Source organism: Adiantum capillus-veneris, chromosome 20 (assembly GCF_014529385.1).
Source record: "Adiantum capillus-veneris isolate H3 chromosome 20, ASM1452938v2, whole genome shotgun sequence".
Classification (NCBI taxonomy): domain Eukaryota; kingdom Viridiplantae; phylum Streptophyta; class Polypodiopsida; order Polypodiales; family Pteridaceae; genus Adiantum; species Adiantum capillus-veneris.
The window spans coordinates 73,934,096-74,006,184 of record NC_140950.1 but is presented as its reverse complement, the minus strand read 5'-3'; the positions used below and the strand labels follow the sequence as shown (position 1 = coordinate 74,006,184).

Here is a 72,089-nt window from a genome sequence, read left to right as displayed (position 1 = left end):
CTTTGGGGGTGTGGGGTCCACGTGCGATGTGAAAGGAGATTCCACTTCCCCACCCCCTTCGTGTGCTTCATTTGCATCAGGTTCCGAGCGAGTAGCTCTACCTAATGTTTCCATGAAACGGCTAAACATACTAGTACTAGGCTGTGGAGCTTCGGGAGGTGCATGGCCTTCTCTCTCAGTGTTTTGGGTAGGGTATGCTTCCATGATTTCTGAGTCGGAGGAGGAATCACTAGCGGCTATTTTAGGGTCTTGGGTGGTGCTACCTTGTGTCCCCGCTGAGGGTCTAGAGCTTATCGTGGATGGGTAATGGGTGTCCGTATAAACAGAGGCACCCTCAATATGCTCGTGTTCTAGCACCCGCCCAGAGCGTAAGTGCATGTGCTTCTGATACCCTTAGGTGTCAAAAAGCTGCTCTAGGAGGCCTTGTGACTAGTTTTTAGCGTGTTTTTTGTTTGTTTTTTTGCTAGATTTTTTAGAGCGTGTCGTGGAATGGGCAGTGTGATAGCTCGAAACGAACGTATCGGTCAGAGGGTCGTGCCGTGCTTTACAGCCCTCCGTTTAGTCACTCTATGCCCTCGGAATCCCTAAAACTGTCAATTTCCAGTAGGGAACTAGGCCCAAACTAGAAAGTCTAAGGGTGCAAGTGGGAAGAGAAAGGAGGAGAGTGGAGGACTTGTCCCACATGCTCTCATTCTCTCTTGAGGGAGTAGGGTATAAGAGTGAGTCTAGTATATATCATAAGATTGAGGACTGAGGCCTGGTGGGCCTGGGCTTGGGCTTGGGCTTGGGCTTGGGAAACCGATCCCGATCTATCTTTTATACAAACCAACCCGTCCGTTTTAAGAGTCACGTTTTTTATTTTCGAAAAATTTAGCCGCCCGTTCGCTCGCGTTTTTTATTTCTGTTTTTTTATTATTATTATTATTTTTTTTTTTACAAAATTTATTTATTTTATTTTTTTTTGGGAGAAAAAAAAAATTAATTTTTTTATTTTTTTTTTGGGTGCAGAAAATACAGAAATTGAAAATACAGATATGCAGAAATTGCAGAAAACGCAGATATGCAGAAATTTCAGAAAACGCAGAAATTGAAAAAAAAAACGCAAGAAATGCAAAAATTGCAGAAATTGAAAACGCCAAACTTGAAAATGCAGAAATTGCAGAAATTGAAAAAACGCAGAAATGCAGAAAATTGCAAAAATTAAAAACGCCGAGCTTGAAAATGCAAAAATTACAGAAATTGAAAAAACGCAGACAATAAGAGAAATTGAAACTTTACAGCAAATGCAGAAAACGCAAAAAACAGAAATCTCCACACACTCCTTCCCTACCTTTCCTATGATAGAAATTGCACCACAAGGAAGCGTAATGTGCTAACCGAGCTTAGTGTAGGGCATATCCCCGGCAGCGGCGCCAAAAATGTGCGCTCCTTGCCGCACTGTCAAAGCAAGGGACTTGCCAATACACCGTGTGCGAGCCACAAACGGCTCCAAGCACACAACAAGCCTAAACTAGCAAGCTCAAGAAAACAAAGGGTGTGTCACTCACCGCTCTACGCTCGCCTTCGTGGTGGATTCCTCGCCGCGATGAAGAAGAAGCTGCAGTCGTGCCGCGCTCAACCGCTTCGCCGCCGTCGTGCCTTCGTAATGCTCGATCGCACACACACTCTCCCTCTCTCTCTCTCTCTCTCTCTCTCTCTCTCTCTCTCTTTCTCACACACACACACAAGGAGGTGAAGAAGAAGAAGATGGAGATGGAGCAAGAGCACTCTTCAATTGCACAAATGAGAGAATGAGTAAAAATTAGGTTTAGTTGGCTTTTATAGGAGCTCACCCCATTCACACTTGGGCGCCCATGCTTAACCAACTAATCCCTTGAATGTCCAAGTTAAAGTGCGCCTCTCATCGATGATCACTCTACCTTTCCCTATTGGACCGACAAGCCCGGTACCTGACTCTAAATAATACAACGTTTATAGATCATAGGGTGTCCGTGTGCCGTGAGGGTTAACAATAACCTCTGTTTCAAGTGTGACAAGCAAGGGCATGCGTACCGTGCTTGTTCCCAAAAGAACACCCGCCATGAACCTCCTAGAGCTACCTTGGTTGAAATCCAAGAGGAGAAGACTCACCACAAAGGATCTCCTCTATGCCATGCTTGGGGAAAGGTAAGTGAACATTATGCTTTTATTCTCTTTGACTCATACCCTGATAGCTTTCGTCATCTTCAAAGGTGTGTGAGGTCTTGGGTTTGAGACCGTGAGGGAATTGATGTTGTGTTTTATAAGTGTTTTTCTTAGTGCTTGAAGTTTCCATCTTCATTGCACTAGCTAGTATTGAAGGAACACAAAGAATTGTATTGTAAAATGTCTCTCTTTATGGGAGAAACCATAATACAAAGCCTTTTGGATGGGGGACTGGCTCCATGTAAATCGGGTCCTCAACTGTTGTCAATAGCTTAATTTCTCTCTCTTTTGAAGTATTGTTCATGCTATCTGCCTAGGTGTTATACTTTTTGTTGCTCTCTCCCCCCAAGCACTCTTGTTATTCTCATTAGGAATCTATTCTAACAAAATGCTCACTATGTTCATGCTATTTTCCGCTACACACAAGTTACTAGGCCATTAAATGTTACATCGGATGCTCTCCAGTGAGTTAACTAGTGAAGAGAGAAAAGAATGTGTCTCTATGCTAGGTAATTGTTTGAGGACACATCACATGGGTGCCCAACTGGTCGGACACGTAGCCGAACACCACATTTATAGTCTATTATTTTGCCGAGATAGTGTAGTAATACTCTGTGTAAATCCTGATTACAGAGTAGTGGATCAATCCCTTGAGTTGTAATGATGTAATGATATTTGTAAAGGTCCGTGTGAGCCGGCCACTGGCCATTTAGAATGCCCTAGGTATAAAGGTCAATAACTTTAATGTGAAAAAGAGGAAGGCTTATCTTTAGAAGAAGAAGGGAGCTCAAAAAATGTACGCTCAAGCTACGAGTTCCTCCAACCTTGTAATCATCCCACTTAATGAATGGGTAATCAGTTTTTAAATCCAAAACTTTCATTGTGTTCCTCTATCTTTGCTCTTTAGATTAAGTGTAAGCATTGTCAGTTTTGTTGTGGTTCACGACTACGCATCTGTGAGCTATAATTACAGATTTGAGTGCTTAAATCATTGTTTTTAGTCATTTTGACCATAGAAGAGTGTTCTTAGACCATAGGGCAACCTTTCTGGATTGATCTATTGTAGTTTTTAGGACCTTTTTCATGATGAATCGTGATTTTGGTACCTTGTCGGATTGCAACCAAAATTTCTAGGATAGAGTCCCTAGGTTTTCTAGACCTTCTCCTAAAGTCTCATTGAATTTTGAGTCCGTTCGAGTGCCGAAATGGCGTGATGACCTAGAGCTATGAGAAAGGACATAGACACATTTCCCTGATCATTGAGTGTTGGTTTGCTTGTAGAGTTGTTGTGTTTGCTTGTTAAGGTTCACTTCGTGAGATTGAAAATCTCATAGAGTCTTCGTGCCCCATCCGAGTCACTTTCCCTGAGTATTGACATTATGTTCGCCACGATGGACGTTTGCAGCATAGCTTTCTAGCACTAACATAATGTCAATACTCAGGGAAAGTGACTCGGATGGGGCATGGAGACTCTATGAGATCGTCAATATCACTAAGTGAACCTTAACAAGCAAACCAACACTCAATGATCGGGAAATTTGCCTATGTCCTTTCTCACAGCTCTAGGTCATCATGCCATTTTGACACTCGCATGGCCTTGAAATGCAACAAACTTTAGGAGGAGGTCTAGGACACCTAGGGGCACTATCCTAGCAAGTCTAGTCACAATCTGACAAGGTACCAATATCACGATCCATCATGAAAAAGATCCTAAAAACTGCAACAAATCAGTCCAAAAAGGTCGCCCTATGGTTTAAGAACACTCTCCTATGGTCAAAACGACTAAAAACAATGATTTAAGCACTCAAATCTGCAATTATAGCTCACAAACACGTAATTGTGAACCACAGCAAAACTGACAATGCTTACACTTAATTTAAAGAGCAAAGAGAGAGGAACACAATGCAAGTTTCGGATTTGAAAACTGATTACCCATTCATTAACTAAGATGATTACAAGGTTGGAGCAGCTCGTAGCTTGAGCGTACATTTTTTGAGCTCCCTTCTTCTTCTAAAGATAAGCCTCCCCCTTTTTCACATTAAAGTTATTGACCTTTATACCTAGGGCATTCTAAATGTCTAGTGGCCGGTTCACATGGACCTTCACAATTGTCATGAGAGTATTACAACTCATGGAATTGACCTGCTACTATGGAATTAGGATTTACACAGACTCTCACTACACTAGCTCGGCAAAATAATAAGACTACAAATGTGGTGTCCGGCTACGTTTCTGGCCAACTAGGCGCTTGTTTGGTCTGGCCTTAAAAATTCCCCCCTTCCTAATTCGTGTCGTCCCTTGACACGACCTTGTGCAGTCTTGTCATAGGGTTTTCTTTAGCTTTGTCTTCAAGGTTGGTCTTCAGCTTGGGAAGTGCTTTGTCGTTGATGACGCTGCCCCCTTCCTTGAGTGATTCATATATTTCGTGTTGTTGATATGTGATTTGAGCTTGATTATTTAGGCAACTTATCTTCTTGTTGTGACTTCTCATCTTTGTTGCCAGTCTTCGCCGCCGTGAAGAGGGATGTTGATGTGTTTAAGCTTGTAGAACTAATTCCTTTGTGGCATGGAATTTATGTTGGGTTTGTTTTCCATATCCATTGCAATTTGAGTTGTATGCAATAGGTCACCAATGTTGAATCACTATGTGAGCTACGTATGGTAGTTGTGGATAGCTCGCTTGCTGAACTTGTCATTGCTTGATGTTGTAGGCCATTCTTTGACTTTCCATTGTTGGATGGAGCTTTGTTGTCTCCCTTGAAGATAAAAGATGCTCTTGACAAGAATATGGAGACCTTCTATTTATGCTCCAAGTGGTTGTCAATTGATTTGGGTATACATTTCCTTATTGCTGATGTAGAAGGAATATATACATGAAGATGATGTGAGGGTTTCTAGATTAGGGTCTTTAAAACCTGGATGACCAAAGGGAAAAACCCAATGGAAAAAAAGTGCCTTTGGTATACGCTCTTATTGTAGTTGAGAATTTGGACTTGAAGTACTTGTCATCATGCAAGGTGAGTGCGTTGGAGAAACAAATGAAGAGTGTCTAATGTAAGTGCCAATTATGTGACACTCTATATGCTGATGAGAAATTTTCACACAAAAGCATGCAATGTAAGAGATGGAGTTGATGGGAGCTTCAAGAAACAAATGTAGCACATGTGACATCAAAGGATGTCCCAATAGCTTCCACATTTCCGAGAAGGGTTTTTGATGTAGAAGCTTCTCCACTCATTCCTCACTGTGCTAAGTGCATGAGTGTCTTTTGGACCTCCTCCTTCACTTATCACTATACTACAATGACTTCGACTCTTATGCTCACCTATACCAGAATGAGCGATACAACGTAATTATACTCAACTCTTCCAACTTGAGCAGTACCTAGAATAACTAAGACGCTTAGACCACAGAGAATATTACATGAAGGTTTGGGACTAACGCCTTGCTCATTTAGAGGCTTAGCTGCCCATCTCTGACTTTTATGCCATGTATTTTTTAATGGCGACTTGGACTTACCTGTTCAAGGCCAGAAACCCAATTCCATAAGTTTTGAAAATTTAGGCCTTTTACCTTGTTTTGGTCTCTGGATGCCACCATTTTTTCCAGTAGGTTGGCATATGTTGGCTCTCCTTGACTTGCTTGTCGTATGTTCACACTGCTTTGTGAAACAAGTCCTTTAGCTCTTGTAGGGGTTGATGTAGCTTTTCCGTTATTTTTCATGAGAAGCAGTTGTTGATGTGTGTGGGTTCTTTGTGTTTGAGTTTCCACAAGAAATTTCAAAACCCATCTTGTTTTTGGTCCTTGTGTGACCGTCTTTGGCATTTTATCTTCTTCTATAATTTGATGGACACTAGGCTTCGGTATCCAAACCTGATGATTTCCATTGTAAAAGCCTTGCTTTTGTAATTGATGACAAGGTATCCATCTGTAGATTGCAGTAGCCTTGGTTGTAATTGGCTTCTGTTGGATTTTGGTTGTCATTGCTTGCTTTGGGGTAGAAGCTTGTGCTGTTTGATTTCTCTTCGTTGTTCCAGATTGAGCTACAATTTTTGGTAACCATATTGGAGTGCTACCTTCATAAAATCCTTGTGCTTCAAGTAGCTTAATTAGAATCATCCACTGCTACATCTGTTTGTGTTGGGTAGCTTCGTTGAAGTTTGACTTTGGTACCCATACTTGTTGTGTTGCTTTCTTGGAAGGTCTTTTCTTCTGTCCTTTCTTGTTGTTATTTCTCCTGCTTGAGTTGTTTTTATTCCATTGATAGCTTGGCTCGCTCCTTGTAGAACTTCTTTCTTGAGGTGAGTACATCCAGGCTGTTAGTTTAGGCTTTTTGGCCCAAACATTAATGTTTCCTTCGAAGTAGCCTTGAGCAGTGATTGACTCGTTTCATGCTACCCACCCTGTCACCTTTTGTTGTTGAGGCTGAACTTGTGCTTCATGTATCCAAACTGGGTCTTTGACTTTGATGTGCTCTTTGGATACCAACACCTGGGTGACATTCTTTGGCTTCTTTTGGATGATCTTTTGTGATGGAAACTTTGGTTGATAGACTTTCTGCTTTGGTTTCCATTGCATTGTTGGTGATTTGGCTCTTGACGTAGAGGCTTCGCGGGAAATTTGGTGGTGATAGCCGTTTTTCGGCTCTCCATAATTGCCATAGTAAGCTACCTCACCCTACCAAAATCACCCAAACACTATGGCTATCCCTACCATTTCACTGTAAATAGGCGTGTGTGAGTTAGGGGACTTTTCCCATATTTTCTTAAAAACCCTAAATTAGCTAGTCACTGGGCTAGTTGAGTAAAAAAATAAAAAATAATAAAAATAATAATAAATATTATGGCCCATTTGTGTGTAAATATTTCATTATATAAGTGGCCTAAATATAGGGATTTTTATAATTATTTTGATATTTATTTAAATATTTATACTTAGGTGTGTGTTTCATTAAATTTACCTTCTTTCATCCTCTTGCACCATAAGTATATTTTTTGCCAATATGTACATACTCTAACCTCATATTTTTCCTTTATACAAATCACTCCCACATTTTCACCCTCACCCTCGTGAAAACAAAAAATTGATTTCTACTCATTGGTCACGTTTATAATATTATTTACTTGCATACCTTTTCCTCTTTCACCCAAAATAATTCAAAGAGGGACCATATCATATGATTCCAATATATTTCCATATCCATAACTCCTCCATATTTTTATTATTATTTTTACTCATTATTCTAACACCATGTGCTCATTGAGCTAAAGTGCATGAATAGTCCATACACTAGTCCCACCATGTATATATTTCTTTATTCACCAATAATCCTCCTCCATGCATGGGTCAAGGGCAACTTGGATGCTTTGTATTATAATATGACAAAGGAGGGGCTCACTCTTGGATGCATTGTACAAATTCAACAAAGGAGGGGGCCACTAAAAGACTTTTGCAGGCATAACAAATAGGCTTTTTGGTGAGAATTTTGGCACCTATCTCCACTCCGAATTAGGAGCGGTGGTCAAAAGAGAAAATATAGCCCACGCTCTGAATAATCACCTCAAATGTTTTCATGATTTTTGGAGCTACCAGCGGTGAGCTATGATTTTTTGAGTGGACCCCAGTCTGCCCACTTTTCTCACAAGTAGCCCTTAGTCTTCTCTCACCCTTCCACACACCTACTCACTCTTACACATCCCTCCCTCTCCTTCCCTCACTCAAACCTGCAATTTACATGGCTTCTCCCACCCTCTTCACCATTACCCTTCTCTCTCATCCCTATAGTTCTTTTATAAACCTCTACCTCTCCATGTCTCTCTCTATTGCTTCTATGTTACAATTTCATTTACCTCTCCTAAAAATATCTAAAATTCAGTATCTTAACCATGATAAATTCTACAAATTGAGGATTTTTCATCAACAAATCCTCTTTTCATCGTGGTGGTCAACTGTGGCGGCGGCGTAAAGAAGCGAAAAAGAAGAAGAAGACCAGCTGTCATTTTTTTCACAATCTACACAAGGGTGAGTTCAAGCTTCTTCAAAGCTTCACCATCTCAATGATTCTCTTTTAATTCACCCCTCTTCCTTCATCAAATCAACTCACTCTACCCATTGTAAATGTAACATTAACTTTCTAGTGATTACTAACGACTAACATACTAACACAAAATAACATTGACCTACCCATAAAAGACACCTCACCTCAAGACATGTGTATAGTAACTCTCTCTCTCTCTCTCTCTCTCTCTCTCTCTCTCTCTCTCTCTCTCTCTCTCCTTACTTGCTTTCACCTTATCTACCATCAATAATGCTCTCTTTTGAGCCCACACCCATGACTCAACCAGACAAAGAAGGCCCGCAATGTTTTGATATTCAAAAAAATCATAATCTTGATTTGTTAGCTTGTAAATTAGGATTTCCAATAATCTTTATGAGGGGTCTCCAACCTATAAATAGACCCCTCTCCTTCTTGTAAAACAACCTCCAACATCTCACATAGCACCCCAACACTCTATGCAGGAGGAGAGACTTAGGTGTAGCAACCACTTGTGAGCTTCACTCTTGGTGTGAGAGAAGCCTTCAAGCTACACATTGCAAGTGAGAGAGCGTGAGTTCCACAAATCTCAAAACCACTATTGTATATGCTCCTTCATCATCAATAAATTGAGGTTTGGTGCATCAAAGGCGTGATTCGACGTTCAAATCTTCGTCCTTCCATTTGTGCAATACGGTTTGGTGAATTCAAGGTGACTTGTGTATTTGAGTTTTTATCGGTTGATCTTGATTTTAGAAAGTGTTTTAGTGTGTTTTTCATTGCCAGTTTTGTGTCCATTGTAAGAGGGTATTGTGGTGAGAGGTCTCCCACACCCTAAGACAGTGTGTGTGTGTTTTGGCAATGTTTAGCAATCACTAAGCATTGAGTGAGTTTATACAAGTTCTACGATAGCATCATAACGAACCATCTCCATTTGCAAGTCACAAATAAGGTATTACGCAAGATCCTTTTCTCTCTCTCTTCCCTTTGCTCTAGCTCTCTCTGGTCCAGTTTGTGTGTGTCTTGGTGTGAGGTTGTTTGTGTGTGTTGTGTGGTGCATCTTATTGGTTGTGCCAAAATCTCTCTTGCGTCCTAGTTCGCATACCATAACTAGGTGGTGCCCCTATCTTGTTTGGGTTTGGCTGTGGGTTTGTTGTTGTATTGTGCTTGTGGTTGCCCCAACGCCAATTGAGCAGCACGGGAGCCATGAGGGGTGTTTAGAGCTCGCCTCTCTTGTTGCCCGCCCCGGACCGCCTCAATTTTGGTGCCCCCACTGAGGAGCGATTGTGTACTTATTGTTGTTGTATTGCATGAATGCTTAAATTTCAGCATAATCAAGTAGATTATATGAATCATGGAAACATGTATGACCGATTTTAATTTCAAGGAAACAAAAATTGATCTAGAATATGGTTCGGATTATGCATAACATAAGAAAGGAAAAAAACATTTTCACATAAGAATCTAGAATTCATGTTGAAAGACCTTTCAAAACTTTGTGTAGTTAGTTGATGATTGTTTGGAACTAATCTTTGTGTGGTTCTAGCATTGAGAGACTATGACACGCTATACCTTTGATGATATCCCAATCTTCTTCGGAAATCCAGAAGAAGATGTTGATGATTTTCTTGCTGATTTTAGAATGGTTTTTCATATCCTTGGTAAAAGGGATGACATTGAAAAAGGGGATTTTCTATTGCTATGCCTTAGAGGCAACGCTAAGCAATGGTTTTGGAGTATGTCTTCTCAGATTGAAGATGGATATACCCAAATTTCCAAAGCTTTGAAGGCCAGATTCTCTAAAGTTCCAACAATGGAGAAAGCATGGGCTTCACTACGAAGACTTCAACAACATGGTGAAGACTACTATGCTTATGAGGATATTTTTTCTCGTCAATGGGAAGGATGTGGATTTAGTTCTACATTTCCAGATTATGTAAAAATGGATCAATTTATTTCGGGTTTGTCTCCTTTCCTAAAGACTAAGGTTACTTGTAGTGGACCCTCTACCTTTGAAGAAGCGGTCACTATTGCCCGAAGGAAGTTTCACAAGTACTTCTACATCAAAAATGGTTTCCATCATGCTGGAAGAACCAACCATCATGAAAGTGTTTCTATCAAGGAGTCATCTCCTTTGCCATACTTGTCTCCTTCTACTCCGACAAATGTTGAAGAGGTTACTTACATGCTAGCTGATTATTCAAGTGCTAAAGTGTGTGGCCAAGATTCAAATGTGGAATCTCTTTCTTCTACCTTTATCACAAGCATGCGAAAATCGACACAAGATATCTCAAATGGCATTGATGATTCAATAATGGATATATCCAACCCTTTGGTGGAGGATCAATTTCTAGTCCGAGCAGACGAAGCTTTTGTGCAACATGACTCTATGGAGAATGAAGACCTTGAAGGTAACCTTGATCTTATGGAATGTTCTGAGAGTGTATCTTGTCTAAAAGAAGAGAGTGAAGAAGAAGATGAAATCATAGGTGGAGAGATCATAGACCACATTTATCATAAAGAGATGATTGTGTACATGGAAAGCCAACTCCAAAACAAAGTAGAAGAGTGTGAGTTGAATCCATGTGAAGATAATCTTGAAGAAGTGTTTGAGGATGTTGAAAAGCATTGGTATGACCCATGTATGTTAAGCATGGAGGAACCTATCATGCAAGAAGCCAAAGTTTTCACAAAATCAAACAGTAATCCATCAACCTTTGAGGTGGTACAAAGTGAGGAGTTACAACCTTGCAAAAGGGGGGGCTTAGAAGGGGATGAAGAACAAGGGAGAGTAGTAAAAAATAAAATCATAAAAGGAAACTGTCAGAAGGGTATCATTCTCTCCAATGGTGTTTCAGTGGGTGGCTCTTCATTCATGGGACAATCTCTTAGCAAGAAAATCCAAACTTTGGAAGCCCCAATCATCTTCACATTGGGTTTCACCTCTTTAAAGTCAACTTCTCCTTTCTTCACATATACCTTTCATCGAGGGCACCATACCTTCTTAAGTGGAGGAGGACATGAATGCTTGGTGATGAACGGAGGTTTCCAAACCTTCTTCATTTGGTTCTTTGGTGTATGGAGGTCGCACATTGTGATGCTGCTGGTCTTCATCATAGATGAAAAACTTGTTGATTGCTACATGTGGATATTTCATCAATCAGTACCAAAATCTATTATCTTCCAATGTGTTGGAAGCAATAGAAACCTTCGTCTATTATCTACTTATGTGGTAAACTATTTGCAATACCTTCCAATAGCAGCTGGAAGCATGGATCAAGATTTCCTAAATCATGAAGGCCATATAATTTTTGACTTGGTGAGCCTACCCAGGTTGAATGAATTTTATGAGCTACAGCTCAGGAATTCGCTCATACAAACTCTTGAAGATCGTAGCAGATACATCAACTTTACAGAGGAGGAAGAGCAACCAATCTTTTATATCACATTCATAGTGATAGATGCAATGATGGACAACAGTAAAATCTACAAGTTTCTTCAACCGAAATCAGTAAGTGATTCCATACCATACATCTCGCTTTGGGAAAGATATTTCAAGATCTTTGATCCTGGGGGGTGCTTATGGAAACTTTCTCAATGGAGGAGGTTTACTCCGTCACTTCATTTCATCATGCTATTGGCTCGGAGAACCTTCCATATCACACAAGGTTTTTTAATCACACAACAAAGGTTCTTCAAAGATAAGAGCAGACAAAGACAGACGTTACATAATATACATGTTGTCTGATTAGATAAATGGTACATGAATGTACCATTATCTAAGGGGGGGGCTAATGATAGCCGTTTTTCGGCTCTCCATAATTGCCATAGTAAGCTACCTCATCCTACCAAAATCACCCAAACACTATGGCTATTCCTACCATTTCACTGTAAATAGGCGTGTGTGAGTTAGGGGACTTTTCCCATATTTTCTTAAAAACCCTAAATTAGCTAGTCATTGGGCTAGTTGAGTAAAATAATAAAAAATAATAAAAATAATAAAAAATATTATGGCCCATTTGTGTGTAAATATTTCATTATATAAGTGGCCTAAATATAGGGATTTTTATAATTATTTTGATATTTATTTAAATATTTATACTTAGGTGTGTGTTTCATTAAATTTACCTTCTTTCATCCTCTTGCACCATAAGTATATTTTTTGCCAATATGTACATACTCTAACCTCATATTTTTCCTTTATACAAATCACTCCCACATTTTCACCCTCACCCTCGTGAAAACAAAAAATTGATTTCTACTCATTGGTCACGTTTATTATATTATTTACTTGCATACCTTTTCCTCTTTCACCCAAAATAATTCAAAGAGAGACCATATCATATGATTCCAATATCTTTCCATATCCATAACTCCTCCATATTTTTATTATTATTTTTACTCATTATTCTAACACCATGTGCTCATTGAGCTAAAGTGCATGAATAGTCCATACACTAGTCCCACCATGTATATATTTCTTTATTCACCAATAATCCTCCTCCATGCATGGGTCAAGGGCAACTTGGATATTTTGTATTATAATATGACAAAGGAGGGGCTCACTCTTGGATGCATTGTACAAATTCAACAAAGGAGGGGGCCACTAAAAGACTTTTGCAAGCATAACAAACAGGCCTTTTGGTGAGAATTTTGGCACCTATCTCCACTCCGAATTAGGAGCGGTGGTCAAAAGAGAAAATATAGCCCACGCTCTGAATAATCACCTCAAATGTTTTCATGATTTTTGGAGCTACCAGCGGTGAGCTATGATTTTTTAAGTGGACCCCAGTCTGCCCACTTTTCTCACAAGTAGCCCTTAGTCTTCTCTCACCCTTCCACACACCTACTCACTCTTACACATCCCTCCCTCTCCTTCCCTCACTCAAACCTGCAATTTACATGGCTTCTCCCACCCTCTTCACCATTACCCTTCTCTCTCATCCCTATAGTTCCTTTATGAACCTCTACATACATACACCCTCTCCATGTCTCTCTCTATTGCTTCTATGTTACAATTTCATTTACCTCTCCTAAAAATATCTAAAATTTAGTATCTTAATCATGATAAATTCTGCAAATTGAGTATTTTTCATCAACAAATCCTCTTTTCATCGTGGTGGTCAACCGTGGCGGCGGCGTAAAGAAGCGAAAAAGAAGAAGAAGACCAGCGGTCATTTTTTTCACAATCTACACAAGGGTGAGTTCAAGCTTCTTCAAAGCTTCACCATCTCAATGATTCTCTTTTAATTCACCCCTCTTTCTTCATCAAATCAACTCACTCTACCCATTGTAAATGTAACATTAACTTTCTAGTGATTACTAACGACTAACATACTAACACAAAATTACATTGACCTACCCATAAAAGACACCTCACCTCAAGACATGTGTATAGTAACACTCTCTCTCTCTCTCTCTCTCTCTCTCTCTCTCTCTCTCTCTTCTCTCTCTCTCTCTCTCTCTCTCTCTCTCTCTCTCCTTACTTACTTTCACCTTATCTACCATCAATAATGCTCTCTTTTGAGCCCACACCCATGACTCAACCAGACAAAGAAGGCCCGCAATGTTTTGATATTCAAAAAAATCATAATCTTGATTTGTTAGCTTGTAAATTAGGATTTCCAATAATCTTTATGAGGGGTCTCCAACCTATAAATAGACCCCTCTCCTTCTTGTAAAACAACCTCCAACATCTCACATAGCACCCCAACACTCTATGCAGGAGGAGAGACTTAGGTGTAGCAACCACTTGTGAGCTTCACTCTTGGTGTGAGAGAAGCCTTCAAGCTACACATTGCAAGTGAGAGAGCGTGAGTTCCACAAATCTCAAAACCACTATTGTATATGCTCCTTCATCATCAATAAATTGAGGTTTGGTACATCAAAGGCGTGATTCGACGTTCAAATCTTCGTCCTTCCATTTGTGCAATACGGTTTGGTGAATTCAAGGTGACTTGTGTATTTGAGTTTTTATCGGTTGATCTTGATTTTAGAAAGTGTTTTAGTGTGTTTTTCATTGCCAGTTTTGTGTCCATTGTAAGAGGGTATTGTGGTGAGAGGTCTCCCACACCCAAAGACAGTGTGTGTGTGTTTTGGCAATGTTTAGCAATCACTAAGCATTGAGTGAGTTTATACAAGTTCTACGATAGCATCATAACGAACCATCTCCATTTGCAAGTCACAAATAAGGTATTACGCAAGATCCTTTTCTCTCTCTCTTCCCTTTGCTCTAGCTCTCTCTGGTCCAGTTTGTGTGTGTCTTGGTGTGAGGTTGTTTATGTGTGTTGTGTGGTGCATCTTATTGGTTGTGCCAAAATCTCTCTTGCGTCCTAGTTTGCATACCATAACTAGGTGGTGCCCCTATCTTGTTTGGATTTGGCTGTGGGTTTGTTGTTGTGTTGTGCTTGTGGTTGCCCCAGTCCCAATTGAGCAGCACGGGAGCCTTGAGGGGTGTTTAGAGGTCGCCTCTCTTGTTGCCCACCCCGGACCGCCTCAGTGGAAGCTCGTTGAAGGTAAAGTCGTTTGGCGAGGTTGATATAATACAATGTTTACCTTTGCTTTACCTTTTTCCGCGATGGTTGGTTGCTCCTATTTTGCATTGAATTGATAGCCGTTTTTTCGGCTCTTTGTAATTGCCACAGTGAGTTACCTCACCCTACCAAAATCACCCAAACACTATGGCTATCCCTACCATTTCACTGTACATAGGCGTGCGTGAGTCACTCAATTTTTTTCCCTCAATTAGCTAGTCATTGGGCTAGTTGAGCCAAAAAAAAATATATATAAGTATATTATGGCCCATGCGTATGTAAATATTTCTTTGTATATAGAGCCTAAATAAAAGATTTTTTCATAAATATTGTGGTATTTATTTAAATATTTCTACCTATGGTGTGTTATTTATGCTATGTACATTGACTTACCATTACCACAATTTTTCTTACCATTTTTCATACTCTTTATTCCATATAGAAATAATTTCATGTAAGCTTCTCTTATTTTTGGTGTAACTCCATCCCAACAAAAATCCAAAAAAACTAGTTCTATTTATGTGTATATTTTTTTCACTATTGTGATTTTTTCCTTCCTACATATATTCTCTATTACTCTCATAAATTAGACCACCAAAAATATTCATGTTTTTATGGTAGACTTATAATGAGAGAGATTTATTTTGACCCCTTTATATTTTTCCACCTATATTATTTATATTTGACATGTACATATTTTTTAGACCCCTCAATATTTGATTTTCTTAGTTGTACTATTCACTTATATCATGATCTCAACAATATCTTCAATTATAGACCTACCAAATAAGGTCAAGGGTAGGTAGCATGCATACATGCACTATGGAGGGCTCACTCTTGGAGGTATTCAAAAGAATCATCCAAAGAAGGACCCCACAAGGACCTTGTGCAGTGGAAAAAAACGGTCGGTTTTGTTGAATTTTTAAAGTTCACTTGCTCTCCGAATTTGAAAAGGTGATACAAACAAAAGTTGTAGCTCGTGGGTTGAAATTTTGCCTCAAATTTTTTCATATTTTTTTGAGCTACGCGCTGTGAGCTATGATTTTATTAGTGGACCCCAGTTTTCCCATGCTATGCAGCCACACTCTCTCTTTCACTTTATCATTTTCCTCTTTCACACACACTTCTCCACTCATCATCCCCACCTCTCTCACCACTCCTCTTTGCACCCTACTCACCTTCTCCTCAACCTTGAAGAATAAGAGAAACCATGGTGAACTCATACCTCCCACACACAACTCCATTCCAAAATTGACCACCTAGTCTAATTTTTCCTCCTCCAAATTACCCATATCTATCAAAAAAACCACAAAATTCAGCCTCTTCTCTTAAAACACAGCATCATGGTGGTTGATTACTCAGCTTCAATTACCTTCTCTCTCAAGGAAGGTCAAGAGTGGATAAAAAATGTACCGTCAAAGCTAGTGGACCGTCAACAAGCTTCAAAATCGGCCCTACTCAAGACACTTGGAGCATCAACCTTGTAAGAAAGCCACCTTTTCTTACCTCTTAAGAGTTTTTCTTCCTTATTTGTATCCTACATGGATACTCCCATTGTAAATATCCAATTCCATTTGTAAATTAATACTAACTCTACTAACACTAACCCAGTATGAAAAGTCCTATCACCTCCATTTCTCTCCTCTCTCTTTCCCCACCAACTTCTTGATAATTCCAAGCAAAAGAAATTAGATAAATTGCTGAAAATCTAACCCAAACATGGTTAGAGGAGTAACCCTAGCCTTCAAAATTGCTATAAAAGGAGGGTGTAGCTAGCACAAAAGGGGAAGCCATAAGCAAGAGCACTATGCTATAGCTTGAGAAGCCAAGCTCAACCTCTCTAGAAGGAGCTCTTGAGTGGAAGCTCATAGTCTTATGCATGTGCATGTGTTGTAATAGGGGATTAGCAAGGGAACTCTATGTCATTGTAAGAGAGAGAGTGATCATTCAATTGAGAGTAGGAAATCTATCATTTCTCCTACTAGTGTAAGCCCAACATTTGCTGAATCAAGGAGGGTGGATTTGGACTAAGCTTGGATACTTTGTCTCCCTTCCAACGTGAAATAATGGACAACAATGATGCGTAAGTGTCTTAGTGTTTTTTGTTAAGTTCTTGATAGCTTGTCTCTGGTGTTGTCATCAATCTAGCCATAAATCCCACATACTGTAAGAGGGCGACAGGGTGGAGAGGACTCCCCTGGCCTTAAGACAATGATTTGGGGTGGCTTTTCTTGTGATGTGTTGTGGTGAAATTTACGCAAGCTATGTTGAACAAATACTAATCTCACTTTGATTTGTCATGACAGATTTGTAAGAAGGTATTAATGCAACAAGCACCCCCTCCCCCTTTCTCTCTCTTTGTTACATATATATATATATATATATATATATATATGTTTGCTTGATCATTAACGATACACTTCAAAGCATCCCGAACACCATCTCTCTCTCTCTCTCTCTATCTCTCTCTCTCTCTCTCTCTCGTGTTTTAGTGTGTGAGAGTGTTCCATTGGTGTTAGGGTTAGTGTAAATTCCTTGCTTGTTTGTGGGTTGATCTAACGATTCTCCTCTTTTGCGTCCTAGTTCGCTCTTAAACTAGGTGGTGCCCCTTGTGTAGTTGGGATTTGGCTGTGGGTTTGTTATTTTGGTTTGTGTTGTGTTGTGCCCCAGCCCCATTGAGCAGTACGGGAGACTTGAAGGGTGTCTAGAGGTTGCTCTTCTTGTTGCCCGCCCCGGACCGCCTCACTATCTCCTCTAGCTCAGTGATTGGCGGCTTTTGGATCTATCGCAGCTGAACATGTGATTTTGAGTCCTGTTTCTCCACGTATGTTGAATTTAATCGTCATAGGAGACAGTCGATTTTCTTCTCTGTCCCTGTTCTTCTTTTGATCTTGCATTTTCTGAACATTTGATGCTGAGCTTGGAAATTTTCTTCCTTCTTATGCTTTCATTTGCTCTTTTTTAGGATTCAAATTCCTTGAAACAAATTTTATCGATTATTCAGGTATGTCAATGATGACATATTCTCGTGGTTGCTCTGCTTCCTTCGTTTGCACTTTGGCATCATGGTCCATGATGTAGCTATCTGTCTCACCTTTTTTGCTTTCACACTCACAAACCTTATTATCTTCCTTCAACACCTTTATTGTAAATAAGGGAGTTATATCATATCCATCTTCATCACAAAATTTAGTCGGTGTCACCTCATTCACGCAGACACAAGAGTGGCCAGTATTTGATACCATCCAAAGGGTTCAAATAACTCCTCTGGAAATGGTTCTAGTACATATGCCTCATTTTCTACTGAACTCTTTAGGATGCAATCTTGCTTTCTAAGACTTCCACTTTCAGGAGCTCCATACATCCAAATATGCGCTTTGCTTTCCAAATCAGTTGTGGAGTTTAAGTCCTCCCCTGGGGTTCACACTACATCTCTATAACTATGATCCTTGACATTGATTTTTGTTATAACCTCTTTGTGTCTCAAGTAGATATAGTCATAGCCTCAGTCTTGTACCATTTTGAGCTCACCATGAATGGTCTACCCAATATGATATCAAAGTTGCTACTCTTGTCAGAATTCATTATGGCAAAGGGTGTGCTCATACTCGATGCCACACGAGGATACAATGATTTGTTCTAATATTCCAATTGGTTTCTCCATGTATCCATCCGCTAATTGCAGTTTCATTTGAGTTTTCCTAAGCAGGCTTTCCCCATTTTTTCCATATTTCTTTGGTTGCAATGGCAATTCTTGCCCCACTATTTAATATAGCAACCATCTTTACGCCTTTGTACTCAAGTGGTGAGGTGGTGTTTCTTTCTTCTCCTTCACAATAGTCACCCACCTTATTTACTGGTACCTCGGGGGGTTCACTATGTGTAAAACTACCATATCACGTGTGTTCAAGACATGTTTGTAAAACCCCTTATCTGTGAATTTTGTTAAGAATATAATGTATCCTTTTCTTTTGAAATCTTTAAGTTTTTTTCAAATTTGAAAAAATAATACCCTTATGTCTATATATTTCTGTAAGTTTCAAGAACTTTAAATACCCTTCTGTTGAACTCACCTGATAGGTTACATTTTTATTAAGTGACCTACCCAGGACTGGTACTGGCTTTGTCTGTGGTTTCTTAGACAAGGTGTCATCCATGTTTTCATATGCAAGTTGGTCATGTGAAGGGATTTTCAGCCCCATGTGTTCTAGGTGTTTGCCCATTTGGCCCCATAGATGCGGTCTAATTTTTAGTAGATCTGAGAGATAAAGTGTGCATTGTATAGGAGAAGACATCAATTCATGCAAGCTCTTGGTATCCATCATTTTTGGTGTGGCTTTCCACTAAGAAGCTACCATATTAACCTCCGTTTTTGTTTCAAGTTCTCCAATCAAAGATGGCAACCTCTTTAGAGAGCATGGTTTACTCTCTTCAGATGCGACAAACCCAACATCACCATATAGAGATCGTATATCTCCTGGGAAAAATTCATGATCCATGTTTATCACAGGGATAGGTGCTGACTGTAATGTAGCACTACCATCTTTTTGGTTTCCGATTGATTCCCACAAGGATTGTGGCCACTGTTCTTCTACCTCCGGAATAGGCATCATTGCTTGTGAGCCCACCCATTTGTGGTATTGGCTACTTCCCTTGTATCTAAAGGTGCCTCAACTCCTAGCTCTTCCTAGTCTCTGTTTACAATACCCTGGCTCTCCAATTCTTGGACTTTATCACGGATTAGCACCTCCATTTTTGGAGCATCTAGAACATGTGGTTCCATAAGAGCTTGGGCCTTCTGGATGAGCTCCTTCCACATTTGCAACCTCTCTTTTTCATACCCTATATGAGGGCACGTTAGCCATCTATCCTCTTGGGTTTGGTTGGGTTTTAGCCTAGCTTCATAAGCTTTCAAGATTGCATCCAAAGGTTCAAACACTTTGTCGACCAAGACTGAACCCCCCGAGTTAGTATTTGACTCTTTAGGTCCCTTTGCATTTTTGTTCCTTTCTTGCTCTTGTCTAAGATGCTCTCTTGTTTGATTCAGTCTAGTTTCCAAAGTCACTTTCTCCTTCAGCCTCTTCAATTTCATTTTGTCTCATCTACCTTTCCATGATCTTCTTTCAAAGGTTCTTACCGATTTGTTCTCAAATTTTTTTTGAACAAGCAATGTGTTTTTTTCAGCTGGTTTGTTTTTGGCAGCTTGTTGAGCTTGAGCTCGAGTCATCACCTTTAAAGGAATGGTAGGTTCTACCTTGGATCCTCTTGAAGAAGGCATTATGCCTATAACATTCATTGTTGCTTTCCCCTTGTAGTTTGGATTTTTAGCACAGTGTTGGTGTAGATGGTCTATCCCACAATGCTCACAGAATACAAATAATTCTATTTGTGGAACCTTGTTTGAACAACTTTGTGCCCAATGATCACCTCCACACTCATAGCATGGACCTCCTTGTTTCACAGCTGGTGATCCAGCTAATGGTTGTTCTTGCCTTGTGAGGATGTTCTTTGAACCATACTCTTGATGATTCGCTATGAACATGAGCGTATTTGCATCCATGGAGTACAGGTTTCTCATAGGTTGTGGCACATATTCTTGTTGAGTGTAGCTGACTATCACTCTCCCATTGTTTAGAATATGCCGTTGTTGCCCTGGCAGTTGTTGCAGTTTTGGTTGAGTGCTACACCATAGAGTGGGATGATCCCCTCCACAAGTATTGCATATCCTCAATTGAGGTTGTCCTACATTCAGGTTTTGTATTGATAGCCGTTTTTTTGGCTCTCTGTAATTTCCATAGTGAGTTATCTCACCCTATCAAACCACTCAAACACTGTGGTTACCCTCACCCTTTCACTGTATATAGGTGCGTGTGAGTTAGGGGACTTTTCCCATATCTCCTTACTGAAATAAAAAACCCTCAATTAGCTAGTCATTGGGCTAGTTCAGCCAAAAAAATAAAAAAAATAAAAAATATAAGTATATTATGGCCCATGCGTATGTAAATATTTCTTTGTATATAGGGCCTAAATAAAAGATTTTTTCATAATTATTTTGGTATTTATTTAAATATTTCTACCTAGGTGTGTGTTATTTATGCTCTGTACATTGCCTCACCATTACCACAATTTTTCTTACCATTTTTCATACTCTTTATTCCATATAGAAATATTTTCATGTAAGCTTCTCTTTTATTTGGTGTAACTCCACCCCAACAAAAATCCAAAAAAACTAGTTTTATTTATGTGTATATTTTTTCACTATTGTGATTTTTCCCTTCCTACATCTATTTTGTTTTTTTTTTCTAAAAAATTAGAACACCAAAAATATTTATCTTTTTATGGTAGCCTCATAATGAGAGAGATTTCTTTTGACCCCTTTATATTTTTTCCACTTATATTATTTATATTTGACATGTACATATTTTTTAGACCCCTCAATATTTGATTTTCTTAGTTGTACTATTCACTTATATCATGATCTCAACAATATCTTCAATTATAGACCTACCAAATAAGGTAAAGGGTAGGTGGCATGCATACATGCACTATGGAGGGCTCACTCTTGGAGGTATTCCTAGCCTTCAAAATTGCTATAAAAGGAGGGTGTAGCTAGCACAAAAAAGGGGGAGAAGAAAGAGCACTATGCTATAGCTTGAGAAGCCAAGCTCAACCTCTTGAGAAGGAGCTCTTGAGTGGAATCTCATTGGCATTAGGCATATGTATGTGTTGTATTAGGGGTGATTAGCAAGGTAACTCTATGCCATTGTAAGAGAGAGTGATCATTAAATTGAGAGTAGGAAATCTATCATTTCTCCTACTAGAGTAAGCCCAACATTTGCTGAATCAAGGAGGGTGAATTTGGACTAAGCATGGATACCTTGTCTCCCTTCCAACGTGAAGTCATGGACAATAATGATGTGTAAGTGTCTTGGTGTGTTATTTAAGTTCTTGATAGCTTGTCTCCGGGTATTGTTATCAATTTAGCCATAAATCCCACATGCTGTAAGAGGGCGACAGGGTGGAGAGGACTCCCCTGGCCTTAAGACAGTGATTGGGGTGGCTTTTTTCTTGTGATGTGTTGTGGTGTAATTTACTCAGGCTATGTTGAACAAATACTAATCTCACTTTGATTGGTCATGACAGATTTGTAAGAAGGCATTAGTGCAACAAGCACCCCCTTCCCCCTTCTCTCTCTTTCTTACATATATATATTTATGTTTGCTTGATCATTAACGATACACTTCAAAGCAACCCGAGCACCATCTCTCTCTCTCTCTCTCTCTCTCTCTCTCTCTCTCTCTCTCTCTCTCTCTCTCTCTCTCTCTCTCTCGTGTTTTAGTGTGTGAGAGTATTCCATTGGTGTTAGGGTTAGTGTAAATTCCTTGCTTGTTTGTGGGTTGCTCTAACGATTCTCCTCTTTTGCGTCCTAGTTCGCTCTTAAACTAGGTGGTGCCCCTTGTGTAGTTGGGATTTGGCTGTGGGTTTGTTGTTTTGGTTTGTGTTGTATTGTGCCCCAGCCCCATTGAGCAGCATGGGAGCCTTGAAGGGTGTCTAGAGGTTGCTCTTCTTGTTGCCCGCCCCGGACCCCTTCAAATTGGTGCCCCCACTGAGGAAAACAACTCGTGTATGTTTTTGTGTAGGATCAACTTTTAGCATAGTCAAGTAGTTTGCATGAATCACGAGAGTTTGTATGATCCTTTCATTCCCATTGCAAGGCAAAAGATACACATAATTCTTAGTACTAAGTTGCAATTTCAATGGGTAATTCGTAGGATTTTAGGTCCTCTTAGGTTAGCCGAGATAAACACTTCGGTAAATCCTTTTATTTTGCCTCTCATTAGGTACGATATTAGCTTGGACGTCTATATTTTTGTGTTATTTTAAGCATTAGGACATGCATAGGCCATGGATAATGGCCTAGGAATAGAGGTTTTTCCCTTTCATTTTACTCCGCACATTAGAATAAACGTTGCAATGAGTAGAAAGATCCATTTTCAACAACGAATGGTGTTCATGTTTGGTGCCCAAAGAGTAGGAGAAATTCTTGCATCACCAAACCCTGTCATTCTACCTCTCATCAACTACCACACTTCTTTTGATGTACATGTGTTCATTTTATTTTAAAATGAAGTGCAGCCCGGCAAAATAGTGTATATGTTTGTTTTTTCTTTGTCCAAGTTGTTACAAGAAACAAAAAAAGATCATTTGTTCTAACAGGGAATGTGTGTGCAGTGAAAGTTCAATCCTTAGAGATCTAGCTCTATTACCAATTGAGTTGCAGGAGCAAGTAGTAAGGCGTCTCCCTCATAACAAGAGGGTGGTGAAGTTAAGACGAAAGGTCCTACGCGTGGATTCCATTTTCCTCTTGTTGTTGGGCACTAAGGAAGACCGCGCATTCATCCAACTAGTGTGTGCCCTAAGATTGGTAAATAGAGTGAAATTTGGCGTTTGGCGAGTGCATTTCACCATTGAGGAAGACTCTTCAGGAAACTTACGGCCAGAGTTCATACTTCATAGACTCACATTTGGTGAATTTTTTGCTCATTTGCGTCTTATTTATAGTCTTCCTTTCGCTTTCAACAAATGAGATAGGGAGCTATTCAGAGCTTGTCTTAATAAAGAGAGCATAGAGAAGATTGCAAATTTGTATAAATTATCATCCTTCTCTACTTTCTATGACACTTTGTTCATAGAGACATTGTAAATCTCTTTATGCTTTTGAATGATTTAACCATAATCCTAAGGAGTTTTTGTCCAGGAATTTTGTAGCACAAGTGGAGTCTTTAATTCTTGCAAACTTGATTGGACTTGATGAGGATGTTCTTTATGAAATTGTGAGAAGGTTGCCTCACTCCGACTGTGTGGAACTCGAAGGAAAGGAGCTCCTAGTCAATTGCTACTTTCTCACGGCCTTCGACGAGCATGAAGATCTAGTTTTTATACAAACCGCTTGTGCGTTGGGAATTGTAGAGCAAGTGCAATTTATCACTTGGGACGTGGTTGCTCTTTTGGATCCAGAAAATGAAGTTCTAGAGATTTCTGTTTATCGCCTTAGCTTTGAAGAACTTCAACCCTTCTTAGAGCTCATCAATAGTCTACCTTTTTGTTTTGATCAAACAAATCGAGACCTCATTGAAGCTTGGATAGCTAAAGAAGAAAACCTAGAGTGGTATTTTCTTACTTCTTCATTTGCAGGCGAGTGGTTCTAAATCTCTATTGTATCCCTTATTGTAACTCGTGTTGTAATCTTTCATAATAATCGAGAGCCAACGCCAAATGTCTGGATATCATCTTTTCTTTGAAGAGCCTGGAGAGGATGCAGAATTATTTTTAGCAAATTTCAAGATGTCTTGCCGTATCAAGAGAATAGTAACCGATCAAGAACGTGTAGAAATGTTTGAGGTGGTCCTTAGGAAAGATGCTAGTACTTGGTTTGACTCTTTGCCTGAGGAAGTTAAGGAGAATTACACAGAAGTTTTGAGTCGTTTTAAGAGATACTTCTTTGATCCCCAAAACACTCAAAAACTATGGCAAGACATTGTTTCTCATAAGCAAAAAGACTTAGATGACTACTACTTGTACAAGCAAGAGTTTCTACGTCTTTGGGCTCTATGGATACGAAATGTTGCTAGCCCTGGTGATGGTGCAGAATTTTTAAAGAAGGAGAGGTTCATAGCCGGACTCTTTCCTAACCTTAAGGTAAAAGTTGAGGCGGGTGCACCTGCTACTTTTGATGCAGCTGAAACTAGGGCTGCTGAGAAGTATAGGAAACTCAAGTGCTTAAGGGGAGAGGTTCCAATAGAAGGTCTTAGACCCAAAGGTAAGTCACAAGCATCAACATCTAGGGAGCTTCCTGAGGTAACGGCTGAAGTGATTGAGAAGTTAAATGAATCTTTAAGCAGCCTGTCAATTCACCTTGCACAAGCTGTAGGTCCAAAGGGACAAGCAAAGAAGTCAGAAGAGAGAGAGCCACAAACTAGAAGAGTCTTGCAATGTTGGAATTGCGGAGAGTCTGGACATGGGATGTATAATTGTCCTTGGCCCCGTGGAGAGCCAGGGAGACCTAACTTGAATTACCCAGTGATGAATGCAGGAGAAGGAGCTGGTCAACAACCAAGGCTTCTACAAAGGCCAAATGGACCAAGACCACCTCCACAAGGGATAGAAGGAGTTCCACCTTTGCCAGATCCAAATGTGCATGTGGTAGAGGTGACAAATTCAAATGAGGTTGACATGGAAGCCAATGGCATTAAGCGTGGCCGAGGAAAAGGTAAAGAGAAAGAAGGAGTCACATCACAGAGTGACCATGGACAAGGCAAGAAGGCAAAGGAAACCAAAGAAACCAAGAGGACTCGACGTCGTATCAACCTCCAAGACTTTCCTCTTGGACATGGAATGGCTCCATACAACCTGTTGGAAGACATGAGAGGTCCTGATATCTCATGGCCTCAATTTCTTGCATTATGTCCACAAGTTAGGAGGGATTTAACAAGGGCAGTTAGCACTAGGAGAAAGGTAAAAGAGAGTGTGCCTGTTGTAAAAATTGCACAAGCTGAAATGAATGAGGACATTACACATGTGATAGATTGTTACATAAAAGGGAGATTGGTTAGGAAAGGTCTAGTGGATGGGGGTGCACAAGTTTGCATCATGACGGAGGGACTTGTGCAAAAACTAGGCATGCACATCCATGAGACACCTGAAATTAAGGTCAAGATGGCAAACAATAGCAAGGCTAGGTATGTAGGCATTTGTAAAAATGTTTTTGTGGAGGCCTTTGGCATTAAGGAGGCAGTGGATTTCTATGTCATGTCTACCAAAGGAAATGGTTACCCATTTATCCTAGGGAGACCATGGCTAATGAAAATGCGAGCTTTGCAGGATTGGAAGAGTGGAAAGCTAATTTGCAGGAACGAAAATCATAAGAAGGTTGTATTTGACATGAAGGAGCAACACCAAGAGGAGCTCCATGAAGAATCATCTCAAAGTGAGACGGAAGAAGGTTGGACCGATAGCACTTCAGAAGAAGAAAGTAGCGGCAGCATTACTGAAGAGGAGTCTTCCATCGAAGTCATGGGGGTAAGGTTTAAGCCAAGCAACCAAGAGACCTCTTGTCAAGTCTTGGAGGAGGTGGGTCCTCAAGAGAACGAAGGTGTTCAAGATGAAGGAATGCTAGAAGATGCTGTTCAACACAAAATTGAGTTGAAGCCAGAGGCCACACCTAAGGCTCAGAAGCTACGAAGGCTAGGAGTCATCAAGGAGCAGGCTTTACTCAAGGAGGCAAGAAAGCTTCTAGCAACAGGTTTCATTTATCCACTGGAGAATTCAGAGTGGGTCTCTCCCGTTGTTGTCACTCCTAAGAAAAACGGAAAGTGGAGGGTGTGTGTGGATTACCGTCCACTCAATGAGGCAACAAAAAGAGATCACTTTCCCCTCCCATTTCAGAATGAGATACTAAATGAGGTAGCTGGTCATGAGAAGTACATTGTGTGTGATGGCTACTCAGGTTACTTTCAAATAGGGATTGCATTGGAGGATCAATTGAAAACAACCTTTATCACTCCTTGGGGTTGTTATGCTTTTAGAGTCATGCCATTTGGTCTGACAAATGCTCCTGCAACATTCCAACATTTCATGAATATGGTGTTTCAAGCATTCTTTGGAAAGTGAATTAGGGTGTTCATTGATGATTTCTGTATTTATAGCTCAAAATCATTGCATCTACAAAGGGTAGAAGAAGGTTTAAAGAAGCTCTACGACATGGGAGGTCAACTCAACCCCGACAAGTTCCATATAGGTGAGGAAGAAGTAATCTTGCTTGGTCATAAAGTTTCTTACAAAGGCATTGAAGTAGATCCTTCAAAGGCAAAGGCTCTTATTGAGCTCCCATCACCGAAGAGTCTTAAGGAGGTCATCTCTTTCATTCAGAAGGTGAAGTATATGTCACGCTTCATTCACTTAGCCTCGGAGTTGCTTCATCCTTTGCAAAAGTTGACACAACAAGTAGAATTTGCATGGTCTGATGAGCTTGAAGAGTACTTTTGTAACATTAAAGTCATTTTGTCAGAGCTACCAACACTCATGCCTCCTTGTTGGGAGTACACATTCTTTGTTAGCTCTAGTGTTGGAAGGGAAACAATTGGTGTTGTGTTGCTACAACAAGATCCCCACAGTACAAGGATGCGACCCATCTACTTTGCTAGTAGGGTCATGAATGCTTTGGAGAGAGACTACACAGAACCAGAACTCATGATGCTTTCTCTCATGTTTGTGGTGAGAAAGTTTAGATCCTACCTGCTACCAAAACCTTTTGTAATTCTCACTGCAGAAAATTTGTTCCCTTGGGTGTCATCTCAAATGAATCTTAGTACTAGGGTCTCAAAGTGGATTATGGAGTTGCAAGAGTTTCAATACTCTTTCAAGGTAGAAGATAGTGTGCGTGCACAATTGGCAGGGATTCTCACTTATAGGGTGCATGAAAAGGAGATTAAGGTGCCTGAAGTAAAGACCCTACCATTGCCACCACCAAAAAGTATTCCTAATGCTTTTACCTTGTTCTTTGATGGAGCTTTTCGTGGAGCCACAGGAAAAGCAGGGGGAGGGCTAGTGTTGCTCAACCCAAGTGGAGAGGTGATCATGAAAGAGAAGCTCAATCTACCAAGTTCAGCTAGCAACAATGAAGTAAAATATGACACACTACTTCATGGTTTAAAAATATGCATTGGCCATGGTATACAACGTCTCATGGTAAAAGGGGATGCACTTCTCATTGTGAGGCAGATTTTAGGCATTTGGGCATGCAAAAATGAAAGACTAAGGGCCAAAGTTCATACCATCCTTAGGCTATTTAATCAATTTGAGGAGGTGCATTTATATCATATTCCTAAGAAACAAAATGAAGATGCTCATTTACTTGCACAACAAGCCGTTGCATGTGTAAAGAAAGAAGTGCAGGTCATCATGGTGGCGTCTGCTGTGAAGCAACCGAGGTACGAAGGATTGGAGTCATTGGCTCCCATCATTGGCTACATTTTGGAGGGTGAGTTTCCACCAGACTTCACAAAAGCTCAGAAGAGGAGACTCGTGAAGAAGGCAAGCATGTATCTCTTCCTAGAAGGCTCCCTCTATCAAAGAGGGAAGGATAAAGTGTGCAGAAGAGTACCAACTATCGCGGAAATTCCAGCCATTCTAAAAGGTTTGCATGAAGAGGCATGTGGTGGTCATTTTTCCCAAGAATTAACTGTGAAGAAGATTTTGCTTGCGGGGTATGTTTGGCCAAGTCTGCATGTGGATGTCCAACATTGGTGTAAAAGTTGTCACAATTGTCAGGTAAATGGGAATAGAAGATTGATTTATGGTCCAAGGCAAATTGTGCTTGCAAATGGACCCTTTGAAAAGTGGGGCATTGATGCTATGGGTCCTCTGCCTAGGACAAAAAATGGTAAAATCTACATTCTAGTGGCTGTAGACTATATGACTAGGTGGGTGGAAGCACAAAGTGTGGCAAAGGTAAATGAGAGGACAGTGAGCAAATTCATCTACACTCACATTTGTTGTAGATTTGGCACACCTTTGGAGATGTTTTCTGATAATGGTCCAGGATTTAGAAAGGGATTGCTCACAGAAGTCTGTGAAGAACTTTGCATTCTACATTGTCACAATACACCCTACTATCCCCAATCAAATGGTTTGGTAGAAAAAGCTAATGGTGTCATTACAGGCATCATTAGAAAGATGGTGAAAAACAAGACAAAGTTGTGGGATGACTTCTTGGATGGTGCCTTGTGGGCGTATCGAACCACATATAGGAAAGCCACGGAGTTCACACCATTTCACTTGGTCTATGGTCAAGAGGCTTTACAGCCAATTGAACTAAACATTCCAACAATGCGACTTCATGGCAAATCAGCACAAGATGATCAAGAAGCATGGATGGATCGACTTCTTACCTTAGCTGAGCTTGAGTGGAAAAGAGACATACGAGTGCTATAAGAGGAAAGCCACACAGACAAAGGAGAAGCTTGACAAGAAACTGAAGGACAAAGGCATCAATGAAGGATATCTTGTGCTAAGGTATGACAATCGACTCGATAAACGTTTTGATGCCAAACTTGAAACAAGATGGTAGGGGCCATACATAGTCAAGAAGGCTTTCAATTCAAGTTACTATCAACTTATGGACTTGAATGGGAAAGAGCACTCCAGGAAGGTAAACGGCTATCGCATATAGCCTTACTTGAGTCGCCTTCTACCAAAGGATCTATCAGAGCAAAAGGCAACTATCCCATGTAAGTATTGTTCCATGAAGCATGAGTGTAACACAAACCAAAATTCCAAGGGGCCAAACAATGAAGATCTTGTCAAGGACTCTGAAGCACTCTCTTTGGAAAAGATTCTTTATGATGGTACATGAATATACCATCATGCTGGGGGAGGGCTAATGATAGCCATTTTTTCGGCTCTTTGTAATTGCCATAGTGAGTTATCTCACCCTATTAAATCACTCAAACACTGTGGTTACCCTCACCCTTTCACTGTATATAGGTGCGTGTGAGTTAGGGGACTTTTCCCATATCTCCTTACTGAAATAAAAAACCCTCAATTAGCTAGTCATTGGGCTAGTTGAGGCAAAAAAATAAAAAATATAAAAAATATAAGTATATTATGGTCCATGCGTATGTAAATATTTCTTTGTATATAGGGACTAAATAAAATATTTTTTCATAATTATTTTGGTATTTATTTAAATATTTCTACCTAGGTGTGTGTTATTTATGCTCTGGACATTGCCTCACCATTACCACAATTTTTCTTACCATTTTTCATACTCTTTATTCCATATAGAAATATTTTCATGTAAGCTTCTCTTTTATTTGGTGTAACTCCACCCCAACAAAAATCCAAAAAAACTAGTTTTATTTATGTGTATTTTTTCACTATTGTGATTTTTCCCTTCCTACATCTATTTTGTTTTTTTTTTCTAAAAACTTAGAACACCAAAAATATTTATCTTTTTATGGTAGCCTCATAATGAGAGAGATTTCTTTTGACCCCTTTATATTTTTTCCACTTATATTATTTATATTTGACATGTACATATTTTTTAGACCCCTCAATATTTGATTTTCTTAGTTGTACTATTCACTTATATCATGATCTCAACAATATCTTCAATTATAGACCTACCAAATAAGGTCAAGGGTAGGTGGCATGCATACATGCACTATGGAGGGCTCACTCTTGGAGGTATTCAAAAGAATCATCCAAAGAAGGACCCCACAAAGACCTTGTGCAGTGGAAAAAAACGGTCGGTTTTGCTGAATTTTTAAAGTTCACTTGCTCTCCAAATTTGAAAAGATGATACAAACAAAAGTTGTAGCTCGTGGGCTGAACTTTTGCCTCAATGTTTTTCATATTTTTTTGAGCTACGAGCTGTGAGCTCTGATTTTATTAGTGGACCCCAGTATTCCCATGCTATGCAGCCACACTCTCTCTTCCACTTTATCATTTTCCTCTTTCACACACACTTCTCCACTCATCGTCCCCACCTCTCTCACCACTCCTCTCTGCACCCTACTCACCTTCTCCTCAATCTTGAAGAATAAGAGAAACCATGGTGAACTCATACCTCCCACACACAATTCCATTCCAAAATTGACCACCTAGTCTCATTTTTCCTCCTCCAAATTACCCATATCTATCAAAAAAACCACAAAATTCAGCCTCTTCTCTTAAAAGACAGCATCATGGTGGTTGATTACTTAGCTTCAATTACCTTGTCTCTCAAGGAAGGTCAAGAGTGGAGAAAAAATGTACCGTCAAAGCTAGTGGACCATCAACAAGCGTCAAAATTGGCCCTACTCAAGACACTTGGAGCATCAACCTTGTAAGAAATCCACCTTTTCTTACCTCTTAAGAGTTTTTCTTCCTTATTTGTATCCTACATGGATACTCCCATTGTAAATATCCAATTCCATTTGTAAATTAATACTAACTCTACTAACACTAACCCACTATGAAAAGTCCTATCACCTCCATTTTTCTCCTCTCTCTTTCCCCGCCAACTTCTTGATAATTCCAAGCAAAAGAAATTAGATAAATTTCTAAAAATCTAACCCAACCATGGTTAGAGGAGTAACCCTAGCCTTCAAAATTTCTATAAAAGGAGGGTGTAGCTAGCACAAAAAAGGGGGAGAAGAAAGAGCACTATGCTATAGCTTGAGAAGCCAAGCTCAACCTCTTGAGAAGGAGCTCTTGAGTGGAATCTCATTGGCATTAGGCATATGTATGTGTTGTATTAGGGGTGATTAGCAAGGGAAATCTATGCCATTGTAAGAGAGAGTGATCATTAAATTGAGAGTAGGAAATCTATCATTTCTCCTACTACAGTAAGCCCAACATTTGCTGAATCAAGGAGGGTGAATTTGGACTAAGCATGGATACCTTGTCTCCCTTCGAACGTGAAGTCATGGACAATAATGATGTGTAAGTGTCTTGGTGTTTTATTTAAGTTCTTGATAGCTTGTCTCCGGGTATTGTTATCAATTTAGCCATAAATCCCACATGCTGTAAGAGGGCGACAGGGTGGAGAGGACTCCCCTGGCCTTAAGACAGTGATTGGGGTGGCTTTTTTCTTGTGATGTGTTGTGGTGTAATTTACTCAGGCTATATTGAACAAATACTAATCTCACTTTGATTGGTCATGACAGATTTGTAAGAAGGCATTAACGCAACAAGCACCCCCTTCCCCCTTCTCTCTCTTTCTTACATATATATATTTATGTTTGCTTGATCATTAACGATACACTTCAAAGCAACCCGAGCACCATCTCTCTCTCTCTCTCTCTCTCTCTCTCTCTCTCTCTCTCTCTCTCTCTCTCTCTCTCTCGTGTTTTAGTGTGTGAGAGTATTCCATTGGTGTTAGGGTTAGTGTAAATTCCTTGCTTGTTTGTGGGTTGCTCTAACGATTCTCCTCTTTTGTGTCCTAGTTCGCTCTTAAACTAGGTGGTGCCCCTTGTGTAGTTGGGATTTGGCTGTGGGTTTGTTGTTTTGGTTTGTGTTGTGTTGTGCCCCAGCCCCATTGAGCAGCACGGGAGCCTTGAAGGGTGTCTAGAGGTTTCTCTTCTTGTTGCCCGCCCCGGACCGCTTCAGTATGTAGCCTTGGTTTATTCTTCTAATCACCCCCTCAACCACTTGTTCAATGATTGGTTCCCAAATAGTTTGAACATCTTGCTTTGTGGTTGATTTTCTCTTCAAAGAAGAGGCACTACTAGTTGTATTGTCTGTATCTTCAGTCACCTCTCCATAGGCCTTGCAATTGTCAGCTAGATATAGAGCTTCTTTATTGACTTGATCAAACATTGTACATCCTTTCAAATGTAGGTCCTTTTTGAGAGTTTCATTCCTCAATCCCTCTATGAAGAGAACTGACAATCTCTCATCTTGCGGTAACTCTCTCACAGGACATCTATCAATGTATTGTTTGAAGTGAAGCAAAGCTTCCTTCACTCTTTCATTCGCTTTTTGTTTGAAAGTGTACATTTGGGAAAGTGTGTTATGTTTGATTCCCTTTTTTGAGAATTCCTCTACAAACTCTTGTAAGAGTTGTGACATGTTTGGAAAATCATCTCTATTTAGTGGTTGGAACCAAGTCAAGGCTGTTCCTTCCAATGTTAGCCCAAATCCCTCATACTGAGTATGAAAATCTGCAATCTGTTCAGCTCTCAACACTTGTTTAAAGAGTGAGACATGAGCATATGCATCCCCTGACCCATCGTATTTTGTCTTGACACATTGAGCCAAATGATATGATCTTAATCATTGTGGTTCAGTCACTAATCTAACCAATTTGTTGTCTCTTGGAAGGACATCTCTCGTTTCCTCCTCTCATCTTGGAGAAAATTCTATCGGAATCCTCTCTGATATGCGCTTTGGTTGAAAGTAAGTAGGAATCGGAGTACCCTTGTATCTGTATCTCTCTAAGTCAATTGGATCGACAAGTTTGTACTCTCCTCCATACTTATCTACCATCAAAACTTGCACTCCACTGCATCTGTATATGTGAATGTATAGAGGTTCTTATGGGTGATCAGTTCCCTGGCATTGGGCTCTACACACTTGTAAAAGATGTATGGATCTCCGTTTGTGAATCTATACAAGCCATCACAAGCATAATCTATAAGCACTCTCATGGATTCATTGGCTTTGATGAATCTCACGTTCAGTTTGTTGAGCAGAGGATGCCTCTCCTGTATGTATTCTCCCAATCCCCCAGTTGTCGGCATTGCATCTTTTTTCATGTCTCTGAGTGGAGTAGAGAACCCTGGTGTTGGATGATTTGTCATGGTCAAGGATCACTCAAATCTCTCAAGATTATCCTTGACAAGCCCACTTTGGCTTAGTGAAACTTATCCCTTTTTGCTCCTGGTAAGGTCTCTCAAAAGTAAGAAATTTGTGACTTTTTTGTCTCCGAGAACTACTCTTGGGGTACCCTAAAAATTTGGATTTAGGAAACCTAGAAAAATTCAGTTCTAAAACCAAAACCTATTGCCCGCAAGCTTTCTTCCTGGCTATACCTAACTCAATTTGGAGTTGTCTATCAAAAGTTAGAGCACTTTTAGTGAACTGCACTTGAAACAGCACTCAAAACGGTCTGAGGACCAGGACATAGGAACTTTGTCTTGTATCTTGGTCTCTAAAAGGTACTTTTAGCTCAAACTTGAGATTTTGGATATACTCAAGTATGTTTACAAGATCATCAATTCAGATACCCCCACTATGCTGAGAGGTACATGGATCGCTTTTCATGTTCCCTGTCAAATTTTTTTCTCCAAATTTTTATTGTGTGTAGACAAGGTCATATGCAAGCTATATACCAATTTTCATCAAATTTTGAGGTGGAGGTACATGGATCGCGATCCATGTTCAACCACATCTGGACTTCTCCTCTTATGGGTTTGTTCCTTACTATGTCCACAAGCTAAATCTCAAATATTTTTGTATTTGGACTTGTTTTGACAGGTCAAATACCCAATACTAGGTTTGCACTGTGGTTTTCTGTGTGTCACGTGTTTTGCTCCCTTTTGACCGAAATTTTCTCAACTTTTTCCAAAACTGGACATGGGGATATATTTTTTTGTGTAAGCACTACTAATCTGGAAAGTTTCAGGTCAAGCTGCCACTATGGGTACATGGATCGCGATCCATGTTTGGAGCCCAAGTTGATTTTTTTTTGTATTATCACAATGAGCATGACTAGGAGGTCCTATGGTACCGAAATTTTTGAAAATGAACCTCTGGCTTGAAAATTAGGTCAATTCTGGCACTTGCTCATAGTACTTTGTAGTTTTGGGCTTTTAGACAAGTTTTTGATATCCAATTTCACTTTTGAACAAACCACTAGATTCCTTGTGATGTCCTCTAGCTATGGTGCAAGTTTTGTATCAGACTGTGATGAAGGAACATGGATTGTGATCCATGTACCTATGTGTCAGATTGCACTAAAACTTGGCTCACAGCTTGTTCTTGGTCTCTTGATTCCTGCTATATGGTTTTTGTATGATTTGGACTTGTTTAGGTTAGGCAAAAGTCAATTCACAGGTCTGTTTTAGAGTTTTCACCTTGAACAATTTATGGAACTTTTGATGGCTTTTTTGGACCTTTTTGACAAAACTCCTTTGGAGACTTTTATTCACAATGGTCTGTGCTACAGGCTTGACAAAAGTTTTTCCAAAAATTTGTCAAGGATACATGGATCGCGATCCATGTTCCACCACTTTTGGATCTGAATTTTTGGTGTGCTAATAGCTTATGATGTTTGTAGACTGCTCACCAAGAATGTTTGAATTTGGATCAATTTTGCCCAACCAAAACTAACTTCTACATTCTGTTACGGCAGTCTAGAGAATGTTTTGTTTTTGGCTCTTTGGACCACTTTTCACAATTTTTTTGCATTTGGTTCTTTTGGGAAAAGTGTTTGTCTATGTCTCAGCTACCGAGTGTTACCATGCACCGAGCGATTTTTTCCGAGCAAGGACAAACCCGAGCAAGTGTTTGTACATGACATAGTAAATTTTATCGTCAACAAAATATTTATCATTTGTTATATATTCATGCACCACAACAAAAAGGGTTATTAATGGATAGACTACCTCTTAAACTCCAAAAGATCAAAGTTTACTGTTAATAAAATAAACACATATATGAAAATATTATCTTCTCTCTTAGGCTTGCGTGGGCTTCACATGTTTGAGCATAAAGTAAGATTGATAGACTAATAAGAGCTCTAGCCCTGTACTTAATGCTTAAGTCATAGTAAGTTTTTTTTGGTAAGGTCATTTGTAGTGCTCCTGTGTCTAGTACTTTGGTTCTTGATTTTCATTTATACTTGAGAGAATGTGCATCCTTTCTTATCCTAGACTCATCAATTTGATAGCAATTTATTGCACCTCATTAGTCCATTTATACACCAATTGTCTTTTCCATGTCGTCTTGCCAGTAAGTCCCAACAATTTTTGGGGAAAAAAAGGACGATGCATGTTGCAAAGAGAAAGGATGGGATTGACAAAAGGAATAGCGTGGAGTCGTCTACTATAGCACGTTGGCACGAGAAATAGCGTGGGTAATGCTGCACCCGTTGGAATCTCAACATGATTGCAATAGATATAATAATGAACCTATCAGTATGTTGAATTGAGTAGTAGGCCAGTTGAGGCTAAGGGGAAAAGGAGAAATTCCACCCCAATATAGAGAAAAATAGTGTAAAGCCCCAAAAAATAAGCTTAATTTTCTTAACCTTTCTCCTTGCAAATTCAAGGAAAGGAATATGTATGTTTGGAAAAATGGTTTTTCTTTAAAAGTGGTCCCTACAAACGTTCTTGGTGAACACTACCTCGCAAAATGCAATTTCTCTGTCAAAAAAAGAACAATGGAGATTGGCTTAGATCTCTCTCTCTCTCTCTCTCTCTCTCTCTCTCTCTCTCTCTCTCTCTCTCTCACACACACACACACACACACACACACACACACACACTTTTAGAAAAAGGAAAAATTAGTCCATCACTCTAATTCAAGACAAACGTCACAAAATAAGACGTCTCATGTCTTGATGGGTATTGAGTATTAATGGACTAGATACCAATCTTTGCTTACACAAAAGGCAAAAAGTAGTTCAATCTTGATAAATGGTGGTCCTCCAAACAAGAAACCCATAGCATACACACATGCTATCTTACATCTTCCTCTTGAATCACCGACCATGGTCGATGTTGCGGCGGCTTTGATAGAATCATGATACATGATGATTACATGCATTACTTATTTGTTAAACCAAATTTTTTTTTGTCAGCAATCAATTTAGAAGTCAACAGCAGCTTGTCAGTTCCAAAGGGCCACATACTGAAACCTCACCATTGCTCGCACAAAGACACCTCACAAAGTACCCAATCAACGCAATTATGACGAGGGCTAGCAGACCTTAGAGATAAGTTTCAGTAACAAGCCAACTACAAGCACTGTGTTTGATAAAATACTGCGCAAAAGTATCCAAAAGCTACAAAACTAAACTCTGTATCCACTGTTGTTAAGTTGACCACGAGCTCTCTCAAACTTGCGACCCTTGGACCGAACATAAGGCTTTGTGTGACTATGCGGTACACCTCGAGCTCTCCCAAAGTGCTTCACAGCATCGCGAGCGTTCTTTGGACCTCTCAGATCAAGAATAGTATTTGAGCCAGTTGGGACCTTCAAAGCAAGTTGGTCAAATGTGAAACATTCTCCACCACCTGTCAAGATCCAGGCTGGGGCAGTCTTGTGTAAAGTGCAACATGGCGGCTTTCAATGTTGGAACTCCATACACCCTAACATCGTCCGTCACAGTTCCCACAATTACACCTCGTCCTCCTTTCCCTTCATGTAACGTATGAGACGAGATAAAGATAGAGGCGTCCTGTTATAAGTTCTGCTCATAAACAGCCGCTTCAAAAACACAGCATTCAACGGGCTATCTGTCCTTTGAACGAGAAACCTGTAGAGCTTGACAATAAGCTTCAAATAGACATTGTCACTCTTAGGAGCAGTGTGCTTTGTCTTCTTATTGCGTCCCCCAGCAGGCAAGTGGATACCCATGGCTACTTCTGCTGTTGTTGCTACCGCTGCCGAGGACAAGGTGCTCCGTCTGTCGCAACCCCTCTTAGAATCCTTCCTCCAACGGTATTCTCTCTCTCTCTCTCTCTCTCTCTCTCTCTCTCTCTCTCTCTCTCTCTCTCTCTCTCTCTCTCTCTCTCTCTCTTGCGGTTGCTATTGAAGGAAAGCATGGAAACACCCCAATCAAGGAGGAAAGCATGGAAACACCCCAATCTCTTGCGGTTGCTATTGAAGAGTTTTTTGCTACACACTTTGGCATGTCAGGAATCATGGCTTATGGTGCACATCGAGTTGGAAAACAAGGAGTCCCTCGCTCGGGAGAAAGACCTATTGTATGTACCATGGCTGATGAGGTAAAGAGAAAGATCATCCTTGACAATGGTTGGATCTACCTCAAAGGAACGGGTTGTAATGTATATGAGGATCGCACTCTTATGCAACAAAATGTACGTCGCAAAGCATACGAGGAAAGAAGCAAGAAGGTTAAGGTATCATCTCAAGAAGAAAAGGCACTTGAGGAGGATGCAAGTCCACCCAACAAATAGGGACACATGATCTATGAGACCAACTCACGCTTGCGAATAAGCTTTTGGAATTGTAACGGGTATCCATGGAATGCGGGAATTGGCATTGATGAGCTTACCAACGACTCCGATGTGATACTTCTTGTCGAAACATGGGAGCATGATGCGCAACGAATTCTTGGATTTGACAAATACGATGTACATTCTTTGATGTGGGCCAAAAATGCAAAGCAACGAAGAGGCCAAGGAGGCATAGCATGTATGACCAAAAAGGGTTTGAAAGATGTTTCCATTGTCAAAGAAGATAAGTATAAACGCTACTTATGGCTGAAAATCAGCCCACCAAATGGTCAAGTCATGTTTGTGGCCGGCTGCTACATTCCTCACTATGACTCCAACTTTTATGCTCGCTTGAATATGGATAGAGATCAGCCCTTTGTTGAACTAGAGGAAGACATTGCTTATTACAAGGATCAAGGTGAAGTCATTGTTTTTGGAGACATGAATGCTCGCACAAATATGTTACAACACGACACACAACAAGTCGACATGCCGCATGTATCAAGAAGAGTGGATGACTCATACATGTATAATCGAAGTTCTAATGATGCAAAAGAAGTGGATCACTATGGAAAGTCACTTCTACATATGTGCAATAGTACCGGAATGCTCATTGCAAATGGTGTATCTCTATGGCAAGGCACCAATGACTTTACATGTAGAAAGCACAATGGTGCTAGCGTGATTGACTATATGTTGTTCTCAGAAGCCACTCTAGAATGCATACAAAGCTTTACACTTGGTGAATGGAATCCGGAATCGGATCATAGGATGTTATGTATTGACCTCAAGTGTGGTAAACGGCCCGAGCATGTAGCCTCCAATCATGATGTGAATCATTTGTACTTACGTCTAGACTTCAAACGAGCACTTATATATGCTGATATGGTGGACCAAATGTTAAGCATGATAGAGCATCAAGGGAGCCCAACATTAGAATGCAAGTGGAAAGTTTTCAAAGAAGTAATTTTCTCTTTTGCGAAGGAATGCTTTTCGGCGAAACACATGTCTTGCAAAAGGTCTAAGAAGGGTAGCACCAAGAAGAAATGGTTTGACATGGAATGTAGTCAAGCCCGAAAACACTTGCTAAGATTGGATGCAATCAAAGACAAGGAAGTTTACTTGGAATGTTCACACACATACAAAGCACTTGTTCAAAAGAAGAGGAGAAGGTGGGAAGTCGAAAAACAACTTCTTTTAGCACAAGAGAAAGCACATGCATGTGGCAAGTTTTGGCAAAATCTAAAAGGCAAGCGCGTTGAGAGCTTTGGTGACTTGACTCTTGAGGATATGTATATGCATTGTAAGAACCTCTATGAGCAACCCAATGTTGATAAGATGGAGGGTTGTAGCTCCCTTCCATTTATGTCTCCCTTCTTTACCATTAAAGATGTATGCCGCGCGCTTGAGAAACTTGCTACTCGCAAGGCAGGTGACCTTCAAGGTGTCAAGGCTGAAATGATTAAATGGACAAGCAAGAAAACACGATATTGGATATGCGATATGTTTAACCTTGCACTTCAGTATGGCATGCCTCATGATTGGAGTGCAAATTGGATCAAACCTTTGCACAAAGGAGGAGATGTAAACAATGTGAACAACTATCGCACTATAATGGTTGGTTCTTTGATGGCAAAGTTATTTGGATGTATCATGGAGATGAAGATAAGTGAATGGGCTGAAAAGAATGGCCAACGTGCGCTTGGCCAAGCAGGTTTTCGAAAGCATCATAGCACTATTGATCACCTTGTCACTCTTCGAGTTCTTATGGAAGCGTCTCGATTGAAAGGAAAAAAGTTGTATTGTTGCTTTGTGGATTTCAAGAAAGCTTTTGACATGGTACCGCGAGGAAATCTTTGGAGACGTATGCAAAGCCTTCAAGTGCCGAGAGAATTTATACATGCAGTCTTTCGCATCTACCAAAAAGTGATATGTCGATTACGTATGGGAGATGGAATTTCAGAATTTTTTGCAAGCACTATTGGTGTCAAACAAGGATGCCCACTTTCCCCAACCCTCTTTGGGCTACTCATTGATGAATTGGAATACATGGTTCTTGATTTTATGCAGCAAGAAGGCATAGAAGAGGTTAAGATTGGAAATGCGGTGATCATGCTTTTGCTTTATGCCGATGATGTAGTGCTCTTGGCACATACCTTAGAAGATGCACAAAAGCTTATGAGTGTCTTGGAACGCTTTTGCCTACATAGCGGGCTGATCGTGAATGGATCCAAAACCAAGGTTATGCTTGTAAAGACCCTCAATGACGAAAATCCATGCATTGTATACAACAATGAGAAACTTGAAGTGGTAGATCACTTCAAGTACCTTGGCCTTGAGGTTCCATCCAATCATAAATGGAAGGATTGTGCAATGCGTCGCTTGGAAGCCGGAAAGAGGGCTTATTATGCATTTGAGAACATGTGCAATGCAGGAGAGATCAAGTGTTGGGCTCTCAAAAAGTACCTCTTTGACACATTGGTGACACCGGTGCTTCTTTATGGAGTGGAGGTGTGGGGTGGAAGCATCGGGAAGTCTACTTGGAAAGAGTTTGAGAATGTCCAAAAGCGTTTTCTCACCAACTTTCTCCAAGTCAAGACACAAACACCCTACATGCTCTTACTTCTTGAGTCCGGATCGCTTCCCATTGAGGTCTTGGGCATGGAAAGGGTTGTGGAGTACATGCGTAAGACACAACGTAGCCCTTTGCATCGACTTCCTAGAATCGCATATGAAGCAAGTCAAAAGGTTCAAAAGACATGCAAGAGCAAAATACTAAGTTCGGGGTGGATGCTTGATATCAAGAAATGGTTTGGAAGATGGGATGCATGTCACTTGGTCAAGGATGCGTCGATCGACTCCCAAGTTAATGAGGCCTTCTTACAACGCCAATGTATCATGGCTTGGGAGAAATCTGGAGGTTCTCGCTTCAGCCATTACACCACACACGTTGCCCCAAACTACAAGTCTCTCTTCTTCTCGGAACGAGGTAACCGAACCCATTCCTACATCCTTGAGCCCATCCCGTTGAGTGCGATCCGCACCATTGCCTCCATTCGTCTTAGCTCCCATTCTCTACGCTGCGAGACAGGACGTTGGGGCACTGGCGAGGAGTGTCATCGACTTTGCACCTTATGCCCTCGTCAAGTGCGAGAGAGTGAGTACCACACACTACTTGAGTGCTCAGCTCTTGACCACATTAGGTCCTCTTTTCCCCATATATTCAGCCATGAGCTCTCCCTACATACCTTCCTCTCCCAACCACGATGTGGACTCTCTATTGCGACGCTCATTTCAGCCATTTTTGAGCATCGAGAGTCACTTATGAACTCCACTCACACCACGTGACATGTTCATTTGGTCCCATAGGTCATATTTGACCTCCCAGGACGATAATAGAACTATCTATCTATCTATCTATCTCTCTCTCTCTCTCTCTCTCTCTCTCTCTCTCTCTCTCTCTCTCTCTCTCTCTCTCTCTCTCTCTCTCTCTCACACACACACACACACACACACACACACACACACACACAGTGTTTAAAAAAAAAAAACTATCTGAAAGAGCGTGCGTCGGCGCGCGCTCTTTCAGACAATTTTTTTTTTTAACTCTGTGAGAGAGAGAGAGCTGACACGCGCTCTTTTAGACAGATTTTTTTTAAAACTCTGTGTGTATGTGTGTGTGTGTGTGTGTGTGTGTGTGTGTGTGTGTGTGTGTGTGTGTGTGAGAGAGAGAGAGAGAGAGAGAGAGAGAGAGAGAGAGAGAGAGAGAGAGAGAGAGAGAGGCTCCGATGTTGCGAGAGAGAAGCGCTCTTGACAATGCAGCGGGATCAGGTAACAGCGACACCTGAGAAGGAGGTTACTCCTCAGTACACTATGGAACAAATTTTGGCAGTCAATCCCTACAATCTAGACATCCTTCCGGACCTTGAGGCGTATTTATCGGAGCAGGTTAACATGCAGACTTACAGTTTGGATGCAAACCTGTGCCTATTGTGGCTTTATCACTCTGAATTGTCTCGAATGAATATCCAAATTGTGGCAAGAAGGCATTGATGGCGCTTCTTGCACCAGACTTCAATCTTTGCATGTTTATGATACCTGAAAAGCTTCAAATGGAGGATCCGTTCTTGATAGCCATTTGGAGACAGCCAGATTCAGGGAGTTTTAATGGGATGAGGCTGCTAGAAATTGCCATATTTTGGAGGGTGTTCCAGGGTTCGAGCAAGCAATACAAGGATTTGCTTTGCATGTTCTCTCTCTTTCTTACTAGAGCCCATAAATATGGAAGGTTTATCGCTAGACAAGTTTTTGGAGTAGCAAATTGCTAGTAAGCTCTGTAGAAAAGCTTTTTGGTGGAGGACAACTTGTTGTCCTCCCTCCCAATGAGGATAACTATCCAGAGTTGAAGAAGAGCATTGTGGAGAGCATTCCATTAGAACATGTATCCAAGCTCTTTCCCATCCTGACTCAAGGCATTTTTAAAGAGCTCGAAAGTAAGGCTTCACTGTGGTTTCTTCTAGAAACATCACTTGGAGAAATGCTATTCTTGTCATTGGGTTGCATTGTGCTCCTAATTATATTGCCATGCTCAATGTTTCTAGCCTCATTTCAAAACAATTGAAGGTAGTTTGTTGGCACTGCCTGCTTGCAGGGAGTGATATATGCATGGTGCCTATGAAACGTTGTACACAACTTTTAGGATTTTTGAAGCTATTATAAGATGTTGCTTTTCAGCGTCCCTTTGGAGCCATGCTTGTAATAAAAATAGCAGTTGCAAGATAAAAGATAATTAATTTTTCGACAACAACAACAGTGTGAAGAGCCTCAAGTAGACAAAATATAATTAATTTGTCGACAACAGCAACATCGTGAAGAGCCTCAAGCAGAGACGGCAAGGTATGCTGCTACAACTCCTCCCCTTCCCCCCCCCCCCCCCCCCCCCCCCCCCCGAGAGACGGTGCCGCCATTGCATGGGGAGAATTTGTCCTAAGAAAATTGTTCATAACTTTATCCACCTTGCATACTCTTTTATCGAAGCACTCCTTATAATCCCCCACCATTACCGCCTCCCTTGACACCTTTGTCACCACCGTCTTTGGCAACACCACTAACTTTCCCACCCCCTCGATGGTAGACTTCATATGATGGTTTGACCATACTTTAATATATACCATGATGTTGAGTTCTCAAAAGAATGACCTCATTTCAATTATAGAATTATTTTCAAGTTCCCACAATTTTCTCTAGAGTAACTTAAAAATGCATAATATGGTATCCTACATCAACCCATAATAACTTGAGGTAGAGTGAGATAGAGGAGAAGAAGAAGAAGTGAAGAGCTCCCAAACTCTCCTTATTCATGAGATTTGTTTCAGTGGCAAAAACCTTACCTTTTTAGTGTAAAGCTCGTGGTTGAACCCTTTGATTGGGGGGCTGAAATTGGGGAATAGTTTTTCATCACCCTTTTTATGGAAGCAATGGAACTATGACATATTGCAACGATGGTATACACACACACCAATGTGTCATATGTGATGCTTAATGTATAGTAAACACCCAAATTGTTAACAAAATCTATGAGGTCCTGCATGTAAGGAGGTAGGAATATGAGATTTATATCCAGCAAGGATCAATGACGGTAGCAGATTGCAATGAGCTTCCAATATTTTGAGGGCAACGATTTCCAAGGAGAGGAATATCAACATGCCATTGTGATGGTTTGAAGTGTTCTAGCCCATCAAAGAAAACACTCTACAAAAACCTTGTTCGAAGGGTTTTCTCGGTCAAAAATTTGTGGTTGATTTACCATTAAAAATAGGTGCAATCTTGAATTAATTTTTTGTTGTGCTTAAAGTCACTGAATAAATCATGTTTGGTTTTTGTTTCGTATATGTGTCTTCCCCTATCTCGCTCGTTTTAGGGATTGCTCGAAAAATCTCGCTCGAGCTTTGAGATTCCTCTTAGCTACCTACTGCTCAAATCTCAGCTTTAAAAATTTCAAAAATTTTTCATGAGGTACATGGATCGCTATCCATGTTTGGAAGCCAAATTGACATTTCTTGGTACCGTCAGAATCAACATGTTTACTAGATGCTATGGTATCAAAAGTTTTGTATTTGGACTAGTTTTTGCCATTCAAAAGAAAGTTTTTTTGTCTGTCCTGCGGTTTTTCACTAGTTTCTGTATTTGGCTATTTGACATGCTCCCTTTTGGCAAAGTTATTCCACTAGTTATCAGGAATGTACTTGTCAAATATTAGCCCCAAATGCCAAAAAGGTACATGGATCACGATCCATGTTTGACAACATTTTTTCATGAATTTTGTTATGTTGGTTCTCTATGCCCTATAGAAGACAAATCTCACCCCTTTTTGAATTTGGATCCCAAAATCTCAAGATTTGCCCAATTTTGTGTCTGAATCTTTGTATTGGCTATTTTTGCCCTAACAACCAATTTTGATGTGATTTTTGAGTTTTTCTTTCAAGAAAATTTGATCAAAGTAGTATCCCACTGATGCTCATTGTAACTGGTAACTTTTCACAAAAAATGGTCTCTAGGGTACATGGATCGTGATCCATGTTCCTCCACAGAATCTGGCCAAACTTCTCAGATTGCTTCTAGAGAGTCTGTTGATGCCTTTGATCCACAAATTTTCAAATTTGGATCACTTTTGACCTCTCTACCATCCAATTTTCATAATTCCAGAGTTATGGTCATTTCAGTCAAAATATGGTTTTCACCCTTTTTTTCTTCGATCTTTCAGCCCAAATTTGATGGTGGTAGGTTCTAATTACCCTACTCCTAAATACTGAAATGAAACATGAAACAAAAACAAATGAAATGGTACAAAATAAAGTCAAAACAAAAAACAAAACAGTACTCTGAAAGTAATGAAAAAATCAAAGAATGAAATACTTTTGGCTATCTCACTCACAGCCCTCTTTACTTCTCAAGAATAGATCTAGCAATTCCTCGACTTCTAGACTCTTTGAAGCACTAAACCCTGTGTTTAGCTGCTTCACTGCTAAGGTGTAAATGGAATGGAGATAAAAATCTTAGAAAAATAATGCTCTAAAAAAGCACTAGGTCACTAACCATCTAAGGATCATATCCCGGGCAATGGTGCCAATGTTAGCGGGTTGCCGCGGCGGACGTCTGTAGTATAGCTTTCTGGCACTAACATAATGTCAATACTCAGGGAAAGTGACTTGGATGGGGGCATGGAGACTCTATGAGATCGTCAATCTCACGAAGTGAACCTTAACAAGCAAACACAACAACTCTACAAGAAAACCAACACTCAATGATCAAGGAAATCTGTCTATGTCCTTTCTCACAGCTCTAGGTCATCACGCCATTTCGACACTCAAACAGACTCGAAATGCAACGAAACTTGAGGAGGAGGTCTAGGACACCTAGGGGCACTATCCTAGCAAGTCTAGTCGCAATCTGACAAGGTACCAAAATCATGATCCATCATGAAAAATGTCTTGAAAACTGCAACAGATCAATCCAGAAAGGTCGCCCTATGGTCTAAGAACGCTCTCCTATGGTCAAAATAACTAAAAACAATGATTTAAGCACTCAAATCTGCAATTATAGCTCACAGACACGTTGTCGCGAACCACAGCAAAACTGACAATGCTTGCACTTTATTTAAAGAGCAAAGAGAGAGGAACACTTTTGCAATTTCGGATTTAAAAACTGATTACCCATTCATTAACTGCGATGATTACAAGGTTGGAGCAGCTCGTAGCTTGAGCGTACGTTTTTTGAGCTCCCTTCTTCCTCTAAAGATAAACCTCCCTTCCACATTAAAGTTATTGACTTTTATACCTAGGGCATTATAAATGGCCAGTGGCCGGTTCACATGGACCTTTACAATTGTCATGAGAGAATTACAACTCATGGAATTGACCTACTACTCTGGAATTAGGATTTACATAGAGTATCACTACACTAGCTCGGCAAAATAATAGACTACAAATGTGATGTCCGGCTACGTTTCCGGCCAATTGGGCACTCGTTTGATCTGTCCTCAAACAGTAACTTCATCACATTGCTCATTGATGGTTATGACGAGATCATAGGCATCATAGTGGTATAACACCGCATTATACTCAAGGAAGGAAGTAAGTCTGTAGTGCAAAAGCTCAGAAGGCTTGGGGTAATTCAACAAGAGTCATTGCTCAAAGAGGTAGGGAATTTGCTATAGGTAGGTTTCATTTACCTCACCGAGGACTCAGAGTGGGTCTCTCCAGTGGTAGTCACACCAAAGAAGAATGGTAAGTGGATAGTTTGTGTAGACTACAAACCTGACAACGCAGCAATGAAGAGGGATCACTTTCCCCTCCCATTCCAAGATGAAATTCTCAATGAGGTACTAGGTCATGAGCGCTACACAATATGTGATGGCTACTCAGGCTACTTTCAGATTACCATTGTAGAACAATTTCATAACACCATGGGGATGTTTTTCTTACAAGGTGATGCCTTTTGGTCTCACCAATGCTCCGGCCACATTCCAACGCTATGTAACTTTTGTATTCTAGTCATACTTTAGTAAGTCAGTACGAGTTTTCATAGATAATTTTTGCATCTACAGTTCTCTCTCCCTCCATTTGAGCAAGGTCTATGATGTCCTGGCTAGGCTGCAAACCTTAGGTGGCTAGCTTAACGTTGATAAGTGTCAGACTGGTGAAAGCAAGGTCACTCTTCTTGCCATGAAATGTCAGCAAAAGGAATTGAGGCTGACCCTAGCAAGATTCAAGCTTTGGTATCTTTGTCATCACCCACCACAGCTAAGCAGTTTTTCTCTTTTCTTTAGAAGGTAAGGTATTTGAGTAGGTTCATTCACTTTCTCTCTCAGGTGGTTCTCCCTCTACAACAAGTCAGCCATAAAGATTTCTTCCTATGGAGTGAAGAAAATGAGCAACAATTTACCAAAGTGAAATAGATCCTGGCTACACTTCCCACCATTGCACCCCCTAGATGGGACGAGCCATTTTATGTTAACCCCAGGGTAGGAAGTGATACACTTGGAGCCGTACTAATGCAACAGGACCCCAAACCTCTTTCATGCGTCCTATCTACTTCTCTAGTCGTGTCATGAACCCATCAAAAAAAGGATTCACCACGGTAGAGCACATGGTGCTTGCATTGATGTTTGCCACTACAAAGTTACACTCTTATCTATTGCCTAGGACCTTTGTAATTCTAACAATGGAAGAGGTCTTTCCATATGTGATACAATACATGGATGTCTCACCTAGAATCTCTAAGTGGCTTGTTAGATTACAAGAGTTTGATTACACCATGCAGGTAGAAAACTCCACTAGGGCTAGTTTAGCAGGTATTCTTACTCATTGTTACTATGAGAAGAAGCTAAACGTCAACACAGAAGGTAAAGAAGTGACACCAATGGTAGAAATTCCTAGCTAGAAAGAGCTCATTCTCTTTTCTTTGATGGAGCATACAAAAGAACAGTGGACCAGTTTGCAACTGCCGTCATCATTTTCAATGAGAAAAAGGAAAAGGTATTCTCTATTGGGCAGCTGCTATACTCCCACTCCAACAACAAAGCAGAGTACAAGGCTCTAATTCTTGGATTAGAACAATGTTTTTTCCAAGGGATTCAACTTCTAAATGTATTTGATGACGCTATGCTTTTGATAAAGCAGATAAATGGAACTTGGATTTGTAAAAATCAGGTTTTACTTGGCCAATTACGCCAAGTTAAGGATCTTTTAACAAAGTTTGAAGCAGTGCAATTATTTCATGTTCGTAGGGTAGAAAATCAAGAGGCATGTGCTCTAGCCAAGGAAATAATACAATATGTTCCCATAGGAACAATCAAACTGAAACTACTCCTCTTTCAAGGTAGCGATACTATGCCTGATATCATCAGCTTCTTAGATACAGGAGAATGTCCTGAAGGGTATACCAAAGGTAAAAAACAATGTCTTGTTAGAAAGGCAACAAGATACCACCTATATTGCAAGGGCAAAGACCAGATTCTCAGGCGAGTGCCAATCTCTAGTGAGATCACGGGGGTAATCTCAAGTTCCCATGATGGTGTCTACGGTGGCCATTTTGCTCTAGATATTACCAGTAGGAAGATTCTACATGCAAGATTCTTGTGGCCTAGTCTAAACAGGGATGTGCATCATTGGTGTAAAATATGCAAAGCTTGTCAAGTGTCCAGTGATCGTACACTAACCTATGAGCCACAAACTCCTATCATCTCATATGGCCCGTTTGAGAAGTGGGGAGTAGATGCAATCTGTCCTTTACCAAGGGCCCAATCAGGTAAACTCTACATTCTCATTGGTGTAGACTACATGACCCAATGGGCAGAAGCAGCAGCCACCATAGGCATTACAACCCAAGTAGTCACAAAGTTCATATTTGAGCACATTTTTTGCCGCTTTGGTACTTCTCTAGAGATAATATATGATAGAGGGTCAGGTTTTAGAGGCAATTTGGTGGGAAAATTGATGAAAAATCTAGGCATCACACGACGACACTCCACTCCCTACTATCCACAGGGCAATGGTCTACTTGGAAAGGTAAACGACATGATCTGTAAGATCAGCACAAAGCAGGTGAATAACCATGGCCACTCTTTGGGCCTACCGCACAACATTCCGAACATCACTAGGTTTCACCCCTTTTCATCTGGTATATGGGAAAGAGGCCATTCTACCCATTGAGGTACAGATAGCTATCTTCCGAGTTATGGTTAGCCAGTTACAGCGCCCAACTGCCCATCTCCGCAACCACACCTTGGATCTAGCAAGGCTTCTGTTAGATAGGGAAGATGCGATAAATCAGTATGCAGCACAAGCAGAGCAACGCCAACTATCATTCAATCAAGGGCTTTAAGAAAAGGGTCTGAATAAAGGCATGGTAGTGTTGAGGCATGACAAAAAATTTGACACTAGGAAAGATAAGAAGTTTCAGCCCAGATGGGAAGGGCCACTCAGTTTCAAAAAGCGATACGCCAACAGCAACTACAAATTGATGGAAGCAGATGGGCGAATTCACAAGACCAGAGTCAATGGATGGAGGCTCAAAAGGTACTTCTTATGATTTGATCCAGAGTTCATGCTAGATATTCCAGAGGAGGGAGAACCCTCCAACTCCACTGCTAGAGAATGAGAAGCAGAGCTAGAATCATGAATGCCTCTAGCCCGAAGGGGGCTAATGATGTCTGGCTTCTGAAACAGTGGCCGTGAGAATCAACCCCACTCGGGGGGGAGCCTAATATTTAACGAAAAAAAAGAATGTTTTAACGTGCCACCCCGCCACCCTCTTCCCTCCCATGCATGCGCCCACAGCGGGGGCCTGCCTCTCAGCTTCGCCACACTCTCTCCATCTCCCCTCTATTATCACCAGAGGATAATCTCTCTCTCTCTTGCGTGGCTCCACCTCTCTCTCTCTCTCTCTCTCTCTCTCTCTCTCTCTCTCTCTCTCTCTCTCTCTCTCTCTCTCTCTCTCTCTCTCTCTCTCTCTCTCTCTCTCTCTCTCTCTCTCTCTCTCTCGTTCCTGTGTCACCAAGCCCATAGGGTGCATAAAACATGTTTTTTTTATCTTGTTTCTCAACCCAAGGTGGGCTACCATTCTTGGGACAAGAGTCTCCCGCTCTCTCTTTTATTATTCACACACACACACCTTCCTTCATCATTTCTCCCCTCTCATCCACACTCTCCCGTCCTCAGCAAGATACTCTCTCTCGCCCTCTTGTTTGTCAACCAAGGCGGGCCGCTACATCATCACCCCCCATCACCCACTCACCCCCTCTCCTCATCACACACTCACTTCCAACTCACTCTGCTGCTCACCCTCTCTCTCCTCACCTATGCCTCTCACTCTCTCTCTTTTGTTCTTGGTGGTCGGCTAAACCAGTGCAGTCTATAAACTCTCTCTCTTAACCCCCCACCACACATGCCTACACTCACACCCACTCGCTACTCCCCATCTCTCTTCCCCACCCCCGTTGACTCTCTCCCCCTCTGGTTTCCTGTCTCTCTAGGCAGCCTGTAGAGCGCAAGAAAATAAACTCTCTCTCTCTCTCTCTCTCTCTCTCTCTCTCATTCTCACCCACACACACACCCATACACAAACACACACACACACACACATACCCCATTCCTCACCCACTCACCCCCTTAGCCTCACCCTCTCTCCCCATATCTCACTCCTGCCCTCTCTCTCTCCCGCCCTCGTTCAGCCCGTCATGCAGGGTGCAACAGTATGATCTCTCTCTCTCTCTCTCTCTCTCTCTCTCTCTCTCTCTCTCTCTCTCTCTCTCTCTCTCTCTCTCTCTCTCTCTCTCTCTCTCTCTCAGCACACACACACACACTAATCCCTCACCCTGTCCTCAATCCTCTCCCCACCACGCGCTCTCTCACACTCTCACTCATGCTCTTTGTGTAGTTAGCCAAGCACGTAAAATATAAATTTTAAAAAAAATCTCTCTCTTTCTCTCATTCCCACACACCTACTCTAGCCGACACACACACACACACACACAACCCCATATACTATAAACACATGGCCTACACACACATTTATGCACTCACGAGCACATGTGTACGCACACAATAAAACAACACAGCATGCCATACGCACTCACAAGAAAAAAACAATGAAGCTCGACATCCACAAAGAAGGACGGCCAAATCACACGATATCAACACTAAATCAACAAATGACACCGAAGGCATGCTCCGACCAGCCCCAAAACGCACTACATCGACGCACCAGTAAAGTTTGTGATTCACCCGCATCTCGCTAATGACACATCTCCATAGTAAATATCCATAGGGTAATCTATTTTCCCCGTTCTCAAGCCAAAAATATTGTATTAAAACCCATTGTATATTGACATCTCTCTCTAGGTGATTGTCACAAAGGCCCACGTAGGAGATATCATTCAAAGAAAATTCTCCTAAGACAAAGCAAGGGTCAACCATCTGGGACCCAACTCCTTGCTTTATCTCTTCTGATTAGGGACCTAACCTAATCAGAGTATCCTTAACTAATGCATCCTACACCTATAAAAGGGCACTGAGAGGTTACTATCAAGAGGAAGCATTCTGAGAAAGCACTCTAGGAGTGGTGTGGCATTTTGGGGTGGCACTTGAGAACTTGGGCTTTGGACGTTAGCACTATGAGAAGAAAGTTGTGCACACACCCTGACTTCAACGGTCACCACACACAAGAGTAGAAACTCCGTGTATATGGGATTTCCTCTAAAGAACGCACTATAGGCTCTCTATCTCTCAATATCTCTTTCTATTACCATGGTCTCCATCTCGCCATAGCTAAGCTTTTCTGTAAATATTTCTTTGAATCAAGTTTCCTTCACATCCCAAGGGGTTTTTATCACCTACATCTCACGTCTCTCTCTCTCTCTCTCTCTCTCTCTCTCTCTCTCTCTCTCTCTCTCTCTCTCTCTCTCTCTCTGTGGAAATTTCTCCAAATGCTACAATCTTAAAAGTTAAGGTCTTTCTCTTAGAAATGGAAAGGGAGGACATTTGTCCAAATGCTACAATTAAAAAAGTTTAGGTCTTTCTCTTAAAGGGAAGAAGGAGGGCACTTGTTGAAGAGGCTACCAAAAAATAAATAAGAACTCTCTCTCTTTTATATAATCCACAAGGCACACACACACACTCTCCGACTGTGTGTTGGATAGACAACTCCATCTCCTTTTCCAAGTTTGAGAAGTAGAGACACTACGCCAGCACCTCTTGGATATGGAATGCAAATCCAACCAAGAGTGAAGCTTCCATGGCATGCTCATTTTCTCTACCATCTATATTAGTATGCTAAGCTAAGCTATAAGAGTGATCTATGGTGAAGGAAGTATTTCTTTCTCGTAAGAATACTTCTTCTTCCTCTTCGCTACCCTCATTCCATGCTAGCCCTCTCCACCTTTGAAGGTGTTTGAGGTCTTGGGACTGATGCTGGGGACAAGTTGATGTTTTTGCAAAATTTACGGGTGTAGTTTCAATACATGAAGCTTTCCATCTTCATTGCATCAACTAGGTATTAAGAAACTCAAAGACAAGTCTCTCTTTACGGGAGAATCTATAATACAAAAGCCTTTTGGAGGGGGGGGAGGCTCCAAGTAAATCCGGTCCTCCAAAGTTGCCAGTTTCTCTAATTCTCTCTCTCTTTTACAAGTATTGTTCATGCCAAGCTAACTAGGTATAAGGGTTATGTTTTTATCAGTAATCAAGTATTCTTCTTATGCTTGTGAGGAATTATCTTAAGAAATTCTCACTATGACCATCTTAGTTTTGATACTCTCAATGTTGCAAGTCCAATTCCGTTACATTGTCAAATAAGATAATCCCCTTGTTCAAGAGAACCACTGTGCATAAGAGCTAGTAGATGTCGGGTTTCTAGAGGAGATTGAAGAGGTAAATCTTGTTCTTGTAGAGGGTTTGAATAGAGGGTACTTTGAATGAAAAGATAGTAGAGTGCATTTCAATTGTAGATACCGAGGGTTCGGAAACAGATGAAAAAAGTGTGCAAAGTTGTGGTGATTGTCAATCATTTATAAAGCAGCAAGAGGGTAAAGATGCTAACATCGAGCGGGTGTATGATGTTGTGGAGATGAAGAGACCGGTTCAAGTTTTTTACAGACAAGCGAGGAGGAAAGAGCGGATGAGTCCACATCCTATGGCAAGGATATCATTTCTGATGAATCGGTGCTGGTAAAGGTAAAGATGCCTTGTTGTTTAGCGAATGATATAGTGATAGTCAATGTCTAAAAAGAACAGTTTGAAGTGCCAAATCTTGTCAAGGAGGATATGCTATTAAAAAGAGCATGCAATGCTATGTTGGTGACCATGCTGATGGGAGTAATAGTGGTAAGTGGTGTTGCAGTGCAAATGGTTCGAAGTTATGCAGTGAAGGGAAAAGTTGCACTTATGAAAAGCCAAGCTAGTCTACCAAGTTCACAGGAGGAGGAAGAAATCAAGGGGGTTGGGCATATTCTTTATGCTCATGATGTGTTGGGTGTTGACCAAGGGGAGGAGAAGTTGGACGTGCCTATGGATATCACAGATGATGCTATGTGTATAGACCTTTTGGACCAAGTGTTCTTTTAAGATGAAGTTGATTGGGTCTTTGAAGATACTGAAGTTTCCATGAATGAAGGTATGCAAGTGGGATACAGGTGATGCAAGGATCAACCCCTCTACAAGTGGAGACTTATTCGGGTGAACCACATCCTCACTGAGATTGGTGATGATGCGACTTGAATCATCAATCTCTCTTTCCCTTGTCTCAACCTCATCCAAAGTAATAGGTGGGAGAGGATCAAAGACGATGGTCCACACAAACTTGGTTGAATCTGGGAATGGTTACAAGTAGTGCTAAGGGTGAATATAGGTGCTAGGCAAAGGATTTGAGCAGGTATAAAGATCATGAGTGAGCAGGTGCTGGCAGGAATTAAGGCCAAGAGGGCTCTAGATAGGACCGCCGACTGGCATGTATGGTTGAACTTTGTAAAGTGTTGTTCTACTGCCTTGAAATGTAGTGTTCAAGAAGACCTAGAAGCCCAGCCAAACGGCTCCTTAAACAAAGCCACGATGTGAAAGATATCGAGGTTCAAAGTTAGAAGGCTTTGTCGATCCCCAGTGGACAAGACAAACACGAACAGATGACCAAAGTTGAGGTCAATAGATACACATGAAGAGGTCAAGTTTTGGAGCATGGTAGTCTTCTCACATTATCAATCAGATATCCATGGTACAATTTATGTTGAGGTGAATATTTATCGGGGGCGAGTAATGTGGCTCTTCGACGGCATTGGAAGGCATGCCAATTGGGGAGTTTTTGGGCTCCACTAGGTTCTATAAGGTAGAGGTCATCATGTTAAGATAGAAAACATTGGTGGCTCATCCATCAAGCTTGTAGTTGCCGAGTTATGGCAGGTTGAAGTTGGATGCAAGTACCAAAGGGGAAGTGCCCGTTGTTTCTTCCCTGGTTTTTGTATTCTCTGTTGACAAGCTCAGAAGTGTCAGTGTGTGGCAGGGTATTTGTGAGTTAGGTCCGAGCATGAGGACTTTTGGTATGGCTTGATAGCTTGGGATTCCAACCACTGGGAAGGATATGAGAGTATTGGGAAGGTGGTATAAAAAGGACCTTTTTATATGCTTAATCATAAGAGGGTTTCTTAGAACACAAGAGGCCTAGAGCACCGAATGCCGCCATGTGGCCAGTAGATGGATCCACATGCAAAGGCAAAGGACAGGGAGCCTAGTGCATAGCGGAAAGGGCATGAGCCCCATAAGGTGCATCAAGAGAGAGAGGGAGAAGTTCTCCTCTCCCGTGGGCATGGAGAGTCTTGTGCAGCATTGTTGTGGTGGCCATTAGGCTCTGCAAGTGTGGACTGGGTGGCTCTTGTGGCGGTTTGGGATGGTGGAAACAATGGATGTCAATTGTGGACGCTAGATGAGTGGTGATTCTTACTGCTAACATGGAAGATGGCACTCTCTTTATGATGGGCGGGTTCACACGGCCATTGGCCCCCAACATTTTTGAAGGAAAAGTGGAAGGGAGCACTAGCACTAGCGCTAGTGTCCCTCCCCCTCCTCGACCTCCAAGGGTGCAATGTGAGAATGTGGGAGAGGGAAGTCAGCCAAAAGTTTGAAGCCTTCTATGAAATACTTAAATTGAAGCATAAGGGATCCAATAGAATCCGAGGTACTAAAAATGGGTGGAGCCCTCAATATGGGCTTCTTTATCTCTTTTTGAACAATGAGGTGCAAGAACAGCCAGAAGTAAGCCCTTGGGACTGTTTTTTGATGAGCTCGCCATTCGTGGCATATGGATTCTTGTGTATGATTTGGCTAAGAGATTGAAAGCCGCTCCCTCCATTCTCTAGTGTTGTTTCTCCCTTCCCATCTCTTTCCTCTTGCTCTTTGCATGTGTGTTGGGGCCGGTAGAGGCTTGTGCCCATGAAACCACTTTGTGGTGCAAAGAGAGTGAAAATTGAGTAGAAACGTGCGTTGGTGGATGTGTTGAAACAAGCATTGGTGTGTGTGTGTGTGTGAGTTGAAAGAATGGTCTTGCTAGCATGTGTGTGCTAAGAGGTGTGCAAGCGATGGCCTGTTAGCATGCATTGTGACTTTTGAAGGTGTTTTTGAGAGGATAGGGGTCATGTGAATGCCCTGATCTATAGAGAGGCATCTATTTGTGTCCTGGGTGTGCTCCCCATTCCTGTTGGGGTATAAAGCCCAATGTGGTCGCCCAGGTAAGTGGGCGGGCCGCCAGGTATGTACACGTATTCTTTTGTAAAAACCTAATAAGAACTCACTATGCTCTACACATTACAGTAGAGCGAGTTCACCATATCGTCGTGATCTTCTTCTCGCACTCTCTCTCGCGTCGCACTTCCGCTCGTACTCCTTCAATTGGTATCAGAGCTCAGATCGAGGCTCGGGGCAACACTACAGGAGGCTAGAGTCACCAGCTCAGATTGGAGTGAAATTCGACAGGCAAAGACACGGCCCCAAATCTTGTGGGCTGGCCCGATGGGCTCGGTGTTGTCAGAATTTCATTCTGAGGTCATCTCGGGCACCGCTTGGCTTCGACAAAGGTCTGCGCAGGCCATTTTCGACTACGTGGTCTCAGCGGGTGCAGATCCGACTCTGCAAATTTGGGGTTTTTGGCCTACGACTGCAGGTGTTGAGGATATCGACACTCCCAGAGTGTTGATTTGTGGCTGTCTACACATCGAAGGACGGCTCACAGTTCTTGGAGGCGTGTCACATACGACACGGACGCATCTACACACAGACTGTAGGCGACATCCACTAGTTCATCAAGTAGCTTGTGTTTGCTGCTTGATATTCCAGATTTTATCCTGACATTGTAGGTACTTCCACATGGGATGTATTGTCAGAGATGATGTATGTCTGTTGAGGGTTTGCTGGCTGTGAGTCACGTAGGAAACAACCGCCGCAGTGGTTACAGCATACAGTGGGAAATTTGTGGATGTATGACTTTGTGGGAAGTCTATGTACTGTCAGATTTACTGCAGCCTTTGTTGAGGGTCGAGTGAGGTTTTATTGAGTTGGTGTATTCTCGAATGTTGAGATCCTTTCAGTGATACAGGTCTTGGAGCGATCCCTCGAGCACCCTTAGATAGGCAGCTAGGATGTATTGACTGTGAGTTAGACAGTTGGGATTGCATCTTTGCTTTATTGCCGTTGAGGCATTGTCGCAGTCTATGCTTACAGGACAGTGACAGGACAGTCAGAGACAATACAGGTGCAGGACAGGTTTACCCACAACTTACAGTGTTAGAGAGACAGTGGTTTTTTGAGCTGTTTTTTGGTCTGTTTTTACTACACCAGAGCCATTTTACAAAGGAGACTCTGCCAAAATTTCTACAAAATATGAAGCTTTCTTGGTTCATTTGACAGGTTGATATTGGTTCAGAGGTCAGTTTACAGGGGAAACTCTGTCGAATTTTTCCGAGGAAAGTAAACTACTGTGAAGCGTAGCTATGGCTGGATCACAGGACACTGCTCTTTACAATGTCAAGAAGCTGGATGGAACCAATTTCCCATTGTGGAAGAAGCAGATTTGGCACGTGTTGGTACAAAAGAAGTAGATAAAACCTATAAAGCTAAAGGGGACAAAACCAAAAGATATGGACAAAGATGAATGGAGCGAAATTGATGAATTGGCACTTTCTACCATTATGCTGACTTTGGCAGAAAGCGTTTACTTCAATGTAGCAGACGAGATGTTGTCTTATCAAGCATGGTTAAAGTTGAGTGATCTTTATGAGAAGCAGAGTGCAGCTTCATAGGTATACTGGCTTAAGAAGCTTGTTGACTTGAAGATGAAAGAAGGGACACCTATGTCCAATCATCTGAATGAACTCAACACAATCTATGGTCAGTTGTCAGCTCAAGGTGTCAAGTTTGATGAACCTGTTAGAGCTATGTTCCTGTTGATCACATTGCCGGAAAGTTGGGACACTTTTCGCATAGCTTTGAGTAATTTTGCACCTCCAGATGGTTTGAACATAGCAGGTGTAGAAGGAAGTCTGCTTACTGAAGAAACCAATAGAAAGACAATGGAAAAAGGCAAAGGAACAGCCTTAGTTGTCAGGGGAAGGACCAATGAAAAGTACAAAGGTGGAAAGAGGAATCAGTCTCGTAGCAAGTCCCGCAGTGCTAAAGGCAAGAGTGACATAGAATGCTACCATTGTGGCAAGAAGGGTCACATGAAAAGAGACTGCAGAGAATGGAAACCAGAAAAAGGCAAAGAGAAAGCTGAAGACCATGGTGAGAAGAACAAGTCCTCTGTGAAGATTCAAGAAATAAATGTGACAAACACTGTTGCAGAGGATGACAGTCTAGTGTCAGGAGACATCTACTTCTTGAAGAATACAATGGACTCAGCTCTTCTTACAGCATCTGATGGAAATGCACTGAGTGACTGGATTATAGACTCAGGGGCATCACTTCATGTGTCTCCAAACAAGGAGTGGTTTACATCTTATGTGACCACTAAAGATCATGTTCGGCTAGGCAAAGGGCAGACATGTGAGATCTTAGGTGTTGGAGATGTTCAATTGAAGTTTCAGAATGGCTCTTCTTTCACGCTGAAGAATGTGAGACATGTTCCCGCAATTACAAAGAGCTTGATCAACACAGGTATACTTGATGATGCTGGCTACGTCACCACTTTTGGACAGAACATGTGGAAGATATCCAAGGGTTCTATGACAGTAGCACATGGAGTAAAGTCTAGAGGACTTTACATGATTTATGTATCAAATGTCTCTAAAAATGTAATCGAGCAGCCGAACATTTCTTTGTGGCATAGCCGATTAGGACATATGTCCAATAAGGGAATGGAAATCTTGTCTCGTTCTGGTTATTTGCCTGGCATTTCATTTAATGATTCTGAATTCTATGAACATTGTCTGTATGGTAAGCAAACACAGCAGCCACATAAGCATAGAAGCAGTAGAAGAGATACACAGTTGGCACTTGTTCATGGTGATTTGTGTGGACCTATGCCTAACCTATCTCTAGGGGGAGCTTCTTACTTTATGACATTTATAGATGATTACTCGAGGAAAGTATGGGTTTACTTTCTCAAGCACAAGGATGAAGCGTTTAGTGTTTTCAAAACGTTTGTGACACTTGTGGAGAATCAGAGTGGCAAGAACCTTAAATGCTTGCGCACTGACAATGGTGGAGAGTATGTTTCAAAGGCCTTTCAGGACTTTTGTGAGTCAAAAGGTATAAAACGTGAACTTACTACTCCTTACAATCCTCCTCAAAATGGTGTTGCTGCGAGGATGAATAGGACCATACAAGAGAAGGTCAGAAGTATGTTGTCTAATGCACAGCTGCCAAATGGGTTTTGGGCTGAAGCTGTATCAACAGCTGTTCATCTTGTAAATAGATCTCCTAGCAAGGTTTTGCAGAAGGATTCAGTGCCAGAGATGGTATGGTCAGGCAAAATGCCCTCATACAAGCATCTCAGAGTCTTTGGGTGTGAGGCATATACTCACGTTCCAAAGGAATTTAGGAACAAACTTGAGCCAAAGAGTAGAAAGTGCATCTTTCTAGGCTATGGTAATTCTGGTGAGATGGGGTACAAACTTTGGGATCTCGAATCTAGAAAGGTTGTCCGCAGCAATGATGTTCACTTTAATGAATCCAAATATCATTCTAAACCAGAGAGGGTTGAGGAGATTAGAAGAGCTGTCTTCCAAGAAGATGGACCTGCACGTGCAAGACAAAATGTCAGGGCTCAAGAGGAGCAAGGATAGGATAGAGTGGAACCACAGGTTGTGGCTGAGCCTGAGCCACCCATTGTGCGTAGATCTGGACGTGTCACACGACCTCCTGATAGGTTTGTTCCATCTATGAACTATGTCATGTTGACTGATTGCAATGAGCCTTCATGTTACAAGGAAGCAGTGCAAATGAAGGACTCCGGGAATTGGCAATTGGCCATGCAGTCAGAGATGACAGCTCTGCATAAAAACAAGACATGGAAGCTAGTTAAATTACCACATGGCAAAAAGGCTCTACCTTGTAAATGGGTTTACAGGTATAAGATCACCGCTCATGATAGTCAGCCAAAGTACAAAGCAAGGCTTGTTGCCAAGGGCTTTAAGCAAGAACAAGGCATTGACTTTGATGAAGTCTTCTCTCCGGTGGTCAAGATGACTACATTGAGATGCTTTCTTGCATTGGTTGCCATATTAGATTTGGTGTTGCACCAAATGGATGTCAAGACAGCGTTCTTGCATGGTGATTTAGATGTGGAAATTTACATGCAGCAGCCAGAAGGGTTTGTTGAGAAATGCAAGGAAGATTGGGTATGCTAGTTGTTAAAGAGTCAAAGATGGCAAAATAGTTTGACATGAAAGACATGGGTGAGGCAAGTCATATACTTGGTATGCGCATTGAGAGAGACAGATCAAAGAAGTTGATTTGGTTATCTCAAACAGATTATATTGACACGGTTTTTCAACATTTCAATATGGAGAAGGGAAAGGCAGTGAGTGTTCCATTGCCACCATATGTGAAACTTAGCAAACAAGATTGTCCTGTGTCTGAGGAAGAACAGGCTGAAATGGATAAGATTCCATATGCGTCTGCAGTGGGTAGTTTGATGTATGCAATGATTGCTACTCGCCCAGACATTGCATTTGCAGTGGGAGTAGTAAGTCGATACATGTCAAACCCAGGCAAGAAACATTGGGAGGCAGTGAAAGGAATACTGAGATACCTGAAAGCTACAAAGAGTATCCGTATATGCTATGGGAGTCAGGAGATAAGTGTAAAGGGTTTTACAGACTCAGATTATGCAAGTGACTTAGACAACCGAAGGTCTACGTCAGGGTATGTCTTTACATTGGCTGGTGGAGCAGTATCATGGCGTTCTAGATTACAAGATTGTGTTACTCAGTCTACTACAGAGGCTGAATATGTTGCAGCATCAGAGGCATGCAAAGAATCAATTTGGCTTAATCGACTAGTAACAGACTTGGGAATCAAAGAAGAGATGCTTGTGTTATATTGTGATAGTCAAAGTGCTATACAATTGGCTCGCAATCCAGTTTATCACTCAAAGACAAAGCATGTGGATGTGAAGTATCATTTCATCAGGGAAATGCTCGAGGATAAGCAACTTCAGCTTGTCAAAGTTCACACCACAGAAAATCCTGCTGATCTACTTACAAAAGGACTTCCCTCAGAGCACTTTGCGCATTTTCGCAAGCAGTTTGGTGTAGGGTAGTACATCACTTCTCTACATATCTTGTATATTAGCTTGTATAGTAGCTTCTCTCACACTTAAAGTACCACATTGGACTTTAAGTGGGAGGTTGTTGGGGTATAAAGCCCAATGTGGTCGCCCAGGTAAGTGGGCGGGCCGCCAGGTATGTACACATATTCTTTTGTAAAAACCTAATAAGAACTCACTATGCTCTACACATTACAGTAGAGCGAGTTCACCATATCTTCGTGCTCTTCTTCTCACACTCTCTCTCGCGTCGCACTTCTGCTCGTACTCCTTCAATTCCCCTTGTCCACCTTCTGGTACCCCCACTGAGGAGCACACTAATTGCTCCTAGTTAGACAAGAAGATGACGAAAAGATAAAGGCTTTTGCATTGGTCGATATGAAGGTCGATATGGCATTGGTGCAGCCAAAGTGTGTCAAGCATAGCAGAGGGCAGAAGCAATGGTACATATTTTGAAAGATGAAAGTAAAGGGCTAAATCAGTTATGGAAGACTTGGGTAGGAAGGTGGTAGTAGAGATGTATGCTTTATATGGATTCTTAGGCCAAACATCAAAGTTCATGATCTCCTTTCATTCCTAAATCATCTCTAACTCATAAACCAATTTATCGGCGTGCACATGCATTTGCAAAATTCACCGGAGCGGGGAAAACCCTTGGTTTGCCAAGATGTTGTCTCAAATGTATAATATTAGGAGTTCACACACAGTTGACGCTACGGTTCGAAAATTACAAATAAATCTTAAGGATGAGAGAGTGATTTCCCTCCACACATGTAGATCATGTGCGCAAACAAGTATATGCGATAGCTCCTTATTTCCAAGGGGGGCTGCAGTCCGCATCTTCATGTACACACTCTTTTAGCAATGTCATTGTGGCGTGTTTCTTGTGCCCCACTACCTCCCAACGCATATCCTAAGCTAGAACGAAGGATGGTTAATTGGTGATGACAGGCGCAAAGCGCAACACGGACCGCGACGGCCTCAATGCCAGGACCGTGCACGCCGAGCTCGTGACGGCAAATAAAAGAAGGGGGAATCACCTAGATTCGAGTGGCTAGGACGTGGACAATAGTGATTTAAAATAGCACAAATACTTCTAAGAAAAAGATCTTGATTTTTTAACTAAATCTAAATTCTCATTGGACCTTCCTATAGGTCATCCAATAGGGTCCAGGTACCTTAGGAGGGAAATATTGCTAGGGGCCTGACATGTGACCTTAGTGCCTCTTGCGTCTTGGGCTTGCCTTGAGTGTGTGTGTGTGTGTGTGTAGCATTTCTAAATAAATAAATCCTATATATACGCAAACGAACATTATAGTTCACAGACCACTAATCCTAGGACAATACAATGGAATAGTACAAAAATCTATTTGCAGTTGAAAATAAATTTTGTACAAGGAAGTAAAGATATCAATGTAAATCATGGGATGCAGTCGTCCCAACTTCGGAGAAATGTAGCTTCAAGTTAAGCGAACATCCACAGTCATCAATAACTTAGAACTGAATGCTTTAATCAAAGAAGGTAGCCCTCACCTGCACCCATAGCCACAAGAAAACAGTTCGTTAGCACGTGACTGTACGCAGGTGATGCTGGGCATCCTAGTTGTTATCCATGTCACTTTTAAGAAAACATACAGTTCTTAGCCAGTGTCTTGTTTTTAATGAAAAAAATATCCTTGTATTATTGCCAATCCAATAAGGAAAGTAAAAACACCATAGTGTAGCTGTTTTATTTTCTGGGTTTAAAACTTTTTAATTAGAACACCCTTGCCGGTTTTTAAAAAAAAAACATATTATCAGCGCCCGACATGAACTACTTTCTTACTTAGACAAGAGAGAACTAAAAACTAAATGCCATCAAAGGACAATTTACTGTAATGGACAACATCTTATTTGAAAGGAGAAGTCTAAAAAAAAATTCAGACTTTCGGACCAGTATTTAATCCAAAAAACTTTCCATATATATATATTTCTTTTGAAAAAACAGCGATAACTCATTATCTAATTTACAACTCTAAGCCTTTTTTCAGTTATATACCCAACTACTATCAAAAACTGCATCTGTCATTATGCAATGACAGACACACTTTTGTCTAAGTTTGTAATAAAACCAGTTGTCACACCACAGTATTTTTGACAGCTCAGTCAAAGGAGCAAGTCCAAACAATTCCCGAAATATAATTGAAGTAAACGTATTAAGCCAAGACCATCTATAAACTTCTCGTAGTATATATTGCATACTAGTAGGCTAAGAAAAGCTCAAATAATTATGGGAGAGCATATACGAAGCGAGTCATAAGCTGAAATGAATATTTGTATAACTCCAGGTAAAAAAAACAGTCAAAGATAGAAGAAAACCACTGACAATCTGAATCAGTGAATCGCCAAGCGGACCCTTCAATACGTTACCCATCATGTGAAGCAGTATGGGGTACCGGCTGGGGAAAATTCCAAAAGTGAAAGGAATCTTGAAAGGTGCCCATGAACGTGGACGCGGTTGTGAGAATTGACGGGCACAATATTGAGACCGTCTGGTTGAGGGTAGCGAGGCAGGTGGCAAACCAACGAATGCTGGAGGGGAAGTGAGGGGAGGCAGTGGATTCTAGGCGAGAAGGGGACAAATGGCGAGCAACAGGGTAGGGGAGAAGCAAAATATTGTATATATAGAAAGAGAGAATCGCACTGGAGGCAACCATCTGCACATGGTTGAGTGGTTAGCAGTGAGATTTTGTTATGCAAGGTCAGATTGTGGGCTCCATTTGCAGATACAAACACAAGATTTTGTAGTGTAGTGCATGGAGCCTCAAACTTCGCCTGCGAAGAAATCTAAGGAGAATCGAGGCAATATGAATTGAAAGTTGCCAGTAGGGGCTAACAGTTGGTAAACACAAACAAGATAGAACCAATTTTCACCAAAAATAGGGTATGTGAAGTCATTTTCAACTTTCCGAGCATCAACCAAATTTAGGCAACAACTCGGAGCAAAGTTTTCACTTTAGTCAGAGACTCTGTAGACTATTCGCAACTAAGGCTAAAATTCAGCCTAAGGTCAGTAAACGTACCCATCGTAAACCGTACTTTTTGTTTTACACCATTATCAGGGAATCCGACAATCTCATCTCACAGTTTTGAGCAAAACCTAATTTATATAACATTTTTTTTATAAAAAACATCAGCTTGATTAAAATCCTTGCAGTATCAGATCCATACTTACCTTCTTCACAAAATAAGCAACCTCAGCCAGTCAGAACTACTCTTTCATTACTAGAAAGAATGCCTACCAAACCACAAAACATCTATACAGATCTATCAATAAGAGAGCTGGCATTTCTAGCAGAGTTAGACTCATCAGAAAACCCAAAAAAAATAATATTTTCCTGATTAACAGAACCTGCAATTGTATCCACAAACTTGTTTGTAAAACGGAAATCCTCAACATTAGTCTACGAAGCCCATATCTGCCGATAGACCAGAGGTAGACCTAAACCATAATATACTATATCAAACAAATCTGTATCGGAATAGGGCACCCTTTTTTTTAGAATTTTAAAAGAATACTTACCTTCAGTCTGTATAGTAAGTTGGAGAGAGAAAAAACCATATCCTTGCAGGTGAAAGCTAATAATTCCAAGTCGAGAATCAAGCGAGAAGGAGTACGTCACTTTAGAAATAACCATTCTTTAGGGTTTCTTATTGTTGGTGAGATACAATACTACTTAAAAAAGTTTCCATTTAGGCCAACAAATTACATCTAGTAAGCACCAGCCTCGGCCACAAGCCATGTCAGCATATATTTACAAGTTTTTAAGTGCTTCAAATCTACAATCATTTAATGATAGCTTAACTTCAATACACACAACATATGAAATCCCACACGGCTGCCCTTAAAGTTAACATCTCGAGTCACAACCATCTGGAAGAAAAATGCCCTATCCATGATTTCCACAATGCCATTCAGTAACCAGTTCAAACAATTCCTCAAGCACTAGATCCAATTGAACGAGTCAGAATAATGTAACCTGATAACTCAATCTTGAAACATTATTTCTCGTTATGCAAACTGGCAGAATTAGATTAACAGTATCTCCCTTTTTTTTTTATAGAAATCAACAGAAATATAACCTGTAAATTCGATGCAGAAGCCTCCATGATATCTTTGTCACTTTTTTTTGGCATGATGAAGTCACACGGCAATGCATAATGGAATGCAGCACAGAGGTCACAAATCACAATGCTAAGTGAGCATAGGCGCTCACCTTACGATCCATTTATAGGCGAGCAATTTGACATGCTTCAAAAGGTCAGGAAGCCTGCACGCTTCGCCCCTCGAGGCCGGCCATCAAGACCCTTCTCTCCGGGATCACACTCAGCACCAGATCCGGGACAGGGAAGCCAGTGGAGAGCGCATAAAACCTCTCAGTTTATCAAGCACAGGTCTACCGTACAAGCGCCAGAACGCAAGCACGCTCTACACACAACCGGGTACACAGAGAATACGATATAACTTACAGGTGAGAATTATAGCAGGTAGGTAATCCCATTATGTACACTCGAGCCCCACCATCCAAACAAAATATCACCATAAACTACCTAATCATTTAAGTGTCAAAATGCAAGAGGCAGTATATAGCATGAGTATGTACGCTTATAGTCGTCAGAGCCGATATACGGTCTTCAAACGAGCTAGTGCTCTCGAACCAGGGTAGATATAAACTACCAGTAAACCATACCACCTTATCCCATATGAAAAAAAGGGTTCTGTCTACTTGGACAGATTAAGAGACAGAAGCTAAAGTAAAAATAGATGAGGTATACGAAGTAAAGTGTTTTTTTTATTGTTAAATATATAACCAATTGGGCTCAGTCACCAAAAAGCCTATATATAAGACGAGCAACTTTTTTACAAACCAGTGCCTAGCCCCAGTCGAGAGTAACTGATTGAGAGATAAAAAACAGACATCTACCAATTGTCATCAGGTGCAATCTACATATTAATCTGTTATGGCTCCTAATGGGGATCAGGTTCTAGCAATATCTATTGCACATCTTCAGCAGTCAAGTGAGTCTACTAAGCGAGCCACACTCCTCCGTTATGAACGGCTTTTATTTCCGCAATTAGGCACTTCGGTGACCCAGACGAAGTGGTGGACATATCAGAACCGAGTGACCGGGGTGACCCTTTGGGGTAGAGAGCATTTTCGGGATAACATCTGTCTGGCGATGGTAACTGAAGCACTGGGCATAGGGCCACGATATTATTATGTAGAATACTCAATGAAGCGAGGTTTTTCAGAACGATTATATCTGCTAGCAGAGTTTCTACCATCGCGAAAGATTTTCTTGTATCGCAGCTATGGCCAGCCACTCAGAGGGTATTTTAATATCACTCCACGAACCTTGGAGTATGGTGCAATCTTATCAACTCAAATCCTACCATTGTCCGAACGTCCAAAAGCTTGTTACTACTGTGACAGCTGTTTGTGCGATCATGTCATGGATGGTCTACTAGACATGTAAAGGTGAAGAGCGAGGGGTTTTTTTTGTAAAAAAGCAAGTTACTTTCAAACTAAATAAAATGGTGAATCTTGAGAAACGACTCGTGTTTTAGAGTGTCTGTGTGTGTGTGTGTGTGTGTGTGTGTACCCGCCCTTTCCCAGGCACCATACACAATGGGTCTTGGCAGTATGCCCATTGTGTATGGGCCTACTGCCTCACCAAAAAGATGAGATTTTTAATTTCATGAGTATCAAAAAATTAAGAGTGACCCTCAAAAGGGAAGAAATGTCTGTTTATAAAAGTCCTCAAGGAAGACATTACTCCTGTAGGAGTTTTATGGCTTTGTCAACCAGTTTGAAGTAAGTATGGTTGTCAATGAGTAGCTGTTGGAAGAAAAACATAAGGCAAGTCATCTTATTCCAAAAAGTCATCTTGTTCAGCATATGAGTAGCATGTACCTGTAACAATCGATAAACCAATTTGCCAAAGCATAGGTAAGTAGAATTGGATTAACCTGCTACTTAAAAAAAGTTTGTTTTTTATCTCTGTTTTGGATGTCTGTTTTTTATCTCTCAATCAGTTACTCTTGACTGGGGCTAGGCACTCGTTTGTAAAAAAGTTGCTCGTCTTATATATAGCCCTATGCAGATAAGGCCGAATTCTATGAGAGACATAAGGAAAGAAGCTTTCAATTTCTCTAGCGAGCCGTAGTATTCGAAATCAGAGCTCTTTTTTCTGGGTCAGAACAGACCGATATTCTTGCAGTGAGCTTTCCAGTAACCTGGTAGACAGACGTAATAAACTAGTGAAATGGACAGTAAAAAATAGGCAATTTTTTTCTAAAAAGTGTTAATATAGAGTGGAATGGTAGTGCTAGCAACCTTTCACCAGTCCGGTCAACGAGGACCACGGTGACTGTGTGATAGCACCCCAGCCTATTATCATATAATACATTATATAATAATGGGCGCTTAAAACTAGAACTAGGGTCTGAGAGAGAAAAACCTACATGTCATTCTCTCCTATGCGTTTATGGTGTGTGTAGCAGTTCTAAATAAATAAATCCTATATATACGCAAACGAACATTATAGTTCACAGACCACTAATCCTAGGACAATACAATGGAATAGTACAAAAATCTATTTGCAGTTGAAAATAAATTTTGTACAAGGAAGTAAAGATATCAATGTAAATCATGGGATGCAGTCGTCCCAACTTCGGAGAAATGTAGCTTCAAGTTAAGCGAACATCCACAGTCATCAATAACTTAGAACTGAATGCTTTAATCAAAGAAGGTAGCCCTCACCTGCACCCATAGCCACAAGAAAACAGTTCGTTAGCACGTGATTGTACGCAGGTGTTGCTGGGCATCCCAGTTGTTATCCATGTCCCTTTTAAAAAAACATACAGTTCTTAGCCAGTGTCTTGTTTTGAATGAAAAAAAGATCCTTGTATTATTGCCAATACAATAAGGAAAGTAAAAACACCATAGTGTAGCTATTTTTATTTTCTGGGTTTAAAACTTTTTAATTGGAATACCCTTGCCGGTTTAAGACTTTTTAATTGGAATACCCTTGCCGATTTTTAAAAAAAAAACATATTATCAGCGCCCGACATGAACTACTTTCTTACTTAGACAAGAGAGAACTACAAACTAAATGCGATCAAAGGCCAATTTACTGTAACGGACAACATCTTATTTGAAAGGAGAAGTCTAAAAAAAAATTCAGGCTTTCGGACCAGTATTTAATCCAAAAAACTTTCCATATATATATATATTTCTTTTAAAAAAACAGAGATAACTCATTATATAATTTACAACTTTAAGACTTTTTTCAGTTATATACCCAACTACTATCAAAAACTGCATCTGTCATTAGGCACTGACAGACACACTTTTGTCTAAGTTCGTAATAAAACTAGCTGTCACACCACAGTATTTTTGACAGCTCAATCAAAGGAGCAAGTCCAAGCAATTCCCGAAATATAATTGAAGTAAACGTATTAAGCCAAGACCATCTATAAACTTCTCGTAGTATATACTGCATACTAGTAGGCTAAGAAAAGTTCTGATAATTATGGGAGAGCATATACGAAGCGAGTCATAAGCTGAAATGAATATTTGTATAACTCCAGGTAAAAAAAACAGTCAAAGCTAGAAGAAAACCACTGACAATATGAATCAGTGAATCGCCAAGCGGACCCTTCAATACGTTACCCATCATGTAAAGCATTATGGTAAACACAAAACGAGATAGAACCAATTTTCACCAAAAATAGGGTATGTGAAGTCATTTTCAACTTTCCGAGCATCAACCAAATTTAGGCAACAACTCGGAGCCAAGTTTTCACTTCAGTCAGAGACTCTCTAGACTATTCGCAACTAAGGCTAAAATTCAGCTTGAGGTTAGTAAACGTACCCATCGTAAACCGTACTTTTTGTTTTACACCATTATCAAGGAATTCGACAATCTCAGCTCACAGTTTCGAGCAAAACCTACTTTATATAATAATTTTTTTATGAAAAACATCAGCTTGATTCAAATCCTTGCAGTATCAGATCCATACTTACCTTCTCCAGAATATAAGCAACCTCAGCCAGTCAGAACTACTCTTTCATTACTAGAAAGAATGCCTACCAAACCACAAAACATCCATACAGATCTATCAATAAGAGAGCTGGCATTTCTAGCAGATTTACACTCATCAGAAAACCCCAAAAAAAATAAAAATTCCTGATTAACAGAACCTGCAATTGTATCCACAAACTTGTTTGTAAAACGGAAATCCTCAACATTAGTCTACGAAGCCCATATCTACCGATAGACCAGAGGTAGAACTAAACCATAATATGCTATATCAAACAAATCTGTATTGGAACAGGGCACCCTTTTTTTTAGAATTTTAAAAGAATACTTACCTTCAGTCTGGATCGTAAGCTAGAGAGAGAAAAAACCATATCCTTGCAGGTGAAAGCTAATAATTCCAAGTCGAGAATCAAGCGAGAAGGAGTATGTCACTTTAGAAATAACCATTCTTTAGGGTTTCTTACCCTTGGTGAGATACAACACTACTTAAAAAAGTTTCCATTTAGGCCAACAAATTACATCTAGTAAGCACCAGCCCTGGCCACAAGCCATGTCAGCAAATATTTACAAGTTTTTAAGTGCTTCAAATCTACAATCATTTAATGATAGCTTAACTTCAATACACACAACATATGAAATCCCACACAGATGCCCTTAAAGTTAACATCTCGAGTCACAACCATCTGGAAGCAAAATGCCCTATCCATGATTTCCACAATGCCATTCAGTAACCAGTTCAAACAATTCCTCAAGCACCAGATCCAATTGAACGAGTCAGACTAATGTAACCTGATAACTCAATCTTGAAGCATTATTTCTCGTTACGCAAACTGGCAGAATTAGATTAACAGTATCCCCCTTTTTATTTTTTAGAAATCAACAGAAATATAACCTGTAAATTCGATGCAGAAGCCTCCATGATATCTTTATCACTTTTTTTCGGCATGATGAAGTCACACAGCAATGCAGAATGGAATGCAGCACAGAGGTCACAAATCACAATGCTAAGTGAGCATAGGCACTCACCTTACGATCCATTTATAGGCGAGCAATTTGACATGCTTCAGAAGGTCAGGAAGCCTGCACGCTTCGCCCCTCGAGGCCGGCCATCAAGACCCTTCTCTCCGGGATCACACTCAGCACCAGATCCGGGACTGTGAAGCCAATGGAGAGCGCATAAAACCTCTCAGTTCATCAAGCACAGGTCTACCTTACAACCTCCAGAACGCAAGTGCGCTCTACACACAACCGTGTACACAGAGAATACGATATAACTTACAGGTGAGAATTATAGCAGGTAGGTAATCCCATTATGTACACGGCAGTCCCACCATCCCAACAAAATATCACCATAAACTACCTAATCATTTAAGTGTCAAAATGCAAGAGGCAGTATATAGCATAAGTATGTACGCTTATAGTCGTCAGAGCCGATATACGGTCTTCAAACAAGCTAGTGCTCTCGAACCAGGGTAGATATAAACTGCCAGTAAACCATACCACCTTATCCCATATGAAAAAAAGGGTTCCGTCTACTCGGACAGATTAAGAGACAGAAGCTAAAGTAAAAATAGATGAGGTATACGAAGTAAAGTGTTTTTTTTATTGTTAAATATATAACCAATTGGGCTCAGTCACCAAAAAGCCTATATATAAGATGAGCAACGTTTTTACAAACCAGTGTCTAGCCCCAGTCGAGAGTAACTGATTGAGAGATAACCAATTGTTAAATATATAACCAATTGGGCTTAGTCACCAAAAAGCCTATATATAAGACGAGCAACTTTTTTACAAACCAGTGCCTAGCCCCAATCGAGAGTAACTGATTGATAGGTAAAAAACAGACATCTACCAATTGTCATTAGGTGCAATCTACATATTAATATATTATGGCTCCTAATGGGGATCAGGTTCTAGCAATATCTATTGCACATCTTCAGCAGTCAAGTGAGTCTACTAAGCGAGCCACACTCCTCCGTTATGAACGGCTTTTATTTCCGCAATTAGGCACTTCAGTGACCCAGACGAAGTGGTGGACATATCAGAACCGAGTGACCAGGGTGACCCTTTGGGGTAGAGAGCATTTTTGGAATAACATCCGTCTGGCGATGGTAACTAAAGCACTGGGCATAGGGCCACGATATTATTATGTAGAATACTCAATGAAGCGAGGTTTTTCAGAACGGTTATATCTGCTAGCATAGTTTCTACCATCGCGAAAGATTTTCTTGTATCGCAGCTATGGCCAGCCACTCGGAGGGTATTTTAATATCACTCCACGAACCTTGGAGTATGGTGCAATCTTATCAACTCAAATCCTACCATTGTCCGAATGTCCAAACACTTGTTACTACCGTGACAGCTGTTTGTGCGATCATGCCATGGATGGTCTACTAGACATGTAAAGGTGAAGAGCCAGGGGGTTTTTTTTGTAAAAAACCAAGTTACTTTCAAACTAAATAAAGTGGTGAATGTTGAGAAACGATTCGTGTTTTAGAGTGTCTGGGTGTGTGTGTGTGTGTGTGTGTGAGAGAGAGAGAGAGAGAGAGAGAGAGTGTTCTCTCTCATGCTCCTAATTAGGGATCATTTTTTACTTGAACACCTCAAGCACATGCCTAGCTTGCCTAATTCTAAGGTCCTAGGTCTAAGGACTTGTAACACTAATCTTTGGAGGTTTTTAATGGAGCTAACCCTAAGGATTTTTAAGCTAAATTATTAACACATTGCTCTTCAATAGACCATCTCCTTTTGAGCCCTTGCCGAGATGTAACCATCTTCCTTTTGACCCCGTGCTGATCTTGGTCTAAAACCACATATCTATGTCTAGCTCTTGTTTCCCTTTTATTTTTCCATATTAAACGATCAGTTTAACATGTGAAAATCATTCGGATAAAGCTAAATATTAAATTTTATGACAAACGACTCATCCATCATTGGCACATGCTCTTCATAAACCAAAAACCTCCAAGGAACATAATCAATTATTGGCCTTACCTCAATTTGCTTTGCATTTTGAACAGCTGACACCACCTTTGAGTGAACCATAGAATACTTTTCTACCTTTGCAACAAACACATAATCTGCAGGCTTCAACAAGCCCAACTCCAAATTCTGCTTCACTTCTTGACTCTTCATCTTGGCTAGATAGACCATATCTTCATAGGTATCAGCACCGTCCTCCACCTTATCCCTAATCCTTGGATGCGAGCACTCAAGAAACTTGGACAACTTCAAAAAATAATTCCCTTAGACCCTAGTGGCAACCTTGAACTTCCTCCAAAGGCTTCAAATTGATCAAAGAAAATTGAAAAATCTACATCATGGAACACCGCCTTCAATCTTGCATCAGCCTCTACCGGAGTGATCACTTCTCAAAAACGCTTGAGAAAATACCTCTACAATTTTTGCCATGAACTTCAATCACTTCTCTTCAAAGCATTTTACCAACTCTTGGCACGTCCATATATCAGCAACAACATTATCTACAACTTCTCCGCATCTATCAACATAAGCATCGACAACATCCATAACTTTAGATATGCTAGCCAGTCTTCAACACATGTAAATATGAGGTCAAAGCATGGATCCATCATCTTTGTATCTTCAAACTCTACCATCAAATATTCTCCCACCACCCGACCAAATGTTTGTCAACTTTGAACACCGCTTCTAACTTCAAATTCAAGCATCAATGCGGTCCTCCATGGGGGCATCAGAAGATGGGAAGGGGGAAAGGGGAACACACTCTGCACACAATAAACTCACCTCTCCATAGCCTAGGATATACCAAACACCCCTAACCACTAGAGTTCACCTTCAAAACTCACACCACTCACAAACAAATGCACACACTCAATGCGACAACACAAACAGAGCTCAATCACCCCGTATAGCACGATTCACAGATTTCACCACTCACACAACCTCTCCCAATACCTATGTGCACAACAGACCATCGCGGGTCACAGCTGCTGGCACACTCTTGGAAACACACGTACACAAGTAGAGAAGAGCAAGGGAAATGAAAAAAGCGACACAACGTACAACAATGATGGCTTCAACTCATAAAAAACACCATGTACAAGATAGCTCCAAGCCGGCACGCCCTTGGCAAGCACAAAATCATCAATCGGAACCACTCTTCCTCCGTACAAACACCATAGCGGCACCTCGACAGCTGACCATGCGGCTCTACGCTCAACAACTGAGCAAAATGGTTCC

The 72,089-nt window shown here is 40.9% G+C and overlaps 2 pseudogenes; one reads left to right on the top strand and one right to left on the bottom strand.

Moving 5' to 3' along the window:
- Window positions 1-36,309: 36,309 nt before the first annotated feature.
- LOC147432748 (large ribosomal subunit protein eL18 pseudogene) lies at window positions 36,310-36,876 on the bottom strand (annotated as a pseudogene).
- Window positions 36,877-41,294: 4,418 nt separating this feature from the next.
- On the top strand, window positions 41,295-52,600 carry LOC147432747 (eukaryotic translation initiation factor 3 subunit K-like; annotated as a pseudogene).
- The last annotated feature ends 19,489 nt before the right edge of the window (window positions 52,601-72,089 follow it).